The sequence below is a fragment of the Xenopus laevis genome, chromosome 4S (assembly GCF_017654675.1).
Source record: "Xenopus laevis strain J_2021 chromosome 4S, Xenopus_laevis_v10.1, whole genome shotgun sequence".
Taxonomy (NCBI): Eukaryota; Metazoa; Chordata; class Amphibia; order Anura; family Pipidae; genus Xenopus; species Xenopus laevis.
Genome location: NC_054378.1, coordinates 5,893,688 through 5,956,336, shown reverse-complemented (window position 1 = coordinate 5,956,336; position 62,649 = coordinate 5,893,688). Strand labels below are relative to the sequence as shown.

The following is a 62,649-nucleotide window of genomic DNA, read 5'->3' as shown; positions in this document are numbered from 1 at the left end:
CTCCTTCAGGTCTTTAATACCAAAATCAGAGAGATTTAATTCAATTTAGTGGTGGAGGAGGTAGGGTTGTGATATCCAGAATGACTCCTGATCAGAAGCATATCCATTAACGCTTGAATATCACAATATGAACAAAGATTCAGGAGCACAGACCCAAAAATCAGATAGTCTGCTTGTGATTCAGTCTTCGCCAGTAAATGACTGAGAGACTCGGAGACTCTTCCTCCCACAGAAGCCAAATCACACACGCTCAGATTCAGGGAGATTTAGTCGCATCTTCTTCGGGGCAACTAATCTCCCTGAACTGTCTCCCACAGTCGCCCCGAAGAAGAGGCGATTAATGGCACTTGGAACGCTTCGTTTCCCGAAGTCATCCGAAGTTTACTCTTGAGGCAACTTCGGGCGACTTCGGAAAACAAAGCGCACTGGGGATCCATTTTACCCTGCTCTTCGTAATATATTTTATATTATTTTTCCCATTGTGCTCTGACGTAAGATGCGGCAAGTTCCTTTATATATACCAAGAATACAATTAAACATTGTTTCAGCTGCAACAAAACGAAAGTAAAGCAGCTATAGATCACTCAGTCTATATTTAGCAGATCACAATGTAAATGCTTTCGGTGAATCTGTGCTGCGTCAGGGTGTAAGTCCTCTGTACTGACAATCCTCCTCCCCTCCCCTGACTGAGCCACGTGGTTTCTCCCAAAAGTAGGTGAACGGTCATGTTTGTATCCAATCCAAATCCAAAGGAGTCACTGGCTGGTCTTGTCGCTGTTCCCCCTGGGCCCAACAAATTGGACTGATGATAAATGGCTTGTGTTACTTTAACCCCTTCATGTATTACCCCCTTATAACCCCTTCTGAGTTAGTCAGCGACTTGAAGGGGGGGCCACATGGGACATAACTGTTCAGTGAGTTTGTAATTGATCCTCAGCATTCAGCTCAGATTCAAAAGCAACAGTTATGTACCATCTGTCCTCCCCCCTCAAGTCTCTGATTGGTTACTGCCTGGTAACCAGGGTAATCAGTCAGTGGAAACCAAGAGAGCTGAAAAGCAGGAAGTAGTGTTCTGGCTATTATGTTCCACTCACTCCAGTCTTTATACATTACATTTTTGCCTAACTAACTATATTAGATACATTTTTTATTTTGCACAGCCTATCTATTTACCCAGATTTTATTTTCACACTGAACTGTTCCTTTAACAGCGATATACCCACCTTTCGGATGTATCTCTACTGTAATCTGTTACTGTAATCTTTACATCAATATTTCTCTCTATCTATCATCTACCTACCAACCTACCTATATATGTATCTATTTCTTTCTTTCTCTATCTATCTATCTATCTATCTATCTATCTATCTATCTATCTATCTATCATCTACCTACCAACCTACCTATATATGTATCTATTTCTTTCTTTCTCTATCTATCTATCTATCTATCTATCTATCTATCTATCTATCTATCTATCTATCTATCTATCTATCATCTACCTACCAACCTACCTATATATGTATCTATTTCTTTCTTTCTCTATCTATCTATCTATCTATCTATCTATCTATCTATCTATCTATCTATCTATCTATCTATCTATCTATCTATCTATCATCTACCTACCAACCTACCTATATATGTATCTATTTCTTTCTTTCTCTATCTATCTATCTATCTATCTATCTATCTATCTATCTATCTATCTATCTGTCTGTCTGTCTGTCTGTCTGTCTGTCTGTCTGTCTGTCTGTCTGTCTGTCAGACGTCCGTCCGTCCGTCCGTCTATCTATCTATCCGTCTATCTATCCATCTGTCTGTCTGTCCGTCCGTCCGTCCGTCCGTCTGTCTCTCTGTCTGTCTGTCTGTCAGACGTCCGTCCGTCCGTCCGTTCGTCTATCTATCTATCTATCTATCTATCTATCTATCTATCTATCCGTCTATCTGTCTGTCTGTCTGTCTGTCTGTCTGTCTGTCTGTCTGTCTGTCTGTCTGTCTGTCTGTCTCTCTCTCTATCTATCTATCTATCTATCTATCTATCTCTCTCTCTCTCTCTATCTATCTATCTATCTATCTATCTATCTATCTATCTATCTATCTATCTATTTGTCTGTCTGTGTCTCTCTATCTATCTATAAAAGGTTACTCAATGCTCCAGTATATGCTCATAAAACAAGGGGCAGCAGTGCTCCTATAATTTCTAATTAAACTTTTATATCTAGTAATAGAACCATGTAGTATATATTTCTACAGGAAGTGACTGTGTACTATTTGTTGGCAGGGCCCACCATGCAGGGGGCAAGATGCCCAATGGGTTAATAACTACTCCCCCTGAGATGAAGAAAATGATAATTTTGTTATAGTGGGACCCTCAGTTTTATTGATGGTGGCCCTGATCATTTCATAGAGAGCAGTATTCTCATTCCCATGATGATATTATCCGATCATATAATGAAGGGATTAAGTATGTTTTACTCATCAGAAGTAAGAAGAATTTCACCGGCACACAGGAATTGTAGTAGCAGGGCAAGCCCTTGCAATTTTATTATGCAGTAGTGCAACGTTTCGGGGTCACGCCCCTTTGTCATGATGCTTGACAAAGGGGCGTGACCCCGAAACGTTGCACTACTGCATAATAAAATTGCAAGGGCTTGCCCTGCTACTACAATTCCTGTGTGCCGGTGAAATTCTTCTTACCCTTGTTGTGAGGCTGCCGATTCCTCTATCACTGGGCACCAGGATAAGAACCTTTGGGAGTGTGTGGTGTGCGGCTTCTCCATATTCTATTTTACTCATCAGAAGCCCACGGTCCCCCTCATTCCTTATGTGCACAAACAGGATGAGTTTCAGGTACCGCAGTCACAATTCCTGCTATAATACTTCCCCTTTAGCAAGTCAGAATGTGCTGAGGGCTGTCAAGGAGTGCTGGGAAATGTAGTTTACATGTAATTTAAATAATTGTAGTTGTTATGTAGTGTGCAGCTTTTCAGATCACTTTATAAATGGTCCTCTGAGCCTCACAAAATCCATTAGACCAGGGTCCCCAACCTTTTTTACCCACGAGCCACACTGAAATGTAATAACTGTTGCGGAGCCACAGAAGCGAGAAAATAATTTCTTGGGAGTCATCCTGCGTCTTTATGCATCAACTTGAATTAAAACCAAAAAAGTCCACCGGGAGCAACCACTGGTTGGGGATCACTGGCTTAGACATAAGCTAAAGATTAACTGCACCACTACCTCTAGTGATATTGTTTGGAAACTGCATGGCTTAAATTAAATATCGTTTTAAAAGTAAGTTCATTTATATTGAATGGCTTTTATAGTAATTTGGTTCTGCATCCCTATGCAAATGGATCAGCCTTGGCACCAGAAAGAAATGGGCAATACAGGGGCATAAATTGCCATCCCTTGAGGTGGCCTAGCCGATGGCACCCCCTTTGCCCTTCAACTGTTAGTGTTTTTGTAGAGCTATATAAATTATATGAAAGTTATCCATAAAAACATTGCAATCACAGGACACATTTGTTCGAGTTTCTTCTTAAAAAAGATACTGTTCAAGGTCATTCAAATTCATTAAAATTTAAAAAAACTCTAACATTTGACCTTTGATAAATCTGCCCCTTGGTGTGAGTGACATTTGCTCGCAGTTCTTTCAGCGCAATTGTGCTGCGCCGATTGAAGGAGGCCGATGTGGGAACACTAGAGCCTGGCTGAGAAGGGGCAGTAGCTCCAGAATTCCCCTGAAACAATAATGGCAGAGGCACACGCTCAGATTCGGGGAGATTAGTCGCCCAGCGACAAATCTCCTCTTCTTCGGGGCGACTTATCTTCCCAAACTGCCTCCCGCCAGCTAGAATGTAAATCGCCGGCGGGATGGCAATAGGTGCGCTTTTTTTCTGAAGTCGCCCGAAGTTGCCTCATGAGGGAATTCCGGACGTCTTTGGAAAAATGAGGCACTCCGAATGCCATCCTGCCGGTGATTTACATTCTAGCCACCAGGAGGCAGTTCGGGGAGATTATTTGCCCCGAAGAAGAGGCAATTTGTCACGGGCGACTAAATCTCCTCGAATCTGAGCGTTTGTCTCTGCCCTAAGCACAACTGTGCTCTATATGGCAGGGACCGCCATCCACTTGTCTCAGTGACACTAAGCATTTACTCTGTATTTTGAACTTATTTGTATTTATTATTGTACTGACCCCCCATTTGTCCTACTAATATATTGTTCTTCTGTACAGTGCTTCATTCTCAAGTAGCACTATAAAAATAGAAATATAATGTACTATTTTTGCCAAACACACCCTGTCCATCCCCGGAAGTCTATGGCCTCCATGATATGATTTAGAACAGGGATCCCCAACCTTTAGAACCCGTGAGCAACATTGAGAAGTGAAAAGTGTTGGGGAGCAACACAAGCATGAAAAATGTTCTTGGGGTGCCAAATAAGGGCTGTGATTGGCCATTTAGTAGCCCCTATGTGGATTGTCAACCTACATTGAGACTCTGTTTGGCAGAATATCTGGTTTTTATGCAACTAAAACTTGCCTACAAGCAAAAATTGGAAAGCAACATAAGCATGTTCCTGGCGTTGCAAGGGCTGTGATTGGCTATTTGGTAGCCCCTATGTGGACTGTGAGCCTACAGGAGGTCCTGTTTGGCAGTACATCTGGGTTTTATGCATCTAAAACTTGCCTCCAAGCCTGGAACTCAAAAATAAGCTCCTGCTTTGAGGCCACTGGGAGCAACATCCAAGGGGTTGGAGAGCAACATATTACCCACAAGCTACTGGTTGGGGATCACTGATTTAGAACAATGCCTATAGTCAAGACTAGAGCAATCAGGTGCAGATGACTTGTGCTTAGTTTTTTTTAAATGATCCCTGTCTAACAGTGTCAGACTGGAATGTCGGGGACCCACCAGAAAACCTTAGAACATAGGCTCACTCTCAAAAACGTCTCCTCCCCTTCTCACTCTCTCTCTCTCTCTATATATACAGGTATGGGACCTGTTATCCAGAATGCTCGGGACCTGGGGGTTTCCGGATAACGGATCTTTCTGTAATATGGGTCTTCATGCCTTATGTCTACTAGAAATTCATTTAAACATTAAATAAACCCAATAGGCTGGTTTTGCTTCCAATAAGGATTCATTATATCTTAGTTGGGATCAAGTACAAGCGACTGTTTTATTATTACTACAGAGAAGAAGGATATCATTTTTAAAAATTTGGATTATTTGGATAAAATGGAGTCTATGGGAGACAGCCATTCCGTAATTCGGAGCTTTCTGGATATCGGGTTTCCGGATAAGGGATCCTATACCTGTACTATAATCTATACTTCATCTATTTTGCTTCTTTGTTCCAATGCAGAAATACGGAATGAGCAAAAATAAGCCAAATGGTTTGGACCAGGAGGGCCCATTGGGTTTTTTTTCCCGTTGTCCTGCTGGCTCAGTCCAACCCTGGGCAAGAAGTAAAAGTGAATTAATATGTAGCTGATTTCACTTTATTTTTTCATTTATGGCAGATCATTAATATGTTAAAGCAGATAGAATCGCTCTTTTCCAAATTATATTTTTTTATTCCTCGTTGCTGTTTGCGGTATCATTGTATTTTATTACCGTTATCATACTCACAGACAAATGACAGTATCAGAGTGTACAAGGGATGCCCATTATGTAGAAGAGATTTCCCAAATTTGATTACTTCGGCACAGTAAATCAGGGAAGTAGTCAGAAAATCCATTAGGATTGCCTGCCAGGAACCCATTTTAATTAGTCAATGTCAGCATTACATTTATGTTGCATAATGTGCTGAGCAACGGGAATTCAGAATTATATTGGCTCTCTCCTTCTACCTTTTTTTTTTTTTTTTTTACTATTACTATTGTTTTTTGGCCAGCGACAACACAGCCCAATGTTTTATGCAAATTCCCAGGATTTATGCAAATTTTATTCTAAAATAAAAAATGAAATTAAAAAAAAAAAAATAGACACAGACCTCAGAGTCTGGGAGTATGGTTGCCACATTTGCCATGGCTTAACCGGAACAAGGGGGGTGGGGCAGATATCATTGGGGGTGTGGCAGTGATGACATCAGAGGAAGGCACAATGATGTCACTGGCGTTATGACGCCTGGCGGGGTAAGTGCATCACTTAGACGTAAATGGTTTGATTTCTGTTCAGTTTTTTTGAATGTTTTAAACCAGACAGAAAGTTTTGAACAGACAGCCCTTTGAAAAACTGAGATTTCCAGTTCAAAACCACCATCTTGTAACTTTGTTATACATCTTTGCAAGACCAAGACTGTGCACATGCTCAGTGTGATCTGGGCTGCTTAGGGATCGTCATAAATGATCAAAACAGCACAAGTCAAATAATATCTGCCAGAAGCCGATACAGCAAGACTGATTAATAATCAGAATATACAGACTGCACTGGGTCCTGTGTTGTCATGTAATCTAATGTGGATTTTATAGTTTTTATATTGTTTAATACAAACTTTCTCCAACTCTGCAGAATAGAATCCCAGTTTATCTGTTTAAATCTGGCTCCATGATCTTTGTCCCTGCAGCTGGAGTTGGAAACAGTAAAGGGGATGTAAAGGCAAAAATAAAATCCAATACAAATCTCTACACTCGCCGACTGCTCTACAGGGAAACAAACAAAGCTGCTTGAGTTCTGCATGGCTGGGAAGTAAGGCGGGGGCTCCCCCTGCTGTTCATAAGTATGATTGTTTCCCTGCAGAGCAGTTAGGGACAGTCTGACAATTCCTATCCACAGCAGTAAATGAACAGAGAATTTCACTGCATACAGTCAGGTTTCTTATAAAAATGGTACACATTTTTTAATTAAATTATATTGGAGATAGGTTTCTTTTTCATTAAAGAAAGTAAAAATGGGATTTTATTTTTTTTTTATATGCCCTTTAAGGTGAGTATCTTAATATTTAAATGGTCAGATTATTGTTCGGGTTTCACGAGGCTGAAAACCGAACAGAAAGTTGAGACCTGAACAGGGTGGCACTCACTGGAAAATCAGAGGAAAGAGACCACCTCCAGCACACTTCCCCACTACTCTAGTTCACTGTCGCTTCCCACATATGGGTAATGCTGCTGCCATCATCAATGATTTCCATATGGCACAATAGTGTCCCTTCATTGATGCACTGCTCTTCTTGGCCATGAACCTTGGCCCATGGGGACCCAATAGCACTGGTGCCCACCAGGTCTTCTACTGGGATCCCTGTGCAACACTGGAGTAGTAATGCAGCTCGTTGTCACTGTTTGTACCATTGTTTTATAAAGAATGCATTTTGGCATTTATATGGATTATGTACCCCCTACTGTAATTGATGAGGACACTTTGACACTGGAGGGCCAGCACTTTGCTGCTAATAGTTTGGTGAACTACTATTTACCATCATGTCTTCTATGGTGTTTGCACGTGTGCCAATGGTGTAATGGTGATTTCCACTATTTCCACTTTAATGGTTGTTTTGTGCTGATTGAAAGTATCCCTTTAATGGAGGATAGTGCAGATGGCAAGCCAGTTTTTTCCTGTTAAAAATACTATGAATACCCATTAGTGATGAGCAAAATGTTTCACCAGGTTTCACCGCAAAAAAAAGACCTTAGACTCCAATGTACTGTGCAAAAAAAAGATCACTGCGAAAAAAATGCCCATTGACTTTAATAAGTTTTGTGAATTTTTGTTGAAGAGAAACAGGGCAGATTCACTCATCACTAATGCCCATAAAGTACATTATTATTATTATTATTATTATTATTATTATTATTATTATTAATAATAATAATAATAATATACAGGTTATGTTTAAATGTACAGTCATGGTAGAAGACATTCTTGAATATTCCACTAGGTGCCACTGTGTCTCCTGATTTGCAGTGCTGATACAATTATTAGAATCATCATTGCTGATACAATTATTAGATTGATCACTGCTGATACAATTATTAGAATAATCACTGCTGATACAATTATTAGAATTATCACTGCTGATACAATTATTAGAATAATCACTGCTGATACAATTATTAGATTGATCACTGCGGATACAATTATTAGATTGATCACTGCTGATACAATTATTATAATAATCACTGCTGATACAATTATTAGAATAATCACTGCTGATACAATTATTAGAATAATCACTGCTGATACAATTATTAGAATAATCACTGCTGATACAATTATTAGATTGATCACTACTGATACAATTATTAGAATAATCACTGCTGATACAATTATTAGATTGATCACTACTGATACAATTATTAGAATAATCACTGCTGATACAATTATTACAATGATCACTGCTGATACAATTATTAGAATAATCACTGCTGATACAATTATTAGAATAATCACTGCTGATACAATTATTAGAATAATCACTGCTGATACAATTATTAGATTGATCACTACTGATACAATTATTAGAATAATCACTGCTGATACAATTATTAGAATAATCACTGCTGATACAATTATTAGAATAATCACTGCTGATACAATTATTAGATTGATCACTACTGATACAATTATTAGAATAATCACTGCTGATACAATTATTAGATTGATCACTACTGATACAATTATTAGAATAATCACTGCTGATACAATTATTACAATGATCACTGCTGATACAATTATTAGAATAATCACTGCTGATACAATTATTAGGATAATCACTGCTGATACAATTATTATATTGATCACTGCTGATACAATTATTAGAATGATCACATTTCTATTTGTGTATTTGTTACATCCCCCAATATTTATTTTAAAATGTCCTTTGTGCAAACATCTGCTGAAATGACAACTCATAGGACTGGGAATCTTTTTGTCAGCGCAATTGTGTCGTGTGAAAATGATGTGCATTCTATCATACGGATGCAGACATTAGCCGTTACTGGGTTCCATCCCCATGTATTTTATAAAATGTGGAGTTACCCACTTTAGTAAGAAAAGTAGGCAGGGAATGGATAGTGGGACAAGCTTTAAAAATATGACCCATGCCAGGGCCATATTTTTATATAGATACTGCTAGGAGCTTTAGGACAGTGGTCCTTTTACAGGGTCAGACTAGAGCACTGGTGGCCCAATAGGGCTGTGACACATAAAAATGATGGTTGATCCCAATGTTATTAATAGGGAAAAAAGATAAACATATAGGAAGGCTGGTATTTTTTTCCAGAAAAGGTGGCAACCCTAGCCGGGGCCCACCGAGTTTTTTCCCAGTATCCAGTATCTGCCCTGCCCTTTTATATAAAAATTAAAGGAATATGTAAAAGGAATATTGGGGAGCACCTCCCATCAAATGTGAGAAACAGGGGACGGTGTGCAGGGTCCAGTAATTAAAAATAAAAAGAGCAGGAGGGTTCCGCTATCTTCCACAGAGGCCCAGTGCCTAGGGCAGAACCAGACACAAATAAAACCCTGACCCGGTTTGATTGGCTGCTGCACTGTACCTACAATTATTTGCAGTTGTCTCTGCATGTAACAATATTATAGTAGAAGCCATGAAAACTTTTACTTTAAAGCAGATAAATTTGATAAATTTTTAAATTTGATAAAATGGCCAATTCTGAGCAACTCTTCAACTGGCTTTCATTTTGAAATATTTGCCTTTTGCCTTCACCTTCTGATTCTTTTCAGATTTCAACTGTGGGTCGCTGACCCCGATAGCCCATGCATAAACTGTTGCTCAGTGAGCCTATAACTTTATTGTTATTGCTCTTTTTTTTTGTTATCTCTTTATTCAGGTTCTCTCCTATTAATATTCCAGTTTTGCATTCAAACCACTGCCTGGTTGCTAGGGTAATTTGGACAACATTTTTACCCATTAGAAGATCAGAGGAGCCTAAATATAAAAGATTTCATTTGGAAAGTCCAATACAGGAGGACAGTCTATCTAAGTAGTCCCTGGGGTTGCCCTCCTTAGGGTGGTTTGGTTTGGGGTTATCTGAAATTTTTAGAACTCTAGCTAAAAGGCTATACTGTATTTATCTGCTTTACCATATCTGAATAAACAGCTCTAGAAGTTCTCTCTGTTTGTTTAGGATAGCAGCTGCCATGTTAGCTTGGTGTGACATCACTTCCTGCCTAAGTCTCAAAGCTCTGCGCTCAGATTACAGCAGAGAGGGCAGGAGGGAGGGGGGAAAAGCGAGGGGGAGAGAAGCAAACTGAGCATGCTCAAGCCCTAGCCCTGGAGGTTTAAGCTGAAAACAGGAAGTCTGATACAGAAGCCCATGAGTACACAATAGAAGGAAAGAAATGTGGTGTTTCTTTTGACAGAGGACTCAGAGCAGCATTACTTTGAGGGTTTACTGGTGTATTTATATAGACCTTTCTGATAAGGCTTAATTACTTTTAGCCTTTCCTTCTCCTTTAAGCACACTTTTTAAAAACATGCCTATATTGTAAAGTTACTTTGCCTTTAACCTGCACTGCAGTTTGGAATGATAATGCAGGATCTGACTCTTATATTCTGTCTATTGGCAAATTTTTTCCTCCGCTGTGACACTCGCCTTCTGTGTTGTTCTTGCAGCGTGCAATTTAATTATCCAGACAAAACTTATGCAAACTGGCTCCAATTTAACCAATCTTCTTAAGAGCACTTAGGGGGAGATTTATCATCCGGCCTTTAATGAGGGTTTTGGAAGCTTTACTTGTCAGAATTTTTTTTTTTTCTGCTAAATTGTTCCCTTTAGAGCTCACTCGTTTTGGTTTCCCACCTGCTACTGTAGCTCTAGAATACTGAAGAGGGAAGACATTTTAATTGGCATTTCCTTATGTAATTCCATTGATGTTTTGTAAAGGCTCCGGATTTGTTCAGGGCAGCCGCTCGTTGGCTCATTAGAACCAGAGATCTCAGCCGGAGCAGCTTATGAAGCAGTCACTTTGGTTTTGCTGGTCTATAAAATAACAGATGGGAAAATACCAAACAACTGCTGTGAAAGTAATTTGTCCATTGTAGCTTTATGTAGGGAAACAGTACCGGGGTATATGGATATGTGTCGTCTTGTTTTTCAGGCCCCCAAAATGTCTAGAGGTTGATCTGTTTTACCATTATTTATTGAAATTGTATATGAATTAGGACCTCATGGGGCCCCTGTACCTCCTGGGCCTCATGCAGCCGCAGGGTCTGCTTCCTTTGTAGTTACACCCCTGCTTTAAAAAAGCCTTTATTTGTCATAATTAAAAGTATAAATGCATCTCCATAGACTCTAAGTGTTTCATACCTCCAAGGTACTTAATGCTGCATATATTGGATTGCTGCTCCCTGAAGCTGGGGGTCTGGGGCTGGTGTGCACCCAGGGGTGCTTCACCAATGAGGCTAGTTGAGGCTGTCGCCTCAGGCAGCAGCGCCCCACTAGGTACCAGAGGCAGCAAAAATGCTGCTCCTGGTACTTTAAGAGCGAATTTCTGGGGGAGGGGGGGCTTCAGGCGGCGGAGGGGCCAGGATCACCCCTGGGTGCACCTGGACTACACATCAACCTGGTGAGCTATTTACTTTATCATTCTGAAGCAACATTTTGGTCCCTTTGTTTTGCTAAAAAAGGGGGGAACATGGGGTGCCTACTAGTGATGTGCGGGTCGTGTAAAAACCGACCCACACCCCTCCACCTGCGCCCACCCAAGCACGACTTCCAGGTTCCTTGTATAGACCAGCACGCGGCTATTAAAGTGGAAGCCGGCAGTGTAAGGTGGTGGGAAAAGCAGGAAGAAGAGCCGGACCCGCCCGCCACTTGCAAATGAGGATGCAAGGTTGGCCCGAACCCCACCTACCCGCGGGTCCTGCAAATATCGGGCCGGCCCATACATCACTAGTGCCAACAGCCACCAGAGATGTAAATCCAGCCTTGTTAAAGATGATGTGATACCACCAACAGTGTTGGACTGGACACCACATTTTCCCTACAAGGCCTCCTCCCTGCCCCATCCGAAAATTTCTTTCCAGGCCCCTGGTCTAGCTGCAACCCCAATGCGGCCTCCCCATCTGTACTGTAGTAACCAGCTTTTGTGACATTTTAGTTAAGGGCATTCCTGTGTTTTGCCATTACATTATGATTCATATTCCTGTTCCTCTTCCTGTCTAAGCTGAGAGCAATAATGGGACAGGCCACACCTACCTGCCATGTTGTAATAAATGTAGCAGAAGTTACTGTGCTTGTCTGGCTGTTTTACCTGAACTAAACACAGCAAGCAGTTTATCACATGTACCTTTTCTCCAGTGCCAGCGAGTAGGGTTGCCACCCGGGGTCGGTATTACAAATTTACCGGCAATGTAGCTGCCGGTAAATTTGTAATACGATCAAAAGGAGCCCTCAGCCTGCCCCCAATCCCCTGGAACTTACCTTTTTTTTGCCTCTTCTAGCAGCCGCGGGTCTCTGTTGCGTGGCCCGCCCCTTTTGACGTCACGCCCCTTTTGACGTCACGCCACGCCCATTTGAGACCCCGCCCCCAGCAGCCGGTAAAATTTTATTTAAAAGGTGGCAACCCTACCAGCAGGAAGGTCGGGGGTCGGGTTGTCATCTTATCGCTCAGTGGAGACTGGACTGGGGCAGGGCCGTGATGTTGAGGGGGCGGGGCTGTGACATGGCAGGGGTGGGTCGTGACATCGGGGGGCGGGAATATGACGTGATGATTGACAGTTGGCCATGGGGAATCCTGCCCGTTTTCTTTTACATTGGGCTGACGGGACACCAGGAAAACCCTGTGGGCTCCGGCCTTCGTGGGCCCCACTGGCCCAATGTGACCCTGACCACCAACCAATAGAAAAAATATTCATCAAATATTCACATTTGATTTGCTTTGCCAGCCCAGATATTTCTGTGTAGTACTTGAATATGGAACTAGAAGGGGCACAGCTACTTATAATGTATCATTATTTCCCCATGACTAAGAAAGTGTCGGTGTGGAATAAATCAACTGCACCCAAAAGCAAAACATTATTCAAATCAGAGATGTTAATATTCCCAGTCTCGGCGGGACACCTGTCGGAGTAAATTATCCGCTTGTAATTAAAATTTTATGGAGCTGGGTCTCTTTAAATAGCCCAGCAGTTAAAAAAAGCAGTAGGTAGAGGCCGGTAAAGAAAGCGGATAGTTTCCTAAGAATGAATCCTCATTGCTAACTAGATCAAATGAAGGCATTTGGGCAGCGGATCAAAAATATGACAGGAAAATGCTAAAGTTAGCCTCGGGCAAACCTTTTAATGGATCTCCCACTGCAAATGAGTTCCCCTCTCTTGTATAATTATTATTGGGACGTCGCCATGCACCTGGTATTTTAAAGACTATCACTGACTTCCGCTGGCACTCGCACGTATGTCACTAGTCAGGGCTAGTAAACAGTTTGTTATCGCTTTCAAATATTCTCTTCTCAAACTGGCTGTTTCAATTGATTCTTAATTATGTTAAAGGATAAGTAAACCTTTTAAAATAAGGGCATGTGAAATTGATGAGGGGGCTATTCTAAGCACTATTATCGTTTACATTCATTATTTACTTTTATTCCAAGATATTAAGGGATACATGTGCTGTTAATATGAATGAATTGTGTTACAACAGCGCCACCTGCTGGTCAGTTTCCCACCAGTCTGACCAGCAAGTAGTCAAGGAAGTTGTCAGGAGAAAGAAAGAGGCTGCTCTGATGTTCTTCTGCTTAGGAAAGATGGGAGAAAGGTTTCTAATTTTATTCCTCTTCAGAAATCGATTGGGTAATACATGCGGCGCTCGATTTCTACTCTCTGCCTTACTTATAGGAGATAGCCAGGGAAGAGAAATTGAGTGCCGTACGATGGATCGTTGCTGTGTTCCCGTTTCTGAAGAGGAGTCAACCCTCTTCTGGATCTTCTGGGAGTCTCTTCAGCGGCGTACCTGCGGGCCCGACTCCCCCCCAGCATGTGTGCGGCAGATTACGGAAGAGAAGAAGATGACACCTGTGAACTCCACTGCATAGAATCTGTACCGAGCAACGGGGGTAACACCTAGGCTGGGGGGGGAGCAGGGGGGGTCTATGTAGGGTAGGGGGTAGTTTTTTTTTTTATAATCAAGGGTTTGGTTCTCCTTTAAAGAGACATTAAGTAACCACACAACAAGACCTGAGGAAGGGAGGCGTCACCCCCACAAAATCTGGGGTGGTTACCTGATTTGTCCTGTAGAACCTCAAACTTAAATACATTTCTGAATCATATTGCATAAATGCCACTGACCTGTTTAGCAATATAATATAAATCTATTAATGTTCTGATGAAAATTACTCTCTTTGCAACGTAGAGGGTTGGACTCAGGCCAGTAGCCACCACCCGTCTGTGAGTTTTGCCCGTTACATGCACTGCCACCTACTGAAATCTCATTTATGCCATGATCAGTTACAATATCCTTTATACTTTTTGATATCTTTAAAGGACATTACAAAACCAAAAACAGAATGAGGCAGGTATTGTAGTGAAGCTGCCGACTGTTTGGAATCACATTGTAGAGTCCTTCGCGGAACCAATTTCTATGACCTGGACCCAACCCGAACCCACAAGCCGCAGCCCACGACCCGAACCGCAACCCGTATATTTACCCACTTTGATCCGCTACCCTACCCATAACTGCCTTATCTGCAACCCGACCCGCAACCGGCCGACCACCATCAAACAGGAAATGATGTTGCTGCAAACCGGAAGTGACATCATCAAAGGGGGTGGGACAGAAACAAGTTTTGTAAAACTTCCAAAGGAGTAAAATATAGACAATATAACATAAGTGTAACAACCCACATTATCAGGAACTTTGTTCAACGAAAGTACCCGTGGATGTACAGGTGGGGTTCCGGTGATCACCGACGCCCTTTTGGGGCCCCGGGCTTTCTGCTATTGAAGCCAACAAGGAAGTGCGTAGCAGGAACGTAAGCGAGGTACCCGCCACCCGCAGACCCGCATCTATACCCTCCCATGAAAATCCTCCCCTCATTCCGCAGGGTGCTGCACCAGGGAGTTCCTAGTCCGGAAGGCCAGTGTGTGTGAGACGGACCGTTCTGTTTCTATCATAAACAATGCAGAGGCCAGTTAAGCTCAGTACTAATACCTTTTAAAGTTTACACAAGGCTAAGGAGTCACAGCAGGCAGACTTTCATGTGGGGGGCCACACAAGGGGGGTCGTGGGCCTCCAGTTGGACAGCCCTGATCTACTGGATCTCATGAGTTCCCATGGAAGCAAACAACGGTAGCATAAATGGGCCATTCCACATGCAGAGGTTGAGACATATGGAAGGATACAGTACAGGGGAATTTAAAAACTTTTGGTCACTGGGAAATAGGTCAATGATTGGATCAACCAGATTTGGATCAATCAATCACCTAGGTGACATTTGCAAATAAGTTGATCTTCAAGGTTTTTGGGAGTCAAAAACAATAGGTGTATAGTATCAAGAAAACAGACAGTTTGAGGCCACTTTGTTAATACAGAGAGGTAGATGATGTGGGTTATTTATTAAGACTTTAGCAATAAATATTACAGTGCATGATCTGATCTCCACAGCATACAGTGGTTGGTTTTTCAATTAAAAAAATTAAAACTTTGGAAAAACCTAGACAACAAGATAATGAAATAACGAATACTAAAATAATTAAAAGCCCATCGTCCTCGAAATGCATTGAAAAAGTGCGGTCATCTCTAAATAAGAGACAGCTCTAAAGTAATTATCTTCTTAGAAGTGATATACATTAGTTAGCTCATGTTTGTCGTGAATCTATGAAGTCTTGATAAACACTGGAATTTCCAGTAGGCTGCAGAAATAGTGTTTTAATACGGTTCCTCCATCAAAGACTCGAGAGGTCTTGGTATCCATCCATTTATAGTCATTTCCCGGAAGGAAGATATCTCGATGGACTTGCCCCTGTTCCACGATGGGTGCTATCAGGACCTAACAAGGAGCAACATATTTAATTGTATTTAAAGTTAGCAAAAAAAAGAAAAAAAATATATAGATAATAAACTTGTCTGTAGTAAGCAATGGCAGTCAACAGCATCAAGGGCAAATAAAGTCTTAAGCTGTATTAAAAGGGGAATTGATTCTACTGTATAGAGCACTGGTAAGGCCCCATCTAGAATATGCCGTACAGTTTTGGTCTCCATCACTCAAACAGGACATTATTGTATTAGAGAGGGGACAGAGAAGGGCAACTAAGCTGGTAAAGGGAAAATCTTAGCTATGAGGAAAGACTGGCCAAATTGGGGATGTTCACTCTGGAAAAGAGGCGCTTAAGGGGAGATATGATGACTATGTATAAATATATAAGGGGATCATATAATAATCTCTCTAATGATTTATTTACCAGTAGGTCTTTCCAGCTGACACAAGGTCACCCATTCCAATTAGAAGAAAGAGGTTCCGCCTAAATATTGGGAAGGGGTTTGTTACAGTGAGAGCTGTGAAGATGTGGAATTGTCTCCCTGAATCAGTGGTACAGGCTGATACATTAGATAGGTACAAGGAAGGGTCGGATGCTTTATTCACCAGTAGCTCCTCCCAGCAGACAGGAGGGAGCCAATGAGATTAGAGGAGGGAAAGGGGTGTTACAGGGAGAGCTGGGAAGTGAATCAGGGGTACAGGCTGATACATTAGATAGGGATAAGGAAGGGTCGGATGCTTTATTCACCAGTAGCTCCTCCCAGCAGACAGGAGGGAGCCAATGAGATTAGAGGAGGGAAAGGGGTGTTACAGGGAGAGCTGGGAAGTGAATCAGGGGTACAGGCTGATACATTAGATAGGTATAAGATGGAGTTGGATGGTGTTTAGCAAGTGAGGGAATACAGGGATATGGGAGATAGCTCATAGTACAAGTTGATCCAGGGACTGGTCCCATTGCCATTTTGGAGTCAGGAAGGAATTTTCCCCTCTGAGGCAAATTGGAGAGGCTTCAGGGTTTTTTTTTTTGCCTTCCTCTGGATCAACTGGCAGTTAGGCAGGTTAAAATAGAGTTCAAAGGTTGAAACTTGATGGAAGTGTGACTTTTTTTCAATCTAACTTACTATGTTACTTTAGTCCTATACATTGATTGGAATCTGAATAGGAGAGGCCTGAATAGAAAGATGAGAAATACAAACTATCGTAGCCTTACAGAGCATTTGTGTTTTTTGGGAGTCAGTGACGCCCCATTTGAATGCTGGACAGAGTCAGAGAAAGGAGACCAATAATTAAAAAAACGATGAAAAATAAAAAATAAAGGCCAGTTGAAACATTGCTTAGAATTAGCTATTCTATAAGTTATCTTGCATTGTATGTATTTGCAGTAGCGCAACTAGAGGGGGGCGGGCCCTGGCGCACGACGTGTAACTGGGCCCCCGCCCCCCTCCGTATAGCCGCAATTAGTAAAGAACTAGTGGCGCGCAATCTACCGGGGGGCCCTGAGGGGGTACGGGCCCTGGCCCAATCGCACCCCCTGCTCCCCCGGTAGTTACGTCACTGTGTATTTGTGCCACTGACTGCGGCACAAATGTTGCAAAACACAGTTTTGTGGTTGCGACAATCACACTGTAATTAGAGGGGCAAATTCTGTATTGTAGAAGAAGGGGTCTGTGTCATTTCTTCTTGTTGGCAAAACACCACTGGCTCCAATAACAACTTTATAATTTCAACACATTTTAGGCTCATATTTTCTCTAATATATAGAGAATTTGAGACCTTCCATGATATATTACACTGTTTTCATTGATTCTTCTCACCTCATCTCCTATTAAAAATTCATTGTCTATTGCGAATGCAACTGGATCATTTTGGCTGATCCACCAGACTGGTCTGTAGATGGGGTTCCCAGAGCTTATCCACTCTTCAGCATATTTAGTCACCAAGGGAGCAACAAAGTTGTGATGTTTGTTGATGTACTGTCTTGTGAGATTCAAAACCTGTCAAATGAATATACAAAACCAGTTAAGCGTAACAGACTATGCAGAAGAAAGATGGTTTAATAGTGATGGGCAAATTTGTCCCTTTTCGGGCGAAAAATTAGCGAAACGTGAATTTTGACGCCACGACAATTTGGTGCACGCCTATTTTGTCCAAATGCATTAAAGTCAATGGGCGTCAGAATAATCATTGGGCGTCAAAATAGTCATGGGCGACAATTTTTTTTGACGCAGCAAATTATCACCAGCGAAAATTTACTGCGTCAAAAAAAAAATTTGCAAAACTGATGGAAATTCATCAGGGAAAATTTGCTTATACAATAAAGCATTTGGACAAAGTAGGCGCGCGTCAAATTGACGCGGGCGTCAAAATAGTTGCGGGCGTCAAAATTGTTATGGGCGTCAAAATTCTCATTTGGTGAAATTCTCGCAGTTTCGCAAGAAATTCGCAAATTTTTCTCCACGAATTCACGCCTGGTGAATTTATTCGCCCATCACTAATGGTCAATAATGCAGCCCATGGCATGGACCTAAGCAGTTGTGTGCTAGCAGATCAGCACCCTCAGCACCCTAACTCACCAAACTGGGACTTTTTCTTGGGAAGTCAACACGATACCCACAGCAGGTCATGTACCCCAGAATTTACTTTGGGAGGTAGATTGAGTTTTTTTAACAAATTATAGAGGCTGCTACACCACTCTAGTGCCCAAGGAAGGTGCCCATGGATGGCCTCCAAGGTGTGAAAAATCTGACCACTTGTGTACAATTAATTTGAGTGAAAGAATTAAGCAATAAACTGGGGGGGTGTATTACAAAAGTCGTTAATAGAAAAAAACTTCATAATTCAATAGATATTTATCAACAAAGTTGTGATGTTTATCGAGGTACTGTCTTGTGAGATTCAGCACCTGTCAAACGAATATACAAAGGAAACACAAGACAAAACAAGTTGTGTATTTGGGTATAATTGGTAAGTTCTACTTTGAACCAGGCAGTCATGGAAAAATACTCCTTGGTTATGCTATTTGTTTTATAGAAAGCTAAATGTCACCAGACATTCTAAAGGATAAATTAGATAATTTTCTACCTTCCTTACAAGGAACATATACATAGAATGTGGTATTTACCCAGTCATCACAGCAAACCCACGGAGGAGTGTTGAAGGACATCACTGGAAGAAAGGTCACGATTTGCAGCCAACGGATAAATAGTTCTTCATCTGTTAGAAACTCATCTGCCAATGTCCCTCCTTAATAAAATACAGACAGAATATATATATTTTCTCTTTGTATATTTAGGTGCCATATATGAAGATAGGACAGATTGTATCAAACAAATGTAATTGCTTTTATCATGCAGTAAGTAGGGAACTGAACAATGGGTTTGCAGTAAATGTGAATCTTGCAAATGCTTTTTGATACAGTACCTACTAAAAGTAAGGTCTGATGGTCTTAGTAATTCTGTTTGTACATGGATAGAAAACTAAAGTATTGTGTACAGAGGGTAGATGTCAATGGGACATTGTCTACTTTGACCTGGGGATATTTGTGGATTAGTGATGTGTGGGTCGAGAAGAACTCACCCATCTGCACCTGACTTCTGTCTTCCTTTTATAGACTCACGCCAACCCGCCACGCCAATGATGTCACAAAAGGGGCGGGGCGGGCAGGTGCACGCCTATAAAAATGGAAGCCAGAAGTCAGCAGTTTGAGGTTGTGGGCGGGGAGAGCAGGCAGAAGAGCTCAACCCGAACCCACTCATGACCCACAGATGAGGCTGTGAGGTCGGCTTGAACCTGTCCAACCTTGGGTAAACCTATGGGTCCGGCGGGTATTGGGCTGGCCCTAGGGAATAGTCCAAATTCGATTCGAATTTGAAAAATATTTGATCGCTAATAAATCCCAAAAAAGGGCAGGGCTTACTGGGAAATTATATATTTATATCTATATATAGGAATATTTGGAGAATGAAAGAATTTGCAGATAATTTTGGAAACTGTAGTTCCTTATGGGTTTGGGGGGGAGGTGCACCTTAAATGTTTCAAAAGAATTGTTTTATTTAGGCATTCTTTTTGTTTACAACTTTTTTCCATTCTCCCGTAAGTGGAAGCATCAGAATATTAATAATCGATAAATATGAAATAATATTGCAGAAAAGAAAAGTAATCTCAGAGCTCTGCACTATACCCATGTATTTAGGAAATTGGAAAATTAATATCTTGCAGAAAAAGCTCAAACATTGCTTTGGAATTTATTTCTACTTTGCACTTCATGCTATCATCTTAATAAACCTAACAGCTAAAGCTTGGAAAGAAATGCAACACTGCCCCAGCAGAAAAGCTTTGACTGCACTTTGAGCCAGCGTAATGTCACAAATTATTCCCTCCTTAATAATTTCGACAGCCCGTCGGTTTCTCAAACAACTGGCACGAGGTTATGCAACAAAGTTATATAGAGATACCCAGTGCCAGGCTGCTGCAGCTCTAGCGCAGGAACAGACTTTCTGGATAAAAGTTTAAAGCAGCTGGTTGCCAAACAACATCACTTTAATATTAGACTGAAAAAAACGTATATTTTTAAAGGGGACCCGTCACCCAAAAAAATTATTCCAAATCGTATTTTATCACATTAGTCAAGCAAAATTAACTTTAATTACACTGTTTAAATGATTTGAATCTTGTTTCCATCAGTCTGGGAATTCATAATTATAACAAGCAGGCAGCAGCCATTTTGTATTATTAAGACAAGACTTGTATCATCTCAGAATCTTGTTTGTGCACCAGAATGGGGGACCTGATGTCCATCCCCATGTCCTGGCCACACAATTAAATGGTGAAGAGAACGGGGGAATGTGGGGAGAGCAGTGACATCCAGGAAGTGCTGAATGGAAAGTGAAAGTAATCGCCTGCCCCGCCTCTAGGCCTAGAGGAGGGGCAGGCAATATTTGATTGACAGCTGAGATTTTTAAATGAGTTTATAACAGCTATGAATGCTTTAATAAAAAACAGAAATCGGATTTCATGTTGAATTTGAAAAGGACTTTTATTATACAGCTTTTTTTGTCTGGGTGACAGGTCCCCTTTAAGTAGTGATTCACCGAATCCAGGATTCAGTTTGGGATTCATCTTTTTTCAGCATGGTTCGGCCGTATCTTTCTGCCTGACCGAAACTAATCCAAGTCCTAATTTGTATATGCAAATTGGGGCGGGGAGGGAAGCACAAGGAAGTAAAAAATGTTTTCTCCTTCCCACCCCTAATTTGCATATACAAATTAGGATTCGGATTTGGTTCAGCAGAATCTTTCGCAAAGGATTCAGGAGTTCAGTCGAATCCAAAATAGTGGATTTGGTGCATTCCTACTTTTAACACAGACTTGAATAAAGGTGTCATACTTTTTTAAAGTAGGGTTTGCCACATTTTCCATAGATGAACTCCGGGCAGGGGGCGTGGTGGGTGACCTAGGGGTGTGTGACATCAGGGGCAGGGCAGGTGACTGGGTGGGTCTGTTTCATCAGTGGGTGGGGTTATGATGCGTCAATCTGTAATTGGCTGACCTCCATGCTATTAACTTTAATGTCCTTTCCGGACATCTGGAAATACAGATTTTCACCTGGATTGCCCTTCCAAAAACCGGGCTGTCCGGGTGAAAACCATATAGGTGGTAACCCTATTTCAAAGTGCTGTTTTTTAAAAAAAAAATTAATCTTCTTCAACTACCGTTGAAGACGCCAAACTAATCTTGCTCTTATTGCTGTTAAATTATAATTATTTTAACCAGGACATTTTTTTCTTAGTAGGTATGGATTCGCGGTGAATATTTTTGCAAATAATCAAATAACACCAATAAACTCCAAAGTACCTATTGCATCTGGAATGAAAAAGTTATATCCGAGTAAACTGTAGTGAAGAACTGACGGGATAATTCCTTTGAGCCCACTGTAACTCCAATCTGAATGAAGAGGGATCATTTGCACGAATACAGGCAAATAGCTGGATCTGTAGACGAAGAATAACCATTTTAGTGATTTTTCTCTTGTTGAACTGCTGAATCATTTTTTAATATAACTGTTTTGCCTCAGACCCAGCAGCCAAAAACAGAACTGCTACAGAGGCAGAATTATCAGCATTTGAATTGATTTCTTACTGGGATTTGAGGTTTTTGGCAAAATTTGTGAATTTGTTTCTGAAACTTGAATATTCAAAATTCATTAAAAAAAATCTCAAGTTCATGTAGAAGTCAATAGGAGTTGTGGTGTCGAAATTTGAACTATTTAACGTTGGAACTTAAATTTTAGAGATGAATTCAATTTGACAGACTGAAAACGAAGGGTAGAATATGCCTACAATGCATTTGAGTTGTTTTTAAGTTTTCAGGTTTCAAGATTTTTTTAAATAATTAAATAAGCTCATATTTGAGATTTTTGCATTTCATTTTGTTTAGAAAATTGACTAATTGACTTAATTAAATGCTAACTTATTAAACTCCTTATCCTTCAAACATATTTAAATTTTCTACAAGGAGCACATTTATCCATGTTCGAGATGTGAAGGCTCATTTATCAACATTCTCCTTTTAGTGGTTTTAGAAGTTTTCAATAAAAACAGCTAAACTCACTTTCTCTAAAACCACGAATGTCATGACATTTATTAAAAAGATCTGAATTTAAAAAGCACAAAAAAAGTTGAACGATGCGCTAAATAAAACAAATATCTGTAAAACTTGAGTTTTTCAGACAGTTCCTAAAAAACCTGAAAACCTCTAAAAATCCGAATTGATTAAAAATGATCCAATAAGATCAGTGCAGCTCCCATTGATTCTATAGGTCTTCATGGTTTTTACACTTAGGGGCAGATGCATCAAGGGTCGAATATCGAGGGTTAATTAACCCTCGATATTCGACTGGGGAATGAAAATCCTTCGACTTCGAATATCAAAGTCGAAGGATTTTGTGCAAATACTTTGATCGTTCGATCGAAGGAATAATCGTTCGATCGAACGATTAAATCCTTCGAATCGAACGATTCGAAGGATTTTAATCCAACGATCGAAGGATTATCCATCGACCAAAAAAAGTTAGCCAAGCCTATGGGGACCTTCCCCATAGGCTAACATTGAGTTCGGTAGCTTTTAGGTGGCGAACTAGGGGGTCGAAGTTTTTTCTTAAAGAGACAGTACTTCGACTATCGAGTGGTCGAATAGTCGAACGATTTTTAGTTCGAATCCTTCAATTCGAAGTTGAAGTCGTAGTCGAAGTAGCCCATTCGATGGTCGAAGTAGCCAAAAAAAACTTCGAAATTCGAAGCATTTTTACTTCTATTCCTTCACTCGAACTTAATGAATGGGCCCCTTAATAAATTTTGAATTTTTAGCGTTTTAAAGAGATATAGAAAAAACATGTTTTTTTTTTGTCGAGATCCATGTAAAAAATAGAAATTCGATTGTTGGTAAATAGACTCCTATGTCTTTTTCCTTGATTGAAACGTTTTTCTTGCAAAACAACGCAACCTCTACTTTTGTTAAATTCCAGTTTTCCAAACTCACATTTTTGAGTTTTATATATCTATGTCAATATTGATCAAATGAACAGGAAATCCCACAAATGTGAGGTTTTAGAGCTTTATTGGATTCTAATTAACCCCTACCTTAATGCACTCACCTTGTAGTTGCTGTAACTATTGTTGAGTTTCCAAGCTTTGCTGCCATCTCCGCTAGAAATCCTGTATATCTGTCCCCTTCTAGGCCTTTGGGAGGCTGAATAGATTGTTCCAGAAATGTATTTCCTTCCACACCTTCAAACTTGACATATTCTGCACCTAACTTATGTTTCAGGGCTCTCACGGTATTTAGATACCAGTTAACAGCATCTTCACTAGTAATATTTAATCTCACTGAGAACCGACTCTTCCATTTTGTCAAAACAGGTGTCTGCAAGAGGTAAAGCATAATTAATAATATTATTTATTATATGGGAAAGCCATACTTTGATAACTAACTACCAATCATTAACTTTGTTCATTCAACAAATATACATCTAGAGCAAGTGGCTCTAGAGCAACATGGTGCTCACCAACCCATTGGATGATGCTTAAATCAGGTGCTTAATTTAGAATTCTAGGCTTGAAGTCAAAATGTAGTTGCATAAAAACCAGGCACACTACCAAACAAAGCCTCCTGTAAGCTGCCAGTCCACATAGGAACTACCAATAGCCAATCATAGCCCATATTTGGTACCGCCATGAACTTTTTGCATGCTTATCTTGTTCTCCATCTTTATTTTACATTGAATGTGGCTCATGGGTAAAAAAGGTTGGGGATCCCTGATCTAGAACCTTATCTATGGGTTGGGTCCCAAACGGGTCACCATGATCCCCCTGAATGCAGAGAATTTTCCTCCTGAAGTAGGAAATAGTAGCCGTACTTAACCGGTGCTACCCTGAATTTTCCATGGCTTGCTTTGGATACCCTGAGAAAGAGGTCAAGAAAAAACTTACTATACTCTTTCCTTATTCCTATTTAAATTCCAATTTTTATGTAAAATTCCTTTAGAGGTTTCTAAATCTCTGTTTAGCACCAATATCGCTATTTATTCATAAGAAAGGAGTAGGCATACCAGTGAAGCATCGACCTTTGAAGAAAGACTCAGCCAATAATTATCTTTTCCTTCCTTCAGATAATTCTGGAACTGTTCAGAGTTGATACTTGCATATGGGGATGTAGTAATTAATAGATTTAAATGCCTAACTTGATGGGGACCCCTTCTTTGTCTTTGAGAGCGTACGCCATGGGGATCAATAAGCATGTGGTCCTACAAGAAAATACAACGATTAGTAAACCATGAAAAGAATGACCTCTCCCACCAAGTACCTTTTTGGATATAATATGGCTAATGATATAGCTATTTGTTACATATGAGACTATTTTCCTACCTACCCTCAGGCTGGGCCCAGAAACAGCTAGGCCAGAAGGGAGCCTTACATACTGTGCTTACGCATCTCATGCTACTGCTTGTCTGCATCTACTTTCTTCCAGACGGGCAATTATGTCTCAGTATAGGGTCAAGGACAATATGGAGATGGTCATGTCGTGCTTTGGAGCCACTTGAATATCTCCAGGAGTGCAATTTAGTCTTCCGCCATAGAAACAGCTACGTTGTAGCCAACAACTTGTGGCTAATTGTTCTACCTAGTTAATGCTATATATATATATATCAACCAGATGGTCTGTTGACTGTACCCGGTACTTGACAGGGCAGCTAATTATGTGGAGCCTTCCTGTGACATCAAAATTGTTTCCAGTATTTTCCACCTTTTCTTTTCTAAAGGACCTCTCTTGTACATGGGCGTTACTCTATCTATATTTACTGTATGACTTTAGTGTAACATGGTGGTCACAAAAACTCAAAGAACTTGAAAGTGAGGGGTCAACCTTTTCCCCTCACTAGAGATTATAGCAAAGAGATGTGAGCAGAAGCCTTGAACATAATAATAGAGCAGTAGTTTCATAAGAAGCTAGGATTCAATTAGTTGACTTGTATTCATGTTCAATGACTATGAACATTTTCATTCATCCAGGTCATGGTATATCTGGTCTTGCTGAGTAATCATTGAAGACGTTTCACTACTCATCCGAGCAGCTTCTTCAGTTCAACTGGTGTGGGAAGTCCTCGGCATATCATTTCAGATGTCACCTCTTTGAAGAGTTACAATGTGTCATTGTGATTGGATTAGTGGAAGAGTTTATATGCCGAGGACTTCCCACACCAGTTGAACTGAAGAAGTTGCTCGGTTGAGTAGTGATCAATCGTCAATGGTTACTCAGCAAGTCCAGTTGTTTTAGATTTACTTATATCAGATGTACCATGACCTGGATGAAGAATTACTTATATCAAATATTCATGTACAATATTGAATAATGAGTGACTAGAGGGAAAAGAAAGAGGTATAAAGAACCTTTAAGCATCACAGGACAAGAACAAATAAAGCATTTAAAAATGTTTAACGCTGCCTAAAATGTCTTTAGTGATCTTTTAAATTCATCTTTACCATTACTAGAGCCCAGCTCACCTTTTTAGAAAGTAGCATTGTGGAATGTTCATTGAGTCCAATAAGGCATTCTCCCAGACCATGCCTCATGAGTTTGTTGTGGAACGATCTTAATTCTCTTTCAAGCTTTGCGGCAGAATCGGAGATTCCGTAATGCTTCCAAAGCGGCATCCTTGGCAAAAACACAAACACCACTAAGTTCGGAATTTCAAATGTAAACGTGTCATGAATGTTTTTAGGAAATTATAGAAAGATCAATATGGCAGTAGACCTTAGACCAGTCTAAGCATGAACAATAGAATTAGCAACTCTATAACATACTAAGGGGATTATTTACTAAACTCCGAATGCAAAAATCACCAAAAATTAGTGATTTCTTTTTTTATAAAACCGAACTTTTTAAAAAAAATCACAAATTTTTCAGAATTTATTAGACCCCGAGGATGGAAAAGTCTGAATATCAAAATCCGGCATCTCAGACCTGTTGAGGTTGCATATAAGTCAATGGGAGAAGTCCTAATGATTTTTTGATGAACGCTGGGTTTTTGGCAATACCCTGAAGTTTTCGGAGGTTTCGGGCAAAATTCTGATTTTTCATATGAAAAATCCGAAAAAATTGTGAAATCCATTTCTCAAAAGAGCAAAGAGATTTTTTTATATTCAATTTTGAAATCTGACATGGGGCTAGACATATTGCCAATTTCCCAGCTGCCCCCAGTCATGTGACTTGTGCTCTGATAAACTTCAATCACTTGATATCACCCCCCTCCCTTTTCCCCCCAGCAGCCAAACAAAAGAACAATGGGAAGGTGACCAGATAGCAGCTCCCTAACACAAGATAACAGCTGCCTGGTAGATCTAAGAACAACACTCAATAGTAAAATCCAAGTCCCACTGAGACACATTCAGTTACATTGAGAAGGAAAAACAGCAGCCTGCCAGAAAGTATTTCTCTCCTAAAGTGCAGGCACAAGTCACATGACCAGGGGCAGCTGGGAAATTGACAAAATGTCTAGCCCCATGTCAGATTTCAAAATTGAATAGAAAAAAATTGTTTGCTCTTTTGAGAAATGGATTTTAGTGCAGAAGTCTGCTGGAGTGCATTTTGAAAAAAAAAACATGTTTTCCGATGACAGGATCCCTTTAATGTTGCACCATATCAAAATAGTGTAAGCTTTATTTTTAGCACAGGATTATTGGCACTTAGTAATAACTTGCAAGCATTACCAGACAATATCAACATTTGGAAGCGTCCTCTTCCGGTTATCATGAAGTCGATTTGCCATTTCTTGATGGACAGATCTCATGGTTTGGCCAATACACACGGTATATTGCAGTGGAGTCTTCTCTTTACTTGAAGGAGTCTCCATGCAGAAGAACCTGTTTCTTTCTATTGAAATGGATATTGGAATATCTGAATTCACAAGCACCGATACCCCTTATAAGACAAGAACATAAGGAATTAAACTTTAGACAGAATTTGAAACTGAGGACCGGACTTACTAAATCCTAGATACATGTTCCCAGCACTTGAATGTGGATTCCTCCCAAACAACTATTAAATGAGAATCCTGGTTGTTTCAAACTTTAATTCAGGTGTTATAGCCCCTCAAAAGCAGCACTAAAGGAGGCAAGAAAGATTTATTGATCCAATTGAACCAACTAATCACCTGTAAACTAGTCATTAACATCTTCCATCTCATTATCTCATCCCATTCATCATCTTCTCATTGTGTTTAATGCCGTCTGGATCATGGGAAAAATAGAAAAACTATTTAATGGATTAGAAATAGTGATGGGTGAATTTGTCCTGTTTCGCCAAAAAAATCGTGAATTTCCGGCAAAATTTGCGAAACTGGGAAAAATTTGCGAAAAATCGTGAAATAGCAAAGTTCCCGAAAATTTTTTGTGAAATTTGAATTTTTTCACGAAAAAATTGTAAAATTCGACCTTCGTAGTCGAAGGTCGAAGTAGCCCATTCGATGGTCGAAGTAGCCCAAAAAACACTTCGAAATTCAAAGTTTTTTACTTCGAATCCTTCACTCGAAGTTAGTGAATCGGCCCCCTAGTATAATTTTATCTATGTATAACATTATGTATGTTAGATTGGCCCAATGGCTCTTTAATAATTTTAATGGTAATTGAGACCAATTCATGAATGCACGTTCTGCTCTTACAGTCCTGTTGCTGGTGTTTACCTTCACACAAGAGATCCCTGTCAACATTTCCCTACCCTTCCGGAAGGACAGACATTTGATATCCGTTAGTTGGAATTCCGTTCTACAAACTACTTGTAATTTCAGACTGCAAGAAGAATGCTGCTCAGTCCACTTTCCCCTGCTGTAACCCACAATCTCGGGACATGCTGCACAACGAAAAACTTTTGTTAATCCATGGACAAGGCGAAAAGTACAAAAAATGCAGGAAAAGTGCCCATTACACTCAGAGCTTCACCTCTTTCCACTTCTAACGTAGAGCGAAGCTGCTCTCTAAGTACAGGGGGAGGTAAGTGGGCTCAAATGTGAAAGTCCCCTGGCATTTAAGCAATAAGAAAAACAAAGGTTTTACTAAAACTGTAAACCAATACAATGGGTTGACTATTCCATCTCCGTCATGGAGTTTAGAGTTTCCACCTCTTCCCTTTAAAGCCAATCACCTATAAGATCCATAAACTACAGAGATAATTACAGTTTCTGTTGGTTCCTATCATAGGGCATGCTTGAAAGAAATGCAGCACTTTATAGAAAATACTGAAGACTCAATTAGCAAGATTTCCTTTAGCTTGTAAGTGTTCCGTTTAATTGGGATGAAATGCAACCCTGACCTTAGCATGAATTGACCACATGATAGAATGGATGGAAAGGATCAGAGAAGTGTCAGCAGATGCCTCCTACATCAGATAACACTTCCTGTGTTAGTAACGTCAGCATCCAAAACTTTGACTGGACCACAGGGGGCCTCTCATTTAAAGGATATGTAAACCTTTAAAACAAGTGAATGTAAAATTGACAAGGGAGCTATTCTAAGCACTTTTGTCATTTACATTCATTATTTATTTATTTTTTATTCTAAGATATTAAAGGATACATGTGCTGTTAATATGAATGAATTTTGTTACAACAGCACCACCTGCTGGTCAGTTTCCCACCAGTCTGACCACCAAGTAGTCAAGGAAGTTGTCAGGAGAAGGAAAGAGGCTGCTCTGATGTTCTTCTGCTTAGGAAAGATGTGAGAAAGGTTTCTATTTTTTTATCTTAATCAGAAGAACATCAGCGTAGCCTCTTTCTTTCTCCTGACAACTTCCTTGACTAATTGGTGGTCAGACTGGTGGGAAAATGACCAGCAGGTGGTGCTGTTGTAACAAAATTCATTCATATTAACAACACATGTATCCCTTAATATCTTGGAATAAAAACAAAATAAATAATGAATGTACATTGCAAAATATCTTAGAATAGCATTCTCTTCAATTTTATATTCACTTATTTTAAAGGTTTACTTATCCTTTAACACAACAATGTCTGACCTCTATAATAAAACAAATGGAAAAACATAATGTCAACTGCAAAAGTGCTCATAAAAGAGTCATTTTGCAAAAGGTATATGTCCCCTAACCAGATGTTTTGTTAAAGTTATCGAGTAGGAACAACTATTACTGGACTTTTAATAGTTATTGACCAAGGAGCGTTTTTCTCCAGTGATGGTTCTGATGAGCATCATATCCCCAGGGCTACGAAGTTGTGATGTTGAATAGGAATAGACTTAATAAATGTCGCCATACAGAGCATGTTCCATCTGCTAAACCACAAAGGGCTTATTATATATAATTGCGATTAATTGCGATTAAAAAAGGCCACTGTTTGTACAATCCCCTATGGCAAACTAAAAATGGGCACAGTTAACCAGGGGATAAGATATACTAAGTGTTCTTCAAAGCTCACAATAAATTAAGCATAAACATCCAATGCCTTTACTTAGCCTAATGCTTCATTATTCATTGTTTTCTTTTTTAGTTCCATATCTGGTTTAACATATTTCAGTTGATGACCCATTCTAAGTGATTTTCAGATGAAGTTGGATCCTCCGTCATAAAAAGACTAGAGATATAGGAAATAACTTCTGTATCAGCCATTCAGCCACCATTCAAGGATTATCTAGGACACCCCATAAGTTTACACCCCAAATATCACCTTTATTGACCTTCAAGGTGGGCTTCCAGAAGTATCTTAAATGGCCAATGAGCACCGGCTGTACCTGGCCCATAGTTTCAATTCAGTTGGGCTAGAAATTAGGTTATCTTCTTAGGTTTGCTCGAATTAAGCCTCTCTTTTATCTGGATGCCAAAAAGGACTACCTATTCCACCCAACTATATCTCCAATTTGAATTTCTATGTTAGTGATTGGTGTATACAATGGGAACAGCGAGCTGCAGAGCATACATTTCCAATGGATCAGTTTTGATGGGTCTAGACCTGTTAGACAATTAAAAAAAAATGTTTACTTTATTAATGTGTGCTATTTATCTTGGCTTTGGACAGTTAGGGAATCAGAGAGATAACTGGATGTCAATCTACATTCTGAATATCGCTAATAATAATTGTTGATATAGCAGATAAGGAATATTCCCTTGTCCATGAGTTTCTTCCCATACCACCAGCTATAGTATAGTAAGATTCATACTGATTGGCTCAATGCTGTCCATGACATTATCAAGTATTGGGCTGATTGTCCAAACTACCATGTTTTTGCTCTGGGTTTATGAGGAAAAACATATTTTTACTAATAGGGCATATGGAGAGTTGCAGCAATCCCTCACTGAGCCCAATTTAGACAAACTTTATGCTCCAGCTTGCCTAGGATCTTTAAGAACCAGTTTTTATATACCGTATATACTCGAGCATAAGCCGACCCGAGTATAAGCCGAGGTACCTAATTTTACCTACGAAAACTGGGAAAACTTATTGACTCGAGTATAAGCCTAGACACAACTACAGCCCTGTCTCCCAGCAGCGCACATTCCTCCAAAGCGACCCCCCCAGCGATCAAACGGACTTCTTTGCAAAGTTGATGGTGACAGAGAATTGCCAAACGGATTACTGTGTGCATTGTCCCACTGTCCCACTACCATGTGCAGAGGCGCTCTGTGATTTTGCCATCACTGTTATTCTTTCATATAACCAACAGAGGGCGCTGTGTGATATTGCAGTCTCTCCCCAAGCGAACTGTTGGTATAGGAATGATTAAAAGTGACTGCCCGCTGACCGAGTATAAGCCGAGGTAGACTTTTTTCAGCACATTTTGGATGCTGAAAAACTGGGCTTATACTCGAGTATATACAGTACTGTAAAGTTTGTCCTACTTTAAATATATGGGTCCTTAGACATGAAAGGATTTTGAAACCTCAATTAGTCTGTGACTGCACAGCAAGTGTGGGAGCTGCTGAGTGAGTGTTGCATGTGAATTAAGTGATAAGCAACGTTAAAAATCTTAAGGTGTTTTTGAGGAATTGCACTGGGGGACTGTAAGTATGAGTGCAAGTGGGTTTGCTGGTATCACTCAGTGTGTGTCACGTATATGTGGTGTTGGAGCAGCAGTTCCATGCAGTATTTACATGTGAGACATGCAGGTGGGTTTTCATCTTGGAATCTGAACTGCAGCACTGAGGGCAGCGGAAAACATGGGGAGGAAAGGAGGCTCACAGAGCAACCACTGTCAGGGGCTAGTGTAGTGGGGGTGGATAAGGGGCAGTGGAGGCTAATGAGAGAGGCAGGTTTGTTACAGTCAAGAGGGAAAGTAGGAGACAGAAGGGTAGTAGGGCTGGTCCACAGCTCGTCCAAACAACAGATTCACCATTTTGGCTGAAGATCCTGGGGAGGAAAGCTCTGAACTGGCGTGTATGGAGTAGGCTGGTTCTCAGAGCACCCTGGGAGGCAGTGTCTCTAATATGGGTGGTGGGGAAGTGCAAGAAAGGAAAGGCGGGTTTTAGTTATAGGGGAATCAATTATTAAAAAGATGGATAGGGTAATCTGTCATAAGGACCCTTCATGCCAAACAGTCTGCTGCTTGCCTGGTGCTAGGGTTTGGCATGTGGTGGGATGAGTGGGCAGGTTATTGGGAGGGGCTGGGAAAGACCTGGCAGACTTGGTACACATAGGTTTCAATGACAAAGGAGATGGTGAAGTCCTTCAGACTGATTTAAAAAACTAGGTGTAAAGTTAAGGGTGAGGACTTCCAAGGTAATTTTCTCAGAGATATTACCTGTGCCATGAGCAACGCTAAGAAGACAGTGGGAACTTAGGGAGATTAATGTGTAGCTGAGAGATTGGTGTAGGGAGGAGGGTTTTGGGAGATCTCTGAATTAGTCAATTTAAGTAAAGCTAATGATTGCACATTTTCTGGTTGGTCATTATAGGCTACTTCTTCCAATTAAATCCATCCTTAAGCTTCTTATTTTGAAACAGAACAGCCCAACCTGAAAGCAAGCATGGAATGAATAGAGACATTTTGCAGGAACTTAATCCAAGCACAATTTATGGTTAAAGGGAGCGCCTTTATGGTCTCTAAATGGAAATAGAGTTAGGGAGCAACGTGGAAACTCCACTATTACTGTGAGCAAGGCACTAAGAACCCTTTGGTTTCCCCTCATCCATTATACTCAAGAGCAGTGATCCCCAACCAGTAGCTCGTGAGCAACATGTTGCTCTCCAACCACTTGGATGTTGCTCTCAGTGGCCTCAAAGCAGGTGCTTAATTTTGAATTCCAGGCTTGGAGGAAAATTTTGGTTGCATAAAAAACAGTTGTATTGCCAAATAGAGCCTCCTCCACATAGGGGCTACCAAATAGCCAATCACAGCCCTTCGTTGGCATCCTCGGGAACTATTTTCGTGCTTATGTTGCTCCCCAACCCTTCTTACATTTGAATGTGGCTCACGGGTGAAAAAGGTTGGGGATTCCTGCTCAAGAGAATACTCCTCTGTATGACAGTAGGGGGACAACATCTTCAATCTTACAAATGTATCTGGGTCAAAAAGAATCATTTAGCCAACCAGGAGTATACTTTTTACGTTTGATACACTGGAAAAAGTTTAATTTGAGATATTTAGAGTATATTTAAATCTTAATTCTGTGTAAAGATGAAGTGTATTTCAGTATTCCTCAGTGGAGGAGACCTAAACCTGAGAGGATGCAAATATTTCAACATGTAGAAACTTGTCTAGAAGTTGCTTGATATAGTCCATGGTAAATTGGTGATGCATGGGACTTGATAAATTATTGTATGTTTATTTAAACTCTCTAGAGAGAGCTGAAGGCTGCAGTCAAGCACAGGTGCACAGAACATATACAAGAAGGAAATAACCAGCTTGTCCATTATATTTAAGCTCTTAAGGGATTGTGGACAAAAACACAACAGCCTATAAGCAACGTTCTTAGTCCACCATCCCTTCTGATTGTGGTTGATGTGGTCCAGCGATCCGACCACCTGTATGGCCTCCATTCTGATCCAATCCTTGGGCCCTAGTGCCCACAATCAGATCAGCCCGATATCGCCAACCTCAATGTGGGTATATCAGGGAGAGATCCACTCATTTGATGACATCGCCAAACGAGCGGATCTCCCTGCGTATGACCTCCTTAAGGGGCAGATTTATCAAGGGTCGAAGTGAATTCGAGGGAATTTCGAAGTAAAAAAATTCGAAATTCAAAGTAATTTTTTGGATACTTCAACCATCGAATAGGATACTACGACTTCGAATTCGACTTCGATTCGAAGTAAAATAGTTTGAATATTCGATCATTCGATAATCGAAGTACTGTCTCTTTAAAAAAAAACTTCGACTTCAATACTTCCAAATGAAACCTTCTAGAGCGTTTTTCAACGTTTTTTGAAGTCGAAGAAAAATCGTTTGATCGACGGATGAAATACTTCGAATCATCCGATTTGAAGGATTTCATCGTTCGATGGAACGATTTGACTTCGACCGCAAATGGCCACATTCGATGTAAAAAAACTTTGACTTCCATATTCAAAGTCGAAGTATTCCAATTCGATGGTCGAATTTCGAAGCTTTTTCTACTTCGAAATTCGACCCTTGATAAATCTGCCCCCCAAGTGTCCAAGAAGCTTCTTCTGAGTATTCTCAGAAAAATGTTATAGTGATTTTTGCTCATAAAATGTGTTCAGGTCATACTACTGCAAATAGTGCAGGAGAAAAGGATTTGTATAACGTAGTCAAAGAAAAATACGGCTGAATAACACATGGATAAAATGGACCATTTACCAACTGAGGTGGTGGGATTTGGGAACCATCAGTCTTAGGAGGATAAAAAAAATGGCTGGGGCTAAAATTGTGCACAGGACTCAAGGGGCATTAATCTTTTTGGGAAATTTTGTATGATGGCAGATAGACAGAGCTTTCATATATTATTTACATTATCCCATGTGTTATATTGAACTTACCAGTTGATCCCAAAAAATATCGCTCCAGGACAGATCCAAAGCCTGTTGGGTGGGATTTGAGACTGCTGATCACAAATGGCTGGAGAGGCATATTCACATTGTTCATGGGCCAGTGCTGAGCACTTAAGCCTGCTCCCCCGTACCATGATATATTAGTCATGGAAAAGCAATCCTGAAACAAAATGAAATTACTGAATACAGTAGAAGAGATTCAAATTAACGGTTGAATTGTACACCAATATCACAGGTTTAATAACTGATCCACTGTTATTTTATATTCTGATTTATTAGCAAATCGTACTTATTAATGGGGCGAAAGTCTACCTGTGTAATATTCTTAGAGGGTTATTTACTAAACTTGAATTCAAAAATCACGAAAAATTAAAAAAAATCTGACTTTAAAAAAATCATGAATTTTTCGGAATTTATTAAACCCCGAGTCCGAATCTGAAAATCCGGCATCTGAGACCTGTCGAGGTTGGGAGAAATCCCAGTGATTTTTTTGATGTTCGTTTGGTTTCGTGCAATACCCCAAAGTTTTTTTTAGAGTTTTCAGGTGAAAATTCAAAAAAAAGGTGAAAATCGTGAAAGTCGAATTTTGCAAAGCAAATTTTTGGGAAAATGTAATAATAGATCAGCATAAAAAACCTGAGCTCTGATTTGATCAGAGTTTGTAGCTGAAAATATTGAGATAAATTCTGACTTTTATAAATAACCCCCCTAGAGTCCCAAGGGAATTTTATGTACCCCCCCTAAATGTCCTGAAGAAATGGATGAACCTTGAAATGAACTGGTGATGACCTTGAACCTTATCTTAACTAACGATGAGTGAATCCGTCCTACGAAAAAAACGCGAAACATATTGAAATCAATAGGTGTCAAAATGTTTTACGCATTTTTTTTTTTATATGTGCAACTTTTTTGTCTCTGTGACATTTTTGTCTTGCCGGATTTCTGACAATGTTTCGCCAAAAAAAAACAAAAAAAAATTGCAGATGGCGAAATGCAGAAATTCACAGCAAATCCACGCCTGATGAAAAAATTCGCTCTTCAGTGGTCTTAACGCTACTCTTACTATGGGTGGATGGGCTTAAATATTACAATATGGAACCACATTAGATTCCAATAAAGTGATCAGCAGGATTGGGGCTAAAGTGAGATCCAAGGGTTCTTTCTTGGCTCTTTAAGCATCCCCACCATATTAATCCTTTCTAGATCAAACCCTCATATGAGCTAGCCCACATTAGTTGACCTATTCAATGAGCCAGCACAGTTGTAGTTCATAATGGCCAGTATTGCTCTGAGACACATTTTGCATGTTCTCTTGAATTAAATAAAAACAGTGAAGCGTCAAAGTGACTGATAAGTCATAGGATGGAGTAGATTTAAAATTTCTCCTACAATTTTCTTAGTTTAACTGAGCCTTTAAACTGGAACCTTATTCCCCTGTGACCTTTTTCCATGTTGGACCAGCTTAGTCGAAAATCCAGATCATGTAATAATAATCCGTGCCAAGAATAAAGACACAATTCAGTAGCACGAACGCCTTCATCAAAAACACATTGTACTGTTCTAATCATCGGTGTAGAACAGTGATCCCCAACCAGTAGCTTGTGAGTAACATGTTGCTCTCCAACCCCTTGGATGTTGCTCCCAGAGGCCTCAAAGCAGGAGCTTATTTTTGAATTCCAGACTTGGAGGCAAGTTTTGGTTGTATAAAAACCAGATGTACTGCCAAACAGAGCCTCAATGTAGGTTGACAATCCACATAGGGACTTTAAATGGCCAATCTGAGCCCTTATTTGGCACCCCAAGAACATTTTTCATGCTTGTGTTGCTCCCCAACTCCTTTTACTTCTGAATGTTGCTCATGGGTTCTGAAGGTTGGGGATCCCTGGTGTAGAATTTGCTTCAAGAATTAAAAACACACACTGATAGAGGGAATAAACAGATAATGGAATATACATATGGCTGGCGTGGGAAATGGGACAACACAAAAGTGGCCATAACATATGTATAGTATGTGTCCATTTGGCCCATGGCCCAGTGATTGGAATACATTGAGGGGGTTATCTAACAAAATCCATTTTTCAGATTTTTTAAATAAAAAAAGTCAGACCAAACTTGAATCCATGATTTGACCATATTTCTTATTAATAAAAGCTCAATTTAATCGGTTTGGGTTTAAACTCGATAAATTCGAACAAAAACCCGAATTGTATGTTTTTTTCTCAAAACCCTCGATTTTTCTGGCTTTTTCCCAAAACGCCTGAATTTTTCCGATTTTTGATCGAAAAAGCTGTTTTTCAGGCTAATTCCGGCGCAGACCACAGAAACATCAAAGGGACCTCTGCCATTGACTTACAGTATACATAACCTGGGCAGGTCTGAGATGGCGGATTTTTAGATTCAGGCTTTTTGCTGAATAGGGCTTTAATAAATCTCGAAAAATTTGAGTTTTAAGAAAAAAAAACCCTAAAAATTTTCGTTTTGCCCCAAAAAGCCTGACGGGTGTTTAGTAAATAATCCCCTGAGACTATGTCAATGGCCATTTTAAGTGTGAGCCACCTGCCATGGAGAACTCTGTAGCACACGGCTCACCTCCCCTTTAATTTTAAGTGTAAAAGAATAATATATTGAGGCCATCTAATCAATCTCTTGTATCGGTGTCATCAATGCCATCAATGTCCTACTTTTTCTGCATTACAAATCAGAAGTCATCTCCCCATTTCATCGTATCTTACTTTATCCTCCCTCTAAGTGGTGTCTACATTTCTATCATTCCATTCATTTGCCCCTGCCATGTTATATTTCCATAACATATTTCTTTACAGTGTCTGTCAGTCTCTTGGCAACGATGAGGACCATCTGCACTCAAGATGGAGTCTATGTTTGGTGACAGCATGTTGTTTACAAGGTTCATTTTATAACCCATGGAAATATAGTGGATCTCTGGCATATTATAATATTATTATTATATTATATAATAATATATATTATTATTATTAAATTATTATATAATATTCCACTTCTGTTGGATCTCTGGCATATTATAATATTATTATTATATTATATAATAATATATATTATTATTATTAAATTATTATATAATATTCCACTTCTGTTGGATCTCCGGCATATTATAATATTATTATTATATTATATAATAATATATATTATTATTATTAAATTATTATATAATATTCCACTTCTGTTGGATCTCCGGCATATTATAATATTATTATTATATTATATAATAATATATATTATTATTATTATTAAATTATTATATAATATTCCACTTCTGTTGGCAATTACAAAATTCTGGAGGCTCCAATGTACAATGCGGGCTGGAGCAGCACTATTAACTCATGTGCTTTCAATTTTTTTTTTTCCTATGACAGTATCCCATTAAGGACCTTGACAACTCTGTTCCTCACCTGGTTGGGTTAGCTTGTTCCGGAAGCCTAGTCTTGTAGCCTTGTTGTGCCCCAGCTCCACCTGCCTTAGCTCCACCTGCTTGGCCTTAGCCTGAAAACCCAGAGACTCATTCTTGGATTTCAAGCTCTTAGTAACTGTCAAGTCTCACTGACTGTTGTAACATGATACAAAATGGGGATCAGGCACATTGGAAACCTATCTACAGTGTGCACCATATACATTTGTTTCTCACGTTACAACAGTTTGTCCTCACCCTCAAGCTAAGGGTCTGGGGCTGGAGCAATTGGACCACTAAGGTGAGTTTTTTTGTGACTACAAGTTGTGTTTTAGTGATTTTCTTTTCTCTCCATTTCTCACTGTAACTCCCTTCCAAACCTGTGGATGAGCCCTGTGTTAAGTGAGGCACTTGTGAGTCTCATACTATGCTGGATCCCTCCTGATAAAATCACTATTAATATGCAGTTAAAAATTAGTGTGAAGTAGAATCCTGCATTGGGTCGGGTTCCCACAGGAACCCTCAGAATACCCGGAAGGTGGTCGAGTTCTGGGCAGAAATTTCTGATTACCTGATCTATCTATCTATCTATCTATCTATCTATCTATCTATCTATCTATCTATCTATCTATCTATCTATCTAATCTATCTATCTATCTATCTATCTATCTATCATCTATCTATCTATCTATCTATCTATCTATCATCTATCTATCTATCTATCTATCTATCTATCTATCTATCTATCTATCTATCTATCTATCTATCTATCTATGTATCTCTCTCTCTCTCTCTCTCTCTCTCTCTCTATCTATCTATCTATCTATCTATGTATCTCTCTCTCTCTCTATCTATCTATCATCTATCTATCTATCTATCTATCTATCATCTATCTATCTATGTATCTCTCTCTCTCTCTCTCTCTCTCTCTCTCTATCTACCTATCTACCTATCTCTCTCTCTCTCTCTCTCTCTCTCTCTCTCTCTCTCTCTCTCTCTCTCTCTCTCTCTCTCTATCATCTATCTATCTATCTATCTATTATCTATTTATCTGCAGTTAGTCCGAAGGTTTGTCTACGTTGTCGGACTGGTCCCTCCTGCCCTCCCCTGAGCTCATGTTAAGATTTCTTACCCTACCAAAAAGAGTAGGATTCTACATGATGTCACTTCCAGGTAAAAAATGACCTCACTTCCAGGTGAAAAGTGACATCACTTCTGGTTTCAAGGGTACCGGGTGGGAGGTAAGTGAGCTTACCAACATTTTGGTCTAATATGAATGAAACACCTGGAAGACAAACGTATACGTACGCCCTGTGCCTTTATATGGCCATGAAACGCTTTTGTGCCTTCTAATATCTTTATATTTTATATTTTATATCTACTTGTCTGAAATAAAATCTGGAAACTCCTTCAGAATCCTTTCTTTGCACGGATAAGAGGTTGTGTTCTCCCAACTGAAATGTTCCAAGTTAATGGGCGACTCCAGATGGTTAGTTGGTTAGTGTCCAGAGATAATTGCTGTCCAGAGGGATCTTGTAGCCTGACTCAGCATTGACCCCTCTAATGTTCCCAACAGTTTCAGCCTGTAACTGACTGCTATGGCAGCCTCACGAGCTTCTTTCAGCAAAAGCCAATGGCTTGTGGAAAAAAAGGAATCATATGTTTAAATGCTATATCAGTGTATACAGTAGACAGGGGAGTAATAGTGTGATCATTAAAGGAGAAGGAAAGGCCAATTTACTTGGGGTGCCAAAAATGAGGCAGGTAGTAAAGGTAGTGATCGCTCCGTGGTGCTCAATGGAACAACTCCTGGACTTCAGGTAAGTATATATAATCACTTGGGCACCCCAAGTAACGTCAGCCTTTCCTTCTCCTTTAATTAATACTTGGGCAACTGCTTAGCCTTTTCTCCTGTTATGAAACGGGATTAGAAGGTTTTAGATTTCACATGATTCCCAGGAAAAATATAAAAGGGCTTTTGTTAATACAACGTGCCAGTTCCCATTGGTCTCCTCTCATGTGTTAGTAGATTAACTAGTGAATATCCAGTGAGTGTTACAAAATATACATGTCTATATATTCTGCGTGTGTTGTTGTATGAGAGTATATGGACAGAAAAGTGAAATCTATAGAAAATCCATCTATCTATCTATCTATCTATCTGTCTGTCTGTCTGTCTGTCTGTCTGTCTGTCTGTCTGTCTGTCTGTCTGTCTATCTATCTATCTATCTATCTATATCTATCTATCCATCTATCTATTATACTGTATCTATATAATACACAAAAGCCATGAATATCTTGTAAATTATATCCTTATAAACGGTGAGTTCTGATGTCATCAGTTATAAACGGTGAGTTCTGATGTCATTTCTGTCACATGACTCACTAGAATTTGTGTATTATAATAAATAATGTACCCCTAGTTGTAAAATATGAGGATATTAGAAGTTACCTCGGAGTTCATCGGCAACTTATTTTATCCTTATATTTTACAAGAGGGAGTACTTTATTCATCTGTCTAAGACTACTACAAAACCCTTTAAACATTAAATAAACCCAATAGGCTGGTTTTACTTCCAATAAGGATTAAGTCTTTTTTAGGTTGGACCAATACAAGGTACTATTTTATTATTACAGAGGAAAAGGAAATTATTTTTTTAAATTTTGATTATGTGGATAAAATAGAGTCTATGGGAGACGGCCATTTGTAATTCGGATGCTTTCTGAATAACGGTTTTCCGGATCACAGATCCCATACCTGTACAATGATTTAGCAAGAAACTCATCCAAAATAGTCCCAGCATGGTTCCTACATTCAATCTCAAGTCCCACATAAAGTTTCCCGTGTGGTTAGTGCTTATTTTTAGACATCTAGGTATCAGAAGACTACTAGCCATTCATAAGGGTAATGGAACACGCGGCTGTTTTGGGTGCTTTAAATGTCTCGTCTTTAAGTAGTCCAAATACACAGGGTTAGAAATAGCCCCAACAGACTAACACTGAACATGCCTGACAGGCGCTGGTATGATAGTTGTTGGATCAAACTATATTATTGAACTGTAATGATGTGTTTTTGGGTCCTGTGTGCCGTTACTAATGCAGGCGCCGCAAACTTAATTTGTTAATTGTTCCCTTTAGCGTCTCCCATAGTCTTTAGTATTTATAGAATAATTAAACTGCTGCAGTTTAGACACTCACTAAATATATGGAGTGGTTCGGGTGCAACTGCCCCGAAGCCGACACTTACTTAGTCTTGTATACGATTCAATATCAGAATTCGGGTCACTCACCACTCTCCATTGGTGGTTCGGGTGCTGCAAAATACTGCACCACTATTCAGCTTTTTGGTGCGCACTCCACCAACTCCTCCGAGACAGTGTAGATTAAAATGCTTTATTTCACATACAGTAACAAAAACACCTTACGCGTTTCGTGTGCATCCACTCAATAGAGGTTGTCAGACTATTTTGGTTCCAGCCCCCTTTGAAGGTCTAAAGTTTGGTCAGGGCCACATAGCTAATAACACGGTTACAGAGATAGCTAAATCTTGGTGTATCAGCCATGTCCCAAGAATATCTATTTAAGCAAATAAATTATTATCCAAAGTCTCACCCTAATTGACCTTCAAACTGGACTTTAAGCATATCTAGGGCCCAATGGGCCCAATGATCGGATCATAATGCATCCGATAAGGGTGGTCGGATCGCACAGATGCGCCCGCGATCCGACAGGATTTTTAACCTGCCCGATCGAGATCTGCCCGACTTTCAGCCAGATATCGATCAGGGAAGCCCGTTGGCTGGCAACACACATGGGCAATAAGCAGCCAACTCATTCTGTCGGCAGCTTTTATCGGCCGTGTATAAGTCAGCACCTTATTGGCCTGTGTATTGGACCTTCAGGGGGGCCTTTAAATTTATAAATCAAACCTGACAAGGCCAACGTTAGGACATTGATGTGGTCCTCACCCAATAGGTCCCTTGTTGGTCTGCACAATAATCCAATGGCACAAAAATAATTCCATAATAAAACATGTAGTCAAAGCCACATATCTCACTATAGAACATTGATATTTAAATAAGTATTGAATATACAATCATTGTTTATCCAGAGAGCTCCAAATTACGGGAAGGCCATCACCCACATAGTCCATTTTAAGCTTTATATAATTGTGATTTTTTTTTAAACAATTTCCCTTTTCTCTGCAATAATAAAGCAGTTACAGTAATGGTAACTGGGCTGTGTGAAGCTTTATTGGTGTCAAAACCATCCTATTGGGGTTATTTTCCTTACTAGACTTAAGCTATGGTGATCGAAATTACAGAAAGATATCTGCAAAACCCCCGGGTCCAAGCATTCCAGATAATAAATTCTATACCTTTAATTATACATATAAAAACTAATTTTATTAAAAACAATGTAAGACGAGGAATAGTTCAAGCAATGGTATCTACCAGAGAAGGTTTCACTTAGCCTTAGAACATACCTTTACTTTGATATCACATTGTTTCGGCATCCAGTCTATATGGTAACATTCTGTTCCATCCGAGAAGCTGTGGTCCAACAGGATTTTTAGATCTACAACAGAATCCCACGTGTAGCAAAACTCGGTCTTATTCAACCAGCACAAATTCTTAACAAACGGCTGCTCGATGTCGGGGAAGTTGCCCACGTTGATCTCCACGTAGGTCATGTTCTCGCTCAGTGTCTGCAGTATTAGGCTGTGAGTGTTTCTTTCCCATATAAGACCGCTGTATCTTCCTTTGATGATCCAGTTTTTGTTGGGTTGGTCCACCACTTGCCAATAGATAATCCCAATAGTCATAACAAAGAAGAATGCGACCCCGAGGCAGGCCACCGCTCCTTTCCACGTCTCGTTCATTTCCTTGAGTCCTGAATCCCAGTTGACATCAGGGATCGGGCTGTGGTTTCTCACACGAGTGTGAGGCATTGCACTCTATATGTAAAAACCTCTAGCAACTCTACTCTACCTCTTGCTCTTTATTTTGGTTTACAGTTCATTGATTAGGTTGGATAAAGAACGATCCCATTGGCATGCCTATAAGCCATCTCTAAACTAGCACATGTTGCTATAAGTAGCAGAGAGTTATTCCTGTTAGCTCTGTACTCTCAGCAGAAGACGGGAGTCTTGAAATAGCTACAACTCTGCTGATTCCTTTTAGTGCCAGAGACGTCCCACTGGCAGATTTGTCCCAGGTGCTTGAGCAGTGACGTATAAAGCATATGAGCCCTGCCTAATCCCTTCCACTGCTTGAGACCCCAACCCCGTGTTATGCTTGCTGATGTCAGAATCCTGCCACTTTATCTCCAGACCCCATAAAGACTACACTTTGTTTTACTACAGAAATCTTTATTCATGTCATGCTATTCTTTTATATAATTACAGTGCTGTAGGAATACTGCGGATCCGAAAGTAATGTCATGATGCAGAATAAGTAAAAATGAAAGAAAAGATAGGATTGATTGCTATGGGTAATATATTAGTGATGTGCGGGTCGGGATTTCCCCCACCCTAACCGGCCCTCCATTGGCCCGCACCCACCCACATCCGCACTCCTTTTATAGACCCGCCCCACCGATCACATCACAAAAGTGGCGGGGCGAGCAGGTGCATGCCTTTCTTTTCTTTCTTATTAACTTCTTCACTCCTATATTAAACCACAAATGATGTTTGCAGGGGTGTCTTGGGTGCATACTATTTTCAGTGCTAGAGTGGGTGTAGGAAGGCCGCATCCAATTGCACTCTTTGCACTAGCAGAGCTGTAATTCTGATTTAAAAATCGGAATTTAGACCCCTAGAGTTACCAGAAGTTCTTTTTTGCTGCCCCTGGTAGACATATTGTCAGTTTGCCAGGTGCCCCCAGTCATGTGACTTGTGCTCTGATAAATGCAGCCTAATAACAGAACAAAGGGAAGGTAACCAGATAACAGCTCCCTGGTAGATACAAGAATAGCACTCAATAGAAAAAATTCAGGTCCCACTGCAACTCCTTCAGTTACATTGAGTAGGAGAAACAACAGCCTGCCGGAAAGCAGTTCCATTCTGAAGTGCTGGCTCTTCCTGAAAGCACATGACCAGGCTAAATGACCTAAGATGGCTGCCTACACATCGGGGGCCATTTACTTAGCTCGAGTGAAGGAATAGAGGAAAAAAACTTCAAATTTCAAATGTTTTTTTGACTACTTCGACCTTCGAACTAAAAATCATTCGACTATTCGATAGTCGGAGTACTGTCTCTTTTAAAAATACTCCCCATAGGCTTCCTAACAATTTTCTGATCGAAGGATAATCCTTCGATCGATGAATTAAAATCCTTTGAAGGAACGAATTGCGCTAAATCCTTCGACTTCGATATTCGAAGGATTTCAATTCGGCAGTCGAATATCGAGGGTTAATTAACCCTCGATATTCGACCAAAGTTAAATTTGCCCCTAAGTCTTTTAAGTTTTTGGTCTGTTTTTGATCGAGTAGGTGTGAATTGTACCTACTCGAAGGAAAAGCACATTCAATAGAATTCGATTCAAAGTTTTTCCCCAAAAAAACTAACATTTTTCAAAAGTCCACCAATTGACTCCAAAAAGGTCATAGGAGGTCCCCCATAGGCTAAAACAGCAAGGTTTTAGATGGTGAACAGTCGAAGTCGAAGACAGCACATGATAAATGTCGATATTCAAATTTTTGAATTTTTTTCAAATTCAAATCGAATGAGGACTATTCCCTAGTCGAAGTACACAAAAAACTCGAATAAAAAAAAGACCAAACAAAATTTATTTTTACTTTCAATTTGAGCTTTTGGTACATACATTTTTTGTGGTTGGCTGATGGCAGTCTTTCTTATCGCCTTCCAAAATCCCCTTATATTGCCGTTATGGTTCATGGCTTAACTACCAGCAAAGAAAGGACTGGCATTATAAGAAACCAATCAGCAACGGGAAGTACTGTAGCTCTTGAATGAATGTTTGCACACTCGTGCATTTTTGGGTAACCTTTACCCAGTACTGGCAAAATTTATGGCTAATTATCCCCTAGAGTGCCATAGTTGGATACTCTATGTGATGAACCAGCCTGGATTATCCACAGTGCAGCCAGTGAATTGGCCCCATGAGCTAGGAAGCTTTAAGATGGCCTCTTGGCTTGAGGGTTGTTTAGGTTTTTGTTTTACAGTAGCAAAATGGCAGAACTATAGTGAAAACTGCTGCCTGTTTGCCACATTGGAGCATAGCAGGGTTTGGTGCTAATCCTTGCACATATGTTAGGGTATGGCCAGGAGTGCAGTTTTTGTCTGTTATGATTGAGTAAACCAAAGTCTTCAAAGGGAAAGCACTAGTTTTTGGAGTTTTATTAGGTTCAAATCCCCCCATTAGCTCATAACAATATTACAAATACATGAAATGATCTCTCTGTAGCCATGTATCAGGTCCAAGAATATCTGGGACATAGAATAAACTTTCACCGAAGTCTCCTTCTAATTGCCCTTCAACGTGGGCTTCCAAAAGTATCTTAGAGAGACGTTAGACATTTTTCTCCTACCTTAAGCCTCTACAATCATAGTCTATTAACTGGTGTAAACTTTTATTAGAACCAGTGCCATAAACAGAGTTGTAGGGGCCCGGGTGCAGATCCCTCCAGGTGAGCATCTGCATGAATTCTCTCACCTTGCATTAGAGGGTCCATTTTTTGGGACCCTAACCCAACCCGTACCCGCAACCTGCAATCCGCAACCTGGACCCACATTCTTACCTTCTGGGACCCGCTACTGGACCCTACCCGCAAGTACCTTATCCGCAACCCGGTCCCGCGAGCCGCTGACCATCAAGAATCAGGAAGTGCTGTCATTGGAAACCAGAAGTGACATCATCGGAAGTAGACGTGATCAGAAAAAAAAGGAGTAAAACAGGAAGTGCTGTCATTGGAAACCGGAAGTGACGTCATCGGAAGAAGACGTGACCAGAAAAAAGGAGTGAATATATATCGATATTGAGAAGACCCGCGGCCCGACCAGCAAACCCGCAAACCAGCAGAACCGCTGACCTGCGGGTATACCTGCACCTGGAACTTCTAAACGCAAACCGCATGGTACCGCAGGTTTTTGCGGGTAACTCGCGGGTACCCGACCCGCTGCAGGACTCTACCTTGCGTCCTCCATCTGTCTTTCACCCTCTTTTCACAGTACTGTGTCTTTAATACACTGACCCCATAGAAGGGGAGGGGGCTGGGTGCAACCCCTGGTTGTTACACCACTAATTAGGACAGACGATTATCTCAGTGAGAAATTTGGCAAAAATGAAATTACCAGCATGAAAAGACTGTAGTCGACTTCCGGATAGGCTTTAATATAAAATAATTAGAAACACAAAAATTAGAAAAAAACAAGAGAGCAGAAACTTGAGTGTTTTTATTTTAAAACAAGCACCTTGCCTTCATATCTTTTCCATTGCATTTATTCAATTATAGGAAATAATTCGATTTAGCTATGGCTATTGTTATTACAGAATATAGAAAGACTATGTCCCTCGCAACATGAAAACTTTGAACAGATTATGTACATTGATAATGGAAATAGTTGTTGTAAAACTATGAATTCTTTTATCCTCTTTTTATATATTGTGGGGTTGTTGAGTGTCAGTCGCTGCACCAGCGGAGCTTACAATCTTACAAGTTCCCTGTCGCACGACACATTAGAGCCAATTTCATCAGGAGCCAATGAAACATACAAACTCTTTGCAGAAAATGCCCTGGTTGGAATCAAACTGAGGACCTAAGACAATTGTATGCTTCTCATTATACAATTGAATCATTAAACCGGATACATAAAGTAGGAAATATACAAGCATATAAGTGAAGCCCATGTGCCAAGCTTCAACTGATTGGCTGAGATTTCTATTTGTCGCATTATTTGTCGTAATAATGCAGCAATCTATTGTTACATATCAATATAGTATTGTAGAAAATGCGACCTGTGTACACTTATTTTCTCCTTAATTTTAATTTATTTTAGACATATTGAGGCTTTAAGAGCCTATTGTGATCTAGGGGCTCCAATCAGAAGCCAACACTTTGAAGGATAGCTCTCACTGCCTGCCATTGGCACGGTACACTTGAATCACTGACAACCAAATAAAAAGTGTAGAGGGATCAGAAAATCAACCAAATCATTTTTCAGCTAAATCCAAAAATGATGGATTTGCTGCATCCTTAATGTCAACCATGATATTCTCCTGCACTAATTTAGTGATCTATCATTTTTGGTCCATGCTTTGACAGCTCAGCACTCCAAAAGACTATCAAGAATGAACATAATTTAAGGCTTTTGATTGGATACGGCATCCAAAGACGTTGTTAGGATACCAATCATTTTTCCTGGAGATGGCCATATATCAACATTCCCTGAAGTTCAAGATCCTGGTCCCTAAGGAACACTGGGAGTGTGCTGCCCTGTTTTGGGTAGTGGTGAGAATTGTGACTTCCTAAAGAGATCCTTAGTAAGTTGCTTGAGGATTTCTGGTCGATGCTTGGGTTTTGGTCAATGCACACAATGCAAAAATAGTATTCTTCCTAAATAAGTGGCATCAGGTCTACAAAGCAACAGGCATACCAGGAGGCAGCATTACAAAACAAGGTCTTTGGTCACTAGTGTTCTCATAAGTGAATGTTGGCATTTATTGGCACAAATACAACTTGCGAAATACATATAATAACACAAAATTCTGAAACTGTGATGTACAGACCAATGCTGGACTTATCTAAAGACCTTTTCCAAAGAGCCGATTATTGAATCTTGGGTGAATCAATATAAACATAAAAAAGATTAGGCTAATGTTATTATCCAGTGTAAAATGGACTAACATTGGTCAGGTTTGTAATTGAGGTTTATGATGTTTTCTGCAAGGTTTCAACCCTGTTAAATTTGGACCTCCCATCTCCCTTCCGGTGTATGTGGAAGAGTCCCAAAGAAAAGACCCACAAACTCTCTGACAATAACATGCAGTCTGTGTGCTGAGCGAATGCCAAACAGTATGAAACTGGTATTAGTTGCCTAAGGATTGGAAGATGCGGTTAAAGGGATACTGTCATGGGAAAAAAAAAATTTCCAAAATGAATCAGTTAATAGTGCTGCTCCAGCAGAATTCTGCACTGAAATTTGTTTCTCAAAAGAGCAAACAGATTTTTTTATATTCAATTTTGAAATCTGACATGGGCTAGACATTTTGTCAATTTCCCAGCTGCCCCAAATCATGTGACTTGTGCTCTGATAAACTTCAATCACTCTTTACTGCTGTACTGCAAGTTGGAGTGATATCACCCCCCCTTCCCCCCCCAGCAGCCAAACAAAAGAACAATGGGAAGGTAACCAGATAGCAGCTCCCTAACACAAGATAACAACTGCCTGGTAGATCTAAGAACAACACTCAATAGTAAAAACCCATGTCCCACTGAGACACATTCAGTTACATTAAGAAGGAAAAACAGCAGCCTGCCAGAAAGCATTTCTCTCCTAAAGTGCAGGCACAAGTCACATGACCAGGGGCAGCTGGGAAATTGACAATATGTCTAGCCCCATGTCAGATTTCAAAATTGAATATAAAAAAATCTGTTTGCTCTTTTGAGAAATGGATTTCAGTGCAGAATTCTGCTGGAGTAGCACTATTAACTGATGCGTTTTGAAAAAAACATGTTTTCCGATGACAGGATCCCTTTACGGAAAATTGCTTCCAGAGAGACGTGGGCTTGTTGAGCCGGCCATCTGGTTTGGAGAAACAATACCATTTCCCCAAAAATGCTCACAACAAGTGCTATACCATCTACACAGAGAGGGCCATGTTTGGTGACACACATGATGACGTGATGCTTAGGGTCCCAACACCCCTACATCGGAAACTCCCTTTATAAACGTTGGGCTGCACCGAAACCTGCTTTTCAAGGGCACGGATTCTGGCGTATACCGATTTGAATCCAAATCCTTCTTCCGCGCTGGAAAAGCAGATGCATAAGCGGAAATGTCTGATGCATGTTACGCATGTGCCTACTGATTCTTTTTAGTTGGATATGCTTCGTATTTGGTTTGGGAAGGCTTTTTGGATTAACAGAATCAGCTCCAATATCCTCTCGTTCACTGATATTTGGTAACATACAATAAATGGGCAGAGCCCACTGCAATATTGAAGAAGTGAATATGGAATTCCCCGTGTCCTTCACACTTGGAGTTTATGTCATCAATAAAACTGCCTGTTTTTTTTTTCATAATTTTTAATTTACCTGTTTTTCAGACATTTTATACGGTTGCATTCTATTAAATGCAATATTGTCATTTGATAAACATACACCCAGATATTAAGATATATCAACATGATAAATCATCTATATTATTTACAATATTATCATTATAAATTCTAACTTTCATTCAAAATAAATTCTCAATCAATCCTGGTCATCATTAAATATTGTAATGCGAGTGTTTTATTTTCAGAAAGATAAACCTCTTCCAGGGGTAGAAGAGAGAAAGCATGTTGCTTACTGGGGAAAAATGTTTTGGTTATTAAAGGATAAGTAAACCTTTAAAATAAGTGAATGTAAAATTGATGAGGGGGCTATATTAAGAAATTTTGCAATGTATATTTATTATTTATTTTGGTTTTAATCCAAGATATTAAGGGATACATGTGCTGTTAATAGGAATGAATTGTGTTACAACAGCGCCACCTGCTGGTCAGTTTCCCACCAGTCTGACCACCAAGTAGTCAAGGAAGTTGTCAGGAGAAAGAAAGAGGCTGCTCTGATGTTCTTCTGCTCAGGAAAGATGTGAGAAAGGTTTATAATTGTTTTCCTAAGCAGAAGAACATCAGAGCAGCCTCTTTCTTTCTCCTGACAACTTCCTTGACTACTTGGTGGTCAGACTGGTGGGAAACTGACCAGCAGGTGGCGCTGTTGTAACAAAATTCATTCATATTAACAGTACATGTATCCCTTAATATCTTGGAATAAAAACAAAATAAAGAATAAATCTACATTGCAAAATTTCTTAGAACAGCCCCCTCATCAATTTTACACTGACTTATTTTAAAGGGTCACTTATCCTTTAAATAAAAATAGAATGTTTTTTATTATTATTTATTCAGCCCTCTATCCTTTATTTTACTGGGGAAACTATTTTGGTTATAAACAGAGAACCATAAAAAAAAGTTGTACATTTTGGTAATAGCTCATTGTTAAAAATGTTTACTTTAAAAAAAAAAAAAAAAAAAGCTTACTTTTAATTGTTACTGGTAAAAATAAATATTTTGGTTTGGCTTTGGATGAAAACCCCTGCAATTGTTTTATGTTTTAAAATCTTAACATCAAGTTTAATGTAAAAAAAAAAAAACAAATCTATTATTTTTACCTGTTGGTTATAAAATAAGAATGGGTGGAGAAAATGTTTTTTTTTCTTCTGGTAACTGTAAAAAAACAATAAAACCATTATTTTACTTAACTGGTGCAAATAAGTATTTTGTGTATAAAATGATAATGGTTGACAAAATGTTGCACATTTTTGTTAAGATTGGCTTGATGTAAGCAAAACTGTAGTTTTTATTTTAGGTGGTTAAAATTAATATTGAATTTTTATTATAAAATGAGAATCAATCAGTTTACTCTTTTTTACATCACTATAGACTTCAAACTAAGGCCAAAATTGTTAATGAATGATACTAATTTTTACAATATGAATTGGATGTAGGAGTTAAGTTATTAAAGGGGAACTCCGGCTTCGAAACCAAAATCTGATAAAGAGGCCGACATAACACAGAAACCCCTAATATATCCATCACAGTTACCTGCTTCTTCATAAAGAAGAAACAAAAAAAAAGCTGAAATCCAGCTGTTTAACAAAAAAAAAAATCTAATTTCAAGCTATTTTTGTGTACAATTAGGAAATAGTCCAAATTCGATTTTGAAAAAAATTAGAAAATTAGAATATCGAAATGTATCATGTACTGTCTTTTTAAAAATTCGACTTCGACCGTTCACCATCTAAAACCTGTCGAATTGCTGTTTTAGTCTATGGGGGACCTCCTCTATTTGGAGTCAATTGGTGGACTTTGAAAAATCTAAGTTTTTTTTTTTTTAGAAAAAACTTCTAATCTAATTCGATCGAATACGATGTTACTTTGATTCGTACAATTCGAATCTGAACGAAAACGGCCTATTCACCTGAAAAAAAAAACCTTAGATTTTTTTTGGATAAATTTCGGTTGGTCTTTTTTATTCAAATTTTGAAGTTATGGGAGTTCAAAAAAAATCCCGTTACTTCGAAATTCGACCCTTGATAAATCTGCCCCATCGTGTTCATTAAAAACATCAGGACATCCCAGATCTGCTTAGCGTAGACAGCAGACATTTCTTCTGCAAGGTTAGACGGGCACAAAAGGAAATCTTTTTATAACGTAAATGACAGTTTATCAAATTATTAGGGAGTTGCTGTCAAGTCCCATGCAAAATATATATATATATATATATACACAAAATATTCCAGTTTCTGATGTTTCTTTGAGCTCCGGTTATTGCCATTAATGATATATAGAGATTAAGAAAGAAATCATGAAGATGTCTACCACTAATTTCGTCTGATTTGGTGCCACATGGACACAGGTTTTCTCAGGGTGGCCAACATCTGGTTCCAGTGGGTCATGCCCATTCCACTTGCTGAAGGACCTATGATAACATGTCCAACATTCTCTGCTCTCCCACCCTCACCGCATTCTGCAACTGTGATCCTCAACGACAGGTCCTGGAAGAAAGCAATGTAACAAATTAGGTGGACAAGTTTTTGTCTGTTTTTAGTTTCTCCCAGGGGAGCACTTAATGCAAGATTCAGTTCAAGCTTCAGGTGACTCTCTTTGTAGAATTGGGTTGTGATGGCTGATTCTATCGATGCCGTTAAAAGTAGCATGGATGACTGACTTCTCGGACAAGAATAATATACGGTAGAAAAGGTAGGTGAGTTGAACTTGGACTAATGTTATGTAACAACCTTATAACTTGTTCCAGAGCAGTATACAGAAACTTGTACAGCAGATAGAATTCCCATCATGTAAAGACACATTCATCTTGAAACACCACCTACCTGGTCTTTAAGCTTCACCTGATCCATTGCTTTTAACTCTATGGGACAAATTTACTAAAGGGCGAAGTGACTAACGCTGGCGAAAATGACGTCATTTGGTGGACTTCGCCGATTTACTAATGGGCACTGGCGTAAATTCGATTGTGAAGGAAATAGACTCTAGTGCTACTTTGCTACTTCGCGAATTTTCGCTCTGGCGAATGGACGTAACTTCAGATGCGGATCTTACTGAACGTTACCTCTTGCACCAGATTTGCCTTCACAAGCTCAGACCAGGCGAAGTGCAATAGAGTAGATAGGACCAACGCTGGCAACTTTTCAGTTTTTCAGGGTGATAGGCTGCAAAAGATCGAAAATTTTTCTAAGGTACCCAGCTTCCCCCCTACATTTCCTAACATATGGCACATAAACTATACAGTGGGCACATGCGTAGGGCAATATAACAACTCTGTTGTCTTTATTAAGCTTCCCTGGACTTGTGTAATGTAATGTATTTGCTGCAACATATACGTCCATTCAACTTTAACTTCCCGCCATAGGCAAATTAGGAAACGCTAGCGCAACTTCGCTTTGCTTGCCGAATTAACGCAAGCAACTTCGCAACAAGAGCAACTTCACCATCGTTCGGCACCCTATACGCAACTTTGCATTTTAATGAATTAGCGTTGTCCTGGCGAATTTTCGCCTGCCGAAGTGTGGTGATGTGAGCGAAGCCGTCGCTGGCGAATTTCCGGAGTTTAGTGAATTTGCCCCTATAGCTTGGGAACCTATGGAGTGAAAGCATCTACTTCTCCTGAGATAAGGACCTTTTTGAACTACAGTAACTGTGCTTTTCTTATGTCTTCAGATCTGTCACCTTAAATATATTTGACCTGATTTGCCTATCAACACATGTCACATCCGGGAGCTGGGTATGGGAATTGGTGATGCCATGAATATGGCACCTTATCCCAATGTGGGTGTTGGATTTACCAGTTTTTTTCTTCCTGCAGATGCGATGACGACTACAGTAAATAAGGGCAATGTCACGTCACAGTCTTTTTAAGTAGACAATAGACATTTGTCCGCTGCCTCCTATTACAACGGCCTCAAAGCAGTGGAAGGCAATCTGGCCAGACAAAAACATCCATTGCCTTTGAACTACGGATAGATACTTTAATGTACATGGGATTGAAACAAAACAATAGATGGATCAGATGGTTCATTTCAGCTATCATATTATATGGTTCATCCACAAAGATAAATCTATTGGTAAAGGTTGAACTTGATCCCAATCCTATCACATGCAGTTTGGAGATGTGGCTGCTCTTGTGTCTAGATGTGCCAGTAAGGCTTGGCCATTTTGATGGGTAGCAACTAAATCTTACTTTCCTGTTGGTTTGCAATGCAGCAGGAAAAAAATAAAAAAAATGCTAGGAAAAATATTTCCTACAGATATTAGGATATGAAAAAATGAAAAATGCTAGGAAAAATATTTCCTACAGATATTAGGATATTATTTCTTGCCACATGATCCCCCATTATGTCAACCAGGAGACTTCTCTACACCATTGTCCTCTCTTCCAGAATTTTAAGTACATTTCAATGGCATAACTGTGTTATTAATCGATTATTATTATATATTAGCGTTATTAGTCGACAATGACTCACCTGCAGTACAATAGCTGGCACAGAAAATATCATTGCCTCATTAAAAACTGGGTTCCGGTCATCTCTTTTCACTGCTGTCTTCTTTTTGCTTAACTTCCTGCCCTCTTGGAGAAGGTAAACTTTTACAAATGGGTCTGGTCATAAATAAATGCATGAGCACAGTTAGATATTTTTGTTTAACCACACCCACGGTTTCCACACTAGTGATTTAGACCCTAAAAGATACATTATCTAGTAGAATTAAGTCAGCTGAACATTTAGGGGGTTATTTACTAAACTCCGAATTGATCTCATATTTTATAAAAAAAAAAAACAAAAAAAAACCACAACCAAACTCCCATGCTCGATTTAACGTTATTTATTAATAAAAGAAACTCGAATGAATCTGTTCGGGAAATAAAACTAATAAAATTGAGTGAAAACCCTGAATCTTCTGTTTTTTTCTGACCTTTTCCCCGAATCTCTTGATTTTTCTAGGTTTTTGATTTTTGGGTTAAACCTGCATACCACAATATCTTTTAATTGAGATTGGTGAAACGTTTTCAAGAAAAACTCTAAATCTCCAGTTGCCTTTGACTTACAGTTATTCTCCTAGATACTGTATATCATGAGATGGATAAATGAGAAGACCCTACAAGAGGTCACCACTTGTGCTTCTCTAAACTTTTTCTCTCGTCTTACTAGTAATCTGTTTTATATTCCTGCTCTTCTTTCTTCTATCTCTATCATAATTACCCCCCATCCACCACCTTTAATATCTCTGCATTACTTTCTCGTTTCTCTCTCAATAATCTATAGCAAGCAAGTGAGCTGCATGGGTTGGGCAACCAGCAGGTCATTAAATAAAAAGCTGTCATCCATCTCCCACCAAATATCCAATCTTCATAATATTCAAACCAGACCCCATCTTCCATTGCTTTGAATCCCACTGGAAAACCAGCCCCATAGTTTGGACACCACTGCTCTAGAACAAAGTCTCAAAGAAATGACAGGTTATGTTTTTCCATATAAATTAAGAGGAACATTCAACTCATGTAATATTCCACTGATTATTATGGGTAATGTGTATATCTTCCCTTTAAGTCTTTGTTTAGAGTCCACTGAGTATGGGTTAATTCTTCAGAATTAGAAGAGAACATTTTTTTCTGTACAATAAAATATTTATTTGCCTTCACTGCAATTCCAAGGCCTATATTTCATACATCTGCCCCATGGAACTCCCTGAAGTGGAAAAACATCAGCTCATTCTTGTCTCTTGATTTCCCATCAGTTCTGCAGCTATTTAATATTTCAGCTCCTTCTATTTAAGGGATGAGGAGACCTTGCTCAAACAGCAACAATTCATTTAAGTAGTTGCAAATTCATTTCATCTATTGGTGTTCAGGGGTTGGTTCCATGACAATGCCAGAAGCAAATACTTGGAAAAAATTCCATCCCCAACTGTTCCGTAAGTTGATAAGTGCCATTGTCTTACTTGGGATGAGGCTTCCCAAAAGAGACAAAGAATTGTCTTTCATTTAACAGGACATTTTGGGAGTTATTATTTACAGAAAAATTCATGATTTTTTTAAAGTCCAATTTAATAAAAAAAAAAATCACGAATTTTTGGGGATTTATGCATTCGTAGTTTAGTAAATAACCCCCTTTAAGTGAGTTCACATCCCATACATGAGAGTGAAACTTGGAATGACTTTGTGTTGATCCAAACTGTGCTGATCTAATTTGGTGCCCAAGTCAACAGTTCACATGGGGGGGGGCCTATGCAGACCTGTCAGTGGCCTTTGCACAATGAGATTCAATATCAGATCAAGTTTTGATGGTAAAGTGTAGCCAAAATTTCTGCAAAGATTAGTTCAAGTAGGGTCAGTTCTCTAAATGAAAACATGGCATCAATGGGCACAAGGCAGCCTTGTTCTTACCAACTGCCATAGGGCTGAATGACACGCAAGTTAGGGGTCAGATACCCAGCAAACAGCAGAAAACGGGCGCATTCTCTCATTATTTTTTTTTGCACTTTGCTCCCTGAGTGATGGGCAAGGGGAGGCATATCTGTCCATCCGCCCACCGCATACCCATGGGGGGGACAAAGAAATCGCATAGAAATGAATGGAGAGTGGCGGAATTTAATTCTAGAGGACTATGGTGATCTCTAACGTCACTCTTTGATAAGTATAACCCTAAAGGCCCCCATACACGAGCCGACAAAAGCTGGTGACAGGCCGTGTCGGCAGCTTATTGGTCCGTGTGTGGAGCCATCCGACGGGCAGGATAAAAAATCCTTTTGGATCGCGGCCGCATCTGTGCGTGTATGCAGTCCCCTGATCAGACCGCCCGTATCCGATGCTTTATGACCTGATCATTGAGCCCTAGGTCCCACGATCGGATCAGACCAATATCGCCCACTTCAGTGTGGGCACATCGGGGAGAGATCCGCTCGTTTGCCGACAACGTCAAATGAACGGATCTCTACATCTATGGCCACCTATAGACTCCAGGAATCGAGTTTATAGCTACAATCCTGTATTCATGCGGCAGGGTTCCTTACCTGCACTAGTCTTTCCTTCAGTCCAGATCAGATTCCTCCCTTTAACCACTACAACCGTGAGTCGTTCAGCAGTCGGGAGATAACTGAGAGACAGCAGGATCTCTCCTACAGTATCTGTGGCCTGAAAGACATGTATGTAGTCACAAATGGGTGCGTCATTCAACCTTCACTTGTATTCTGCATATACAGTATACAATGTAACTCTAGTCTTAAAGGGATTCTGTCATGATTTTTATGGTGTCGTTTTTATTTCTAAATGACACTGTTTACACTGCAAATAATTCACTCTACAATATAAAATTTCATTCCTGAACCAACAAGTGTATTTTTTAGTTGTAATATTGGTGTGTAGGTGATATCACTCCAATTTGCAGTACAGCAGTAAAGAGTGACTGAAGTTTATCAGAGCACAAGTCACATGACTGGGAGCAGCTGGGAAACCGACAATATGTCTAGCCCCATGTCAGATTTCAAAATTAAATATAAAAAAATCTGTTAGCTCTTTTAAGAAATGGATTTCAGTGCAGAATTCTAGCCTACTGTATGGCTGAGATTGCTGCCAGGCAGTGTGGCTTACATGTAGCCCCCTTGGGAATTGCCTCCTTTATTTCTACAACAATTCTCCTATCAAAATAATACACGAGAAAGAGTCGACAGATCATTTCAATCAATATTTCAATAGAAACAAGAATTTCTTTCCCTCTACACCGTTCTTTCTACTAATTGTGCAAATAAAGATCACCAGGAAGCCTTAGAGCGGTGGTTGTCAGACTTTTTTTTTAGTTCAAAGGAAAGACTGGCCAAATTGGGGATGTTCACGCTGGAGAAGAGGCGCTTAAGGGGAGATATGATAACTATGTATAAATATATAAGGGGATCATATAATAATCTCTCTAATGATTTATTTACCAGTAGGTCTTTCCAGCTGACACAAGGTCACCCATTCCGATTAGAAGAAAAGAGGTTCCAGCTAAATATTGGGAAGGGGTTTGTTACAGTGAGAGCTGTGAAGATGTGGAATTTTCTCCCTGAATCAGTGGTACAGGCTGATACATTAGATAGGTACAAGGAAGGGTCGGATGCTTTATTCACCAGTAACTCCTCCCAGCAGACAGGAGGGAGCCAATGAGATTAGAGGAGGGAAAGGGGTGTTACAGGGAGAGCTGGGAAGTGAATCAGTGGTACAGGCTGATACATTAGATAGGTACAAGGAAGGGTCGGATGCTTTATTCACCAGTAACTCCTCCCAGCAGACAGGAGGGAGCCAATGAGATTAGAGGAGGGAAAGGGGTGTTACAGGGAAAGCTGGGAAGTGAATCAGTGGTACAGGCTGATACATTAGATAGGTATAAGAAGGGGTTGGATGGTGTTTAGCAAGTGAGGGAATACAGGGATATGGGAGATATCTCATAGTACAAGTTGATCCAGGGACTGGTCCCATTGACATTTTGAATCAGGAAGGAATTTATTTCAGCTCTAAGGCAAACTAGAGAGGCTTTGGATACTTTTTTTTGCCTTCCTTTGGATCAACTGGCAGTTGGGAAGGTTTTTATATCGACATGAAAGGTTGAACTTGATGGCCACTATATTACTTTGTGCAAGCCTCCGTTTGAAGGTTAACCTTTGGCTCCCATTAGCTTATAACAAGGTTTCTTATATAGGAAAACCTTGGAGTATTGGTCATTCCGATTCCAAGCCATTCAGTTCAAGAATATCTAGGGGAGAACATATAACTCCAAATCTCATATTAACTGACCTTTCAGTTGGGCTTTTAGATGTCTTTAGAAAAGCAAATAGGCCTTCTCCCCACAGCCTTTATGCTAAGCCCCCAACACCTCACCTCACAAGAACCCAGCCCCCCAGTTTGTGAACTAAAGTTTCATTTCTATCTTGGTTGTAAAAGGGGGAACTATCACGAACATGAAAATGTAATATAAGCCTCATCATACTGAAATAAGAAACTTTCTAAATACAATCAATTAAATATTCTGCATTGTTTCTGAAATAATCAAGTTTATGTTCACTATTCCTCTCTCAGCATCTGTTTCTCTTCATTCTGTCTTCATGCAGCAGTTGGGTGTCAGATATTCACTGACAGTTAGATCCAATATATCTTATAGGGGGGCTCCTTTCCTAGCAGATGTGTTAGAGCTCACTCAAATAACTGATTCCAGTACAAAATAAATCTAACAAAATAACTGCCTTTTGCATTAATCCTGCATGTAGAGAGACATGATGTCTGGTGATAGAGTGAGCTCTAATACATCTTCTAGGCAAAAGGAGCCCCCCTATAAGATATATTGGATCATTCATCTGACACCCAACTGCTGAATGAAGACAGAATGAAGAGAAACAGATGCTGAGAGAGGAATAGTGAAGATAATACACTTGATTATTTCAGAAACAATGCAGAATATTTAATTGATTGTGTTTAGAAAGTTTCTTATTTCAGTATGATGAAGCGAATATTACATTTTCTTTTTCGCGATAGTCCCCCTTTAATGAAGAATCAGTTTGTACCCACTGGGCTTATATATCATTAGTGGGCAAATTTGCACCTGGACAGTTACCCAGACAACCAATCATTTTCCTTTCATTATTCTACCTGAAGCTGGTTACTGCCCAGGTCCACATTTGCCCAGTGATTCCACCATTAAGCTGTGAACACCGACATGCTTCGTAGATGGACATTGACCTTGTTGACGTCCTGCAGATATATCCATGTGTTAAATGGGCGCAGAGCCAGATCGAGGTCTGACAGCTTCAACTCCGCTACTCCAGTGCTGACGTTCCTATCGTCCACTTCGATCCCAAAAATGGAGAATTTCAGGCTGTTCTCTTCCAGCGCCAGCGGGTCCAGCGGGATTGAAAACGTCTCGTCGAACATGAATAAATAAGCTTTTCTCTGTATCTGTCAAAACAAAACAGGGGAGATTTGATGGAAACATTTCATTGCAAAGAGAATCTATCCACTGCGCTAAAAGGGGAAATAAACTTCCTTAAAGGGCATGTAAAGGCATAAAAATAAAATCCCATTTTTACTTTCTTTAATGAAAAAGAAACCTTTCTCCAATATACTTTGATTAAAAAATGTGTACTGTTTTTATAATAAACCTGACTGTATGCAGTAAAATTCTCCCTTCATTTACTGCTGTGGATAGGAATTGTCAGACGGTCCCTAACTGCTCTGCAGGGAAACAATCATACTTATGAACAGCAGGGGGAGCCCCCGCCTTACTTCCCAGCCATGCAGAACTCAAGCAGCTTTGTTTATGACGATCCCTAAGCAGCCCAGACCACACTGAGCATGTGCACAGTCTTGGTCTTGCAAAGATGTATAACAAAGTTACAAGATGGTGACCTCCTGTGGCCAACTTTGAAAGCATAAATCATTTGTTTGATTAGGCTTGTGGTGCAGTAAGTTCATGTTTATATTTAGTATACAAAATACAGCATTTCTAGCCTTATTCTATTTTAGACTTTACATGCCCTTTAAAAGCGTCAGTTGCTTGCGCCCCCTAGGTGTAATGGCAGGATCAGGGGCTATTGTTTTTCAAAAACAGGCCACTAATTCCAAAGGAACCACCTGATTGGCTCTCTGCATTACTAAATATTCCCCATGTGAGTCACGTGTAATACAGATAACAGGATAATATACAATTTTCCTTGAAATTGTGACAAAAGTGTGATTTAAATGTAAATTTGTGCCGCTTATGACAGAGCCTTCTGCTATCATAAAGATCTCACTAAAAATTCAGGGGTACTTTTGTCCCCCACTAGTGATGGGCGAATTTGTCCTGTTTCACAGCAAAATTTGTGAATTGAAGTCAATGAGCGTCAAAATCATTTTGACGTGCGTCAATTTCGGCGTCCGCTGCAATTTTTGTCCAAACACATTAAAGTCAGTGGGCGTCCGAATCATTTTCAGGCGCAAAATTTTTATGCGCGCGACTATTCTGACGCGCGCCCATATTTTTGTTGACACAGCAGATTTTTCGGCGCCGCCCAAAAGTGGTCGGGAAAAAGCCTGTACAGGTGTACGATGCGGGAAAAAGCTTATAAAAAAACATACGATTTGGCTTTTCGCTCAGTTTTATCAAGTTTGTCCCCGATCCGATTAAATCGTGCTTTTTTTTTTAATAATAAATAAGGTCACATTGTGGATTCTAGTTTGGTCAGACTTTTTTATTGTAAAAAATCTGATTTTGATAAATAACCCCCTTAGTATGTGTATAATGGTTAATTCTAAGGAATTTATCAATTGGTCTTCATTATTTATTTTTCCTATTTTTTTAATTATTTGGCTTCTTCTTTTGACTCTTTCCAACTTTCAAACGGGGGTCACTGACCCCATCTAAAACAAATGCTCTGTAAGGCTACACATTTATTGATCTTGCTACTTTTTATTACTCATCTTTCTGTTCAGGCCTCTCCTATTCATATTCTAGTCTCTTATTCAAATTAGTGTATGGTTGCTAGGGGAATTTGCACCCTATCAACCAGATTGCTGAAAATGGAAACCGGAGAGCTGCTAAATAAAAAAAACGCAAATAATAAAAAATTATAAACAATTGCAAATTGTCTTGGAATGTCACTCTCCCATATTTAAAGCTAATTTAAGGGTGAGCAATCCCTTTAATGAGTCGGAGAAGCAACAGTGGTTCCTACTTCAGCTTCTCATTGCCAAAATGCTCCTGTTACTTATTCATAATATGAGCAGTGTAAAACTGTAAATGTATTTTTTTTTAAATATATCATATATTTATAAATATATTTTAAATATATCATATTTTTAAATGTTATTACATTGTATTTCTCTGGATAACGGGTTTCCGGATAACGGATCAGGTAAGTGGCTCAGCAGAGCAGGTTGGGTATCATAGGGGCATAGCTGGAAGAACACGATCATAAATGAACCTCCCTGTATCTGGTATAACTCAGCAGGTACAGAGATGTTGTAGGTATTATCCTGTAATTGTGTTAGGAAATCTGAGGGGTTAGTTGCCCTTTAATTAAAAGGCGCTGGCTCTGCAAAAAGGAAGACGTCCCGTCTGTGCTGTCATTTTTAATGAGCGGTTATGAAAGTTGCAGCAGATACACCCACGCTGCGCATTGGGATGCCCAAATCCTGGCAAGCTGAAGCCCCCAAGGTTAATGCTCAGCGAGATGATTCAGCCTTTTCTCTTTATTATTGTTTTTGCTGAATTTCTTCTTCTGCTGCTGAGTTCTATAACGTTCAGGGGGATGTGTGGGTGGATAGGAAACATAATAGGATAAAATATCTATAACAGAAAGCAAAGACATTATACAATGTGGTTTATGGCCAGATTATTGCATCATTAGAAATATACTCTAAATAAACTTTAAAATACTAAAGTTACATCTTTCCATTAACTTTTGGCGTGTTGTATATGGTCTTTATTATTTATTTTATTAGCCTTCATATTCCTTCTCTTTCCAGCCTGCAACTGAAGTTGCTGACTGGCATGGTTGTTGGGTGGGTCGCTGACCCCAGCAGCAACAAAAAAAAATCGCTAGTGTTCAGTTTTGCTATCTTTCTTGCTTATTTTTGCTTTTTAGGCTCTCTGTAATTCCTCTGACAATTACACTCATGAATGCTTCTTGGTTGCTAGGGTACTTAACAGGGCTGGAACTAGGGGGAGGCAGAAGAGGCAACTGCCTAGGGCGCAATGATAGGGGGGTGCTGGGAAGCTACCTCTAAAATTGTCTTCTGCCTGCCCCTAGTCTGCACCCCTCAGTCTTACTCCCCTCCCTTCCCTTACACCCATTCCTCCGTCGCTCTCCCATCTCTCCTGTCACCCTCCCCTCCATCACTGTCCCCTCCCTCCTCTCCCCTACATTGCTCTTCCCTCCCCTCCGTCACTCTCCCACTCCCTCCATCACTCTCCCACTCCCTCCCCTCAATTGCTCTCCCCTCCATCGCTCTCCCACTCCTCCCCTCCACCGCTTTCCCTTCCATCCTCTCCCCTCCATTGCTCTCCCCTCCGTCACTCTCCCTCCCCTCCATTGCTCTCCCACTCCCTCCCTTCTGTCACTCTCCCCTCCCTCCCGTCCATTGCTCTCCCCTCCATCACTCTCCCACTCCTCCCCTCCGCAGCTTTCCCCTCCGTTGCTCACCCTCCCCTCCATCGCTCTCCCACTCAATGCCCTCTGTCACTCTCCCACCCTCCCCTCCGTTGCTCTTCCCTCCCCTCCCTGTCCTGACCAATACCTGTGTATTAACTATTCTCTTGGATCCTGCTTTGTACTGGGGATTTTGGTATGTTTGAACTCGGCCTGTGACCTCGACTGTCCTCTTGATTCTGTACTGCTGCTCCCGTTTGGTATCGACCGAGCCTGTCCCACGACCACGCTTCTTGTTCTCCGTTTCAGTTCTCCGTTCAGTTCCCTTGCCTGCCCAGAACTCTCTCCCTGGTCCTCTCACAATAAGACCTGGCGG

General features: G+C 39.9%; 2 protein-coding genes across 2 annotated transcripts in view; both read right to left on the bottom strand.

Annotated features, from left to right (window-relative positions):
• Positions 1-15,491: 15,491 nt before the first annotated feature.
• On the bottom strand, positions 15,492-43,009 carry LOC108714930 (SITS-binding protein). The gene is made up of 10 exons (XM_041560861.1): positions 42,358-43,009; positions 34,436-34,607; positions 27,204-27,414; positions 25,998-26,148; positions 24,545-24,739; positions 23,591-23,859; positions 21,793-21,929; positions 19,062-19,183; positions 17,755-17,934; positions 15,492-15,952 (listed from the first exon to the last, which is right to left on the bottom strand). Exons 1-10 carry the CDS (start codon positions 42,820-42,822, stop codon positions 15,779-15,781), a joined length of 2,076 nt encoding a protein of 691 aa, XP_041416795.1. The 5' UTR covers positions 42,823-43,009; the 3' UTR covers positions 15,492-15,778.
• Positions 43,010-51,144: 8,135 nt separating this feature from the next.
• Positions 51,145-62,649, bottom strand: part of LOC108714929 (synaptotagmin-12) — a 22,040-nt gene continuing 10,535 nt past the window's right edge. Inside the window, exons 5-8 of the mRNA XM_018259804.2 lie at positions 58,885-59,100; positions 56,190-56,310; positions 53,645-53,778; positions 51,145-51,658 (exon numbers count right to left, since the gene is read on the bottom strand). Of these exons, the coding sequence (XP_018115293.1) occupies positions 51,485-51,658; positions 53,645-53,778; positions 56,190-56,310; positions 58,885-59,100 (645 nt within the window). The 3' untranslated portion in view covers positions 51,145-51,484. The remainder of the gene's footprint in view (positions 51,659-53,644; positions 53,779-56,189; positions 56,311-58,884; positions 59,101-62,649) is intronic.

What these genes read in the sequence shown, in the direction of transcription:
- LOC108714930 (XM_041560861.1), bottom strand. Translation starts at nt 42,822, where the DNA reads ATGCCTCACACTCGTGTGAGAAACCACAGCCCGATCCCTGATGTCAAC. An exon ending in ATAGTTACAGCAACTACAAG is followed by an intron (nt 21,930 to 23,590) that starts GTGAGTGCATTA and finishes CTTCGTCTACAG; the next exon opens with ATCCAGCTATTTGCCTGTAT. An exon ending in TTTCATTCCAGATGCAATAG is followed by an intron (nt 19,184 to 21,792) that starts GTACTTTGGAGT and finishes TATTTTATTAAG; the next exon opens with GAGGGACATTGGCAGATGAG.